Source organism: Orbicella faveolata, unplaced genomic scaffold (genome assembly GCF_042242905.1).
Source record: "Orbicella faveolata isolate gen_17 unplaced genomic scaffold, um_ofav_v1 contig_12, whole genome shotgun sequence".
In the NCBI taxonomy this organism is placed as follows: domain Eukaryota; kingdom Metazoa; phylum Cnidaria; class Anthozoa; order Scleractinia; family Merulinidae; genus Orbicella; species Orbicella faveolata.
Window position 1 is genome coordinate 7,005,659 of NW_028301539.1, and position 71,217 is coordinate 7,076,875.

Consider the following 71,217-nt stretch of genomic DNA (forward strand, 5'->3'; position numbering starts at 1 on the left):
TAACAATAGGCTATTTCTGAGTTGCCTTTTGCCTCGGTGTCAAACTAAGTCTTCGTGCGAAATCATTGATATAAAAATGTCTTTCCCCTTCAGGTTCATTTTCATGCAAATCAAACTCATTTTCAAATGAAAGGTTTTTCACGGTGGCTCGTTTTGAAACAGTAGCGCAAGGTAACTAGTTTGATTCCTGATCGAGGAAGAAATTAATTTAGGATAACCCGTAGAGCTTGCATAATTTGCAAAATATTTCTTGCAGCTAAAATATAACCTTCAAAACTAATAGTTAAACTAGACATTTTTTTTTTATTATCACATGAAATAAAATGCGGATAGTTTTAAACCCGTAGTTTTTTTTTTAAACCGAAACAACAACCAGTGACTCTTTGGGCTTAACCCAGCTGCTAAGCTATGGCTTGTTAATTTGTCTTTGCAAAAACTGTCAATCATTCATGTACTGACATATTTAAACAATCTTGAAATTCGGCGTTATAAAAAGCGTCTTGATAGTTCGTCGGATGTCAAGGACCCGCTTTGTAACTTTACGACTCTGAGAAGTTTAGACAGTTTCTAGTAAGCATTTCAGATCAATATGGCAACAGCAAACTTCGCTGGAAATGGACAGCAGAAAAAATTTGAACAACTATTATGTTTGGAAGGACTAACTGATAAACTAAGCGGCCAGTTGACATTTATTTTAGTTTCAAATATTTTTCTGTCCGTTTCTGCATTTGTTGGAAATGCTTTGATCCTGATTGCTCTTCACAAGGAGTCTTCGCTTCATCCGCCGTCCAAACTCTTACTTCGATGCCTTGCAACAACTGATCTTTGTGTTGGTCTTATTGCAGAGCCTCTCAATGTTACTTGTTTGATATCTGCATTGAATGAACATTGGAATATGTGTCGCTACATATCAGTGGCAGCCTTTATAACAGGCAATATTTTGTGTGGAGTGTCTCTGTTGACTCTCTCTGCAATAAGTGTCGACAGACTTCTCGCCCTGTTGTTGGGACTGAGATACAGACAAGTTGTAACATTAAACCGAGTCTATGTGGTCGTTATTACCTTCTGGTTTGTGTCCACTGTTTTTTCAACAATGTTCTTTTGGAATCGCCTTATAACCTTTTGGTATGGCACCGTAGTTATACCACTGGGTCTTATTACCTCGATTTTCTCTTACACAAAGATTTTCTTGACCCTTCGTAATCTTCAAAATCAAGTTCAACAAAATGTTCAACAACCGAACCAAGCAAATCAACTGAACATAGCGCGATACAAAAAGGCAGTGTCCACTGCAATATGGCTGCAAATAACGCTGGTCGCTTGTTATCTACCCTATGGTGTAACGTCGACTTTAGCGACTAGTGGTGGACGATCTTTATTTGTTTATACCGCTTGGTATTATACAGTCACTTCAATTTTCTTAAACTCGTCATTAAACCCGATTCTTTACTGTTGGAAGATAGACGAAGTAAGACAAGCAGTTAAGGACACAATCAGACAACTGTCTTGCCATTTTATTTGAATTAGCTCTGACTTGTAACGAAGAATGATATTCAAGACTAAGATTTTAAAAGTTCTTGTGAGCATTTCCTTAATTTAAAAGTGGTGCTTACTCATTTTAATATATCAGTAGAAAATGTTTCTTTTGCAATAAGATAGCCGAGGAGAATGTTTTCATCATTGTTGTAAATAAAAATATGTTTCAAATGACGACTGGCCGTTTTACAACTGTAAATAGATATCGAAAACAATGAATTTCTATTTTTCTTCGTGTGGACTTCATCATGTACAGAATACTCTGGCGTTTGAATATAATGATTCAGCTTAAGTTCCAAAACCCAACGAATATTTACAAAATGATTTATTATACATACGCACATGTGGGACACGTATTTAACACTCGGTCTGGCGGTATTTCCGTCAAAATTATGACTCAGTCTTCATTGAGGCTTTAGCTGAAGTTTATTTGTTTGGACCATGCAAATTGAGATGAGTGCGTTATATTCTGACACAAAACGTCGTTTACGAAGTAAAACAGAAATTATGCATTTAATTTTTACAATAACAAACCGTCTCGAGTTCAGTCCTATTCTAGTCTGTGTTTCTACGATTCGTCTTTACAATGTAGTTCCAAAACCCGACGAATATTCAGGAAATGATTTGAGATTTTAAAATCATGCAACAAACCGTCTCGACTTCAGCAATATTCTAGTCTGTGTTTCTATGATTCGTCTTTAGTTCCAAAACTCGACGAATATTCACAAAATGGTTGAAGAAACATTTATAGAAGAAAACATGGGTACAGTGGGATACGTAGTTAACACTCAAGCGGAAATTATTCGAAAATTATGACTCAAGTCTTCATTGAGGTTTGAGCTGAATTATTTTTACTTTGGAACATGCGAATTTTTGCAATTTTGTTTCATAGATTGCGCACATTTCTGCAGCTGCGAGGGCAAAATGAGTTCATTACTAACATACCGAAATTAAAATGGACAGCCGAGATGCGCTTGTATGTGAAGCAGTATTTTAACGAACATAAAATTTCGAAGCTTCGCTATAGTGAGCGATGGAAGTTAGGCCAGTTGAAAATTCGAGAATCGAATTGAGGTAAGCGTGACGGGCATTCTTGTTAAACTTCTCAATCCTTGCCATTTAAAACGATGGTTTCTCATGTAAACATCTTTCTTTCGAGACAGCTCGTCTGTCTTTAATATAAATCGAGGCGTTTATTGATTGAACGAAGCTCGACTGTTACGTAAATATAGACGTACTGTACGTCTGTGGCGTATTGGACCAAAAAGAAGATAACTGCGTTGTAGAAAAATAGCGATAAAATTGTTGGAATGGAAAACAGAAAATATTTTTGCTACAAATTTGATCATTTCACGAAAAACGGAAAAGGTTTAGACCTTCTACGTTAGTTAGGCTCATATTTCTTGGTATAAATGTTTATTTGGCATGGAAGTTAATTCTAAATGGAAAAAAACAGACTTTTAATATTGATTAGTCATTTTCAAAGAAAAAACTAAAGTTGTTAGGTTTAAACATGTACGAGTGATAAATAAAAAGTCCTATAATTTTCAAAAACATTTTTTTTGAGAGAATGGGCTAAGTTTCGACGGTCAAAGAATCCACTTCCATCCGTGTCATTGGTATAAACAGAAAATGCCGCGAATCATTAGCTGCTTAATTCAGAGCGATGGTGGGCGATCGAAAGATCAAGATGAGCCACCTTCGGCTGAGTAGAATCGAGCCATTTGACGTTCGAAAATCAGAGGCACAGTGTTTCCAAAAGGATATTGACTCATGAATTCAAAATAGGTTATGCGCTCGTTCTTTGCTTATGAGGACTACCTGTTAGGACTGGCGTATAAATTTGCGGGATAAGAAAGGTCAATCAATATTTGCGTATGGTGTCGTTCTTTCTCGCCTCGTGTTCAGAGAACTAGTTCTATATATTGAACATCCAGTCAGCTCCTTGTTTTTTTTCTTCGCGTTTTAAAATTTCTGAGTTGCATGGCTCGCGTGTTTCCTTACCAGTTCTAGAGAAGTAAACTTTTATCCCGTGTAGACATTTTGGTTGTCTAGTACTTCATCTCGCCTGTTTCCTTACCAGTTTTAAAGGTTTGAATGTACGGTCATAGGACAAGGTAATTTTATACACATGTTTCTGCGTCCGCATTTATAAACTGACACATTAAAAATTATCTTTCAAAAAACTGTTGCTTAGCTTTTACTGGGAAAACAGTTAATTTTGTTTTTTGCTTGGGTTTTCCACGTTTTAATTGAGGCGATAAGATATAAGCACATTTACAAAGCAAGATTTGTCATGGCATTGTAACCGGCATCCATGCGGTCCATTAAAGATAAGACAGAGTATATTAAAGTTCCTGGCTCACAGGAAGCAAGTTTCTTTAGAATTTCATTGACTTGTCAGCAAAATTAAAGTGAGACAGACATTCCCTTATGTGCTTTCTTTGCATTATCGGGTTATATTCATTTGCAAAGTAAATAAAGGAGATATCTTTGTCAGTCATGGTGTTAGGTCACGTAGCTATACTGCAGATCTCCGTATTGTGATGAACCTACGACAAACCACTTCCCTGAAATTGAAAATCAGAAAACACAAGACAATTGTGATTTTGATTTCGCCAGAATGTGCAACTTACACATGACGTTTCTCTCATTTGATATTTGAAAATGTCGAGGAATGCATGGAAGGTCACTTTGCATTTTTAATAGCGAATTTACACGTCCATAGATGTTTATGGCCCCATTCTTGAAAAGCTTGAAAAGCGACGCAATTCGTGCAAACACAACTTGGACCCTCTAAAACAAACAGACAAAATAAGTCCTGATCCACGACTCAAAAAAGTCAAAAATCTCAAGTAAAAAAGCAAAGAACAAGAAAATATAGATAATTTATTCTTGATACACTTCCATCCCGGTAGATCGTGGGAAAAGAGCTACAGATTATTTTCACCTTCAAAATCTTGTTTAATATCGCCACTACTATTTATTTCAATATCACCAATCTAAAAAACTGACAAATTATTAGTTTGATGGGTGATCGAGAAAGAAATTAATTTTGGATCTGACTGCTAGATTTAAGAATTTGTGAAATATTTCCTGAGGTCAAAACATACACTTCAAAACCAATGGCAGAACAATAAATTATTACCTTTCTCATTATTTCCATGTTAACTATCAAATGAAAGAGAATGCAGATGCCTCTACCTCGTATTTTTTTGCAACGCAAAAATAGAAAAAAGTCAGTCTTCAGAATCTTTGGCAATAAACCAGCTGCATGGCTATTTAAGTTGTCTTTCCAAACTGTCAATGATATGTATTGACATGTTTGGGGAATTACTGACAAGCGCTATAAAAAGCGCTTATATTCAGTTTTTCATCCATATATCAGTTCTTGTAGTAAAAACAACACTGAGAAGTTTCAACAGCGCACGTTAACGGATTCTAGCTCACAATTTTTACAAATAGCTACGTTGCAGATCGATGTGACGACAGCAAACTTTACTGGAGATGGACAGCAGAAAACAGTTGAACAACTAGATAGTTATTCAGGTTTATCTACTGGACTGCACGGTCACCTGACATTTCTTTCAGATTTAAACTCGTTCCTTTCCGTCACTGCACTTCTTGGGAATTTTCTGATCCTAATTGCTCTTCACAAGGAGTCTTCCCTCCATCCGCCGTCCAAACTCTTGCTGCGTAGCCTTGCAACAACTGATCTCTGCGTCTGCCTGCTTTCAGAACCACTCGCTGTTATCTACTGGATATTGATGTCTTCAAAAAATGAGGATTGGAATATACATTTGTCACTACATATTAACCGTAGGCTTGTTGGCAGGCAATGTTTTGTGTGGAGTGTCTCTGATGACAATGACTGCAATAAGCGTGGACAGACTTCTCGCCCTGTTGTTGAGACTGAGATACAGAGAAGTTGTAACTTTGGAAAGAACTTACGCGACCGTAATTACCTTATGGTTGTGTCCGCTGTCTTTTCAGCAATGCAATATGGTATGGTATCATACATCACTGTGTCTGGTAACCTCGGTCTTCTCTTACACGAAGATTTTCTTCACCCTCCGTCATCATCAACTTCAAGTACAAGGCCATGTTCAACAACCGAACCAAACAAATCACCTAAACATAGCGCGATACAAAAAGGCAGTGTCCACTGCATTATGGCTGCAACTGACGCTGGTGGCTTGTTATCTACCCTATGGTGTAGTAGCGGCTTTGGTGACAAATGGTGGATTATCTTCAACTCCTTTTTTATGCGCTTGGACTTATACAACCACTTTAGTTTTCGTAAACTCGTCATTAAACCCGATTCTTTACTGATGGAAGCTAGAAGAAGTTAGACAGCAGTGAAGGACACAATCAGGCAAGTGCTTCGCTATTGTTTTTCGACTTAAAAACTATAGACCAAAACGATGAAACGACAAAATAGTCCAAGAACTTAGAACTTTTTCTGAAGGTCGTGTTATTAATACCAGACATGTGTTTCTAAAGCATTAAGATATCCAAAAGAGAATTTCATTTTTGTAAATTAAAACTTTCTTCCAAATGATGACTTGTACTTTTACCTTTGTAAATAAAGAGAATAAAAACAAAAGATGAAATTCTTCCACGTGTGAACTGCATGACCTAGTTAAGCACACTTTAATTAATGAAGATAAAAATGTAGTTAGCGCTAGCAGGTTTTGATGTTTCTTTTTGCTCATAACACAGTTATAAAGCCTGGAGATCTTTTAGGGTGGCTGTGTACTGATTCTGAGACGAAAATGAATACTTTCCTATCGAACTGAGTCGGGAAAAACGATTGCGGCGTATTGTCGGTTGCGACGAAACAAACCAATTGAGGTCTTGATTTTTGCAGTCACTGCCTCGAGCTCAGCCCTATTAGAGTTTTACGTGATTCGTCTTCAGCTTTAGTTTCATAATTCAACGTACATTCACAAATAATAAATTAAGGATATATAGGTTATAGAACAAATTAGGAATTTCTAGGATGAATTATCGACACCGAAGCGGTAAGTTTTACAAAATTATGAATTATTCTTTGAGGCTTCAAGATGGCTCATATGTCTGCAGCTGCGAGGGCAAAATGAGTTAAGACCGAGTTTACCAGAGGACCAGGCAGGGGTGATACATGCCATCTCTCCTTTTTTCTCCAGATTAAAGGTACTACCCAACAACTCTAAAATACCAAGTGGGCCGGCTTTGTGATTTTTTCCTTAGGAGTTAGACCATCCCCCACCCCCTGGTTTTTTGCCCAAAATCCCCAAAATGTTACTAAAATAAGCATCAAATTTAAACACCGCTCCTGCTTACAGAATACATTGCATTTTATTGGTATTTCACACAAATAAAGATTGGACCTGTCTTAGTTCACACCAGGAATTTCAAGTCATTTGAAGTGACAGGTGCCAATCAAGAAATGTCATTTCCTACCCATGTCACGCAGCATTTAGCTATAAGGCAAATTAGCTGAAATTCCGACTCAAATATTGCTTAAGTCCAACTTTCTAAATCAAAACTAATTTCATCATAGTTTAGAGTCACCCTTAGCCTGATGAAATCAAGAATAAAGCTGTTCAAACAACATGACAAGAGGCTAGTTTTAACAAAGAGACTAGGGCGAAATCTAATAATATCAGATATTATATCATCAGTTTATCAAAGTTATTTCTATGTTAATGTCATTAACAAAGTCTTTGAATATTATTTTGGGCAGTGGAAGATCAATGAATGCAAAACTCTTTGCAATATCCCTTAACCATCGGACGTACAAGGCGGGGGGAGGGTGGATGCCATCCATCCCAAGGAGGTATTCTCAAAATTTTGAAAAGACGATTTACTCTAAGGGGCTGAAACTTTCATTAGCTGTTCATTCATCCTTCGCGGATATTTTGAAATGTCAGTTGTGTGTCCATCATTTTTTATGTTTCCATAGCAACCACTAGTTTCATGTAGGTTTGGCCAAAAATCAACTTTTTTTGACATAATTCTGTATTTTTTCCAGTTTTCTTCATCAAATTCCAGAAATTCACCAATGTGTACATTTCATAAGCATTCTGGCTTGATTTTGTATCAATTTCCATTATTTCTTGACTTTTTAAGAAAAAAAGTAAAATCCAAGATGGCGGATCCACGATGGCGGGTCTAATGACGCCATTTGAGATTGAATATGGTATCATTTTGTAGAACAAGCTCAGGGCTATCTAATCAATGTAAGTTTAGTACGCTGTGCACTAACAGAACAAAAACCAGAGGGGGTTCCATCCATATCCCCCTTATACGATGGTGAGGGTACGAGTTAGCTTGTACGTCCAAGGGTTAAATAACAATGCAAAACACCTACATTCTATTCGTAAAATCTAAATATGGGAATGAACGGCCATGATGTTTGAATTCTAAAAAATTGACTAGTTAGATGAGAGTTTTTCCCGGCATATCTTGCTTTTTAGATTACTCTTGAAACCCTGCTCAATCATGACAGGTCAAATACTTAATCTTGCAATTGATTATTGTCAACTCTTACTTTACACTCAGCAAACAAACTTATCAATCCCGAGAAGTATTATTCGCTGAAATTATTGTTTGCCCTCATTCCGAGTTCAAAAACCCCTTGAAATTTTCATTTTTCTGCATCAGGCATGCAAGTAAATCTTGGTAAACACGTACAGTTTGTATATAATACTTCAACTGTGAGATTGAGCTTTAGCTAGCTTTTATGAAAATGAAAGTTCCTATACTGAATTAACCGCAGATAAAGGTTATACCTCAAAGATGTTAGCACAACACATTGTAAATGATTGCATGTCTGCGAGTAAGATGTCTGAAAAAATTGCAATTCTGAGGAAAAATTGAGCCTCGAGAAGATCTAGTAGCTGAAATCATCTGAAACCTAGCGTCCAAGCGAGCACACATGACAACATACACGGCACCAGTGTCTTAGGTTTACCAAGGTTTGGCCCAGTTGAACTTTTTTAATTTTTCTAGGCACTCGACAAGCTTTAGTGGCTCTTGGCTATCGTTTTCTTTTCTGCTCAGTAACCTCCTGAGTATATCCATAGCTCCATGGCACTGTGAAATAAGTGATTTGTTTTTTTCTGGTCAAAAGACTATGTTACATATTCTATATGGTGGATGGTAAAGTAGCTGGCAAGTAGTACTGTCTTCGTGCTGCAAGCCTGGTCAAGATCTCTTCTGCTTCATCTTGAGACGGATTCAGATCAGTCTGGTGTATGGCTAGTCGGCCACGTCTGTACATTACAGACAACATGCTGAAGTACTGGGCTATTTGGTCTGCAGCAAGCTACTCTTCTTTGCTGAACATTTTCCTGCCACTACTGTCTTGCACAGTCTCATCTGACTGCACTCATTCACTACACTTTCGTCCTGTCCCCTCACCTTCCAAGAATGTTCTTTTCGGGTTCCTCTTCGTGATGTTTTCAGACCCATCCCTTTGAGATTTCTCACGTGGATCATGATCACTAAAGGACGTTTGGGATTTCAACCCATTTTATCTTGATGCTGTCTATGCCGTTTCCCTCTCTAACTTCATTACGTGTTTGCCCGAATCCAAGTGTCTCTGCAGAATGCAAAAGACTGCTATGCTTTTATGAATCCCTCTTCAGGGTAGGAGGAATATACTCTTGTAGCCTTAACAACTTGGGACTCTTCTTCAATAGATTGCAAGGTCTTAGACCATAGTTAAGAGAGGGGAATGGTTATGAAGCCCGACAAACAAGGATGCCAAGATTTGTGTTGGAAGGTCCACGACTGTGCAAAATCTTTTTTTGCACTCATACACTATGCATGAATTACAAAACCAAAACGTTTCTATTGGTCAGTTACTCGGTCAGTAGTATACAACAATTGTGTTTTGCGCATGGTCAAGGCCAAAAAAGAGAACAAAAACATACAACAAAGAACTTTGTTGAGTTTCATAATAATCCCCTTCTAATAACTATGCCTAGACTGAGGCTGTTGGAGCAGACACTTGTCAAACTCCTGGCTGTAAAAGTTGCAGTCTCTCTTGCAGTACATTTGAGGGCTGCTCTATGCCCTCTGTAGGCCCTTGAGGTCTTTCAAATCCATTCCTCATGTGCAGGTGTGAAACGTTTACCAGGGCCCGTATCATAAGCCTTCTACGCTTTCAAACCGCCGGACTTGAAGCTAAAAAATTTTAGAGACAGGATTCCGAACATTGTGTGCTTCAAGGTCTGGCCTGACTCTTGAGTCTTAACAATAGTATTGATGCCTGACACCCCTTAACCCGCCATAGGATATCACTAACACTTTTAATGTCGTGGCCTTCATTTATGTTACAACGCACACGGCTCTGCGCTGTGGCAATTTCTGTGTCACAGAGGTCCTTTCCAGCCTGTGGATCACTGAAATCATATTTGACGATCTTAACGCCTGTGCACTCTCTAAGGCTGGGAAGTGAGTGGATGAGATGAGAACAAAGGTAACATCCGGTATTGTGGAGCTTTTCTTTCAAAAAAGTTACAATTGAGCTAAACATCGAAGCCATTCTTATCATTGGAGTGTGCACATCTATAAACAGAGATTGAAATTCCTTACGTAGTGGGAATAAATAATAAATAATAACAACAATAAATATAAATAAATATAATAAATAAAACAATAACAACAACAAACTATTAATTATCACTTAGTGATATCATTTGCTGCTGATCAAGGTCTTTGGTTCTTGTTCCCATGCTTTGAAAATTATATGCACAATGTTTATCTTTATACTAATTAAGATTTACTTGCCTGCCTGATGCAGCAAAGTAAAAAAATCATAGATGTTTTTTTAACTCGATTCGCATGAAATGGATATTCATCGGGTGAGCTCAAGAGTTAATATATGAGGGCAAAGAATACCTCTCAGGATTGATGAGTTTGTATGCCAAGTGTAAAGCAAGAGTTGACAATAATCAATTGCAACATCAAGCATGTGACCCGCCCATGATGCTCGAGCAGGGTTTGAAGGGTAATCTAAAAAGTGAGATTTGCCCAGAAAAACTCTCATCTAACTATTCAATTTTTTAGAATGTAAACATCACGGCCCTTTATTCCCATATTTAAATTGTACAAATAGAATTTAGGTGTTTTGCACTGATATTTTAACCCTCGGATTTACAAGCTAACTAGTACTCCCACCGTTGTATAAGGGAGAAATGGATGGAACCCTCTTGGGTTTACGCTCTGTTTAGGCACAGTGAAATAAATTTACATTGATTAGATAGCCCTGAGCTTGTTCTACAAAATGATACCATATTTGTTGGTTGTGACGTCATATGATGCCAAATGACGTCGTTTGACCCGGAATCGTGGATCCGCCATCTTGGATTTTACTTTTTTCTTAAAAAGTCAAGAAATAATGGAAATTGATACAAAATCAAGCCAGAATGCTTATGAAATGTACACATTGGTGAATTTCTGGAATTTGATGAAGAAAACTGCCAAAAAATACAGAATTATGTCAAAAAAAGTTGATTTTTGGCCAAACCTACATGAAACTAGTGGTTGTTATGGAAACATAAAAAATGATGGACACACAATTGACATGTCAAAATATCCGCGAAGGATGAATGAACAGCTAATGAAAGTTTCAGCCCCTTAGAGTAAATCGTCTTTTCATCCACCCCACCCCCCGCCTTGTACGTCTGAGGGTTAAGGGATATTGCGAAGAGTTTTACATTCATTGATCTTCCACTGCCCAAAATAATATTCAAAGACTTTGTTAATGACATTAACATAGAAATAACTTTGATAAACTGATTCTATAATATCTGATATTTTTAGATTTCGCCCTAGTCTCTTTGTTAAAACTAGCCTCTTGTCATGTTGTTTGAACAGCTTTTGTTACCAAAAAATAACAGATGCCAAAAATTTTATTCTTGATTTCATCAGGCCAAGGGTGACTCTAAACTGTGATGAAATTAGTTTTGATTTAGAAAGTTGGACTTAAGCAATATTTGAGTCAGAATTTCAGCTAATTTGCCTTATAGCTAAATGCTGCGTGACATGGGTAGGAAATGACATTTCTTGATTGGCACCTGTCACTTCAAATGACTTGAAATTCCTGGTGTGAACTAAGACAGGTCCAATCTTTATTTGTGTGAAATACCAATAAAATGCAATGTATTCTGTAAGCAGGAGCGGTGTTTAAATTTGATGCTTATTTTAGTAACATTTTGGGGATTTTGGGCAAAAAACCAGGGGGTGGGGGATGGTCTAACTCCTAAGGAAAAAATCACAAAGCCGGCCCACTTGGTATTTTAGAGTTGTTGGGTAGTACCTTTAATCTGGAGAAAAAAGGAGAGATGGCATGTGTCACCCCTGCCTGGTCCTCTGGTAAACTCGGTCTTAATTGCTAGTATACAAAAATTAAAATTGACAAGTAGCGTTTGCTTAAATGTGATTAGAAGCAGTAATTAATTATAAACGTAAACTTTCCAAGCTTCGCTACTGAGCAATTGAATTTTAGTCTATGTATATAGATTCTGAGAATCGACTTGAGTGCTTATATATGCTAATTGCTAAATCTTTCGAGGTTAGGGTGGCGGTCATTCTTGTTAAACTAGTCAACCCGTGCTATTATTTTCTGAAGCAAACATCGCTCTTTCCGGAGACAGCCCGTCTGTCTTGAATATGAAATGGGTGAATGCATATTTATATCAGTAAAGTACTAGGTGGCGCCTTCTAATTTGAATGTTTTTGAACAGTGGCCTTGATTATCAACATCTTACGTGTGTACTTGTATGTAGCTTGTGCATTGATTGCTTATGCGTTATTCTGTGGTTTAGAACAAGAAAGAGATAAATGTGGAGGCCAAATTGAGGAAAAAATGACCCATATTTAATGGCAATGGAAAATAGGAAAATACTTTCTCCGTGGACAATTTCAAACATATGTTAAAAGGGACAAGTTGTGCTACTTCCTCCTTAGAAATGTCCATATCTTTTACATAATGTGCGTGGGCCTCTTGTCAACAACGCTAGGATTACAGTGTAAAATGACTTTTAATTGGTCCGATTTTTAATAGTAGTTTTTTATTAGTCATTTTTTTAAACTAAGAGATTCCGTGAAGTATCGGCCGTTTAAATTAGGGATGGTGGGCGCTTAAAAGATAAAGGTGAACGACCTGATTGAGTAGAATCAAGGCATTTGCACAGATCCACTTTGGCTTCTATGTTTCCTTTGCATCAGTTTTTGGGCGTATATTCATTTACAAAAGAAATAAAGGAGACTTGTTTGTCAGCTAGAGTGAAATTGTCAGTCGTTTAATTTTAATTAACAAAGGAACGGTACGGTAAGGCTAGCGCTGCAAAACGTTTTATCTTCGATAACATAAACAGGTAGTTACTATTTCAATTGACCAAATTTGACTGAAATCGGTCACATCGCTTTTGAGTTTTAACTCTTCAAAGTGTCTCCATCCAGCGAAAACAAAGTTTTGAGAAATAATCAAGTAGCTGTCAATCAATACGAAACTTTCACTTCTGTTAGCAAACAACTGTGTCCATTTCTTCAGTGAATGTGTTTTCTTTCTGAATTTTCACTTTTAAGTTTTCGGTCTAAAAGTTCATTGCTCAGAGTTTATTTTCACGGAGAAAAAAGTAAATTGAAAATTTATCGATCAAGGAGGTGGTAACGTTAAATATGTTAAACATGATTTAAACCGAAAAGTATGTTTCTTAACTAAAAGAGACTGTCCCAGGGATAACTGGGAACATGTGAACTGAACTATTTTCGGGAAAAAAAACAGCTCGATCAATTCATCTTGATCTTTAATGGGAACGTTTGATAGCGGGATACATGTTGATAGAATTTCATGGCCCTTGTTATTATTTAGACACCTGTTATTATTTAGACACCAATTCAGTAAGACTGTAAGACTATAATCCAGTACCATAAGCTGATAACGGAATACTGCGTTGCTGAAAGGACACTGGCACAATCGAGATGGTAATTACAATCACGTAGATTAGCTTTAAAGTTACAACTTGTTTGTATCTCACTCCCAACAACAGGGCGAGAGGACTGTCCACGCTTATTGCAGTCAGTGTCCAGGGAGACAATAAACACAGAATAGAGCCTGTTAACAAAGCTGCGGGTAATACGAAACGACAAATATTGCTATGTTCATTCACTTCAGACATCCAACAGCTTAGAGCAAGAGGCTCTGCAGTAAGACCAACACACAGATTAGTTGTTACAAGGGTGCGAAGCAAAAGGTTGGACGGTGGACGAAGCGAAGACTCCTTGTGAAGAGCAATTAGGATCAGAACATTCTTAAGAAATGCAGTAACAGAAAGAAAGGAGTTTAAATATGATAGAGATGTCAAGTGGCGGTATAGTCCAGTCGTTAAATCTGACGAACATAATACTTGTTCTATTATATTAACTTGCACTGTCGAAACTTCTCAGTGTGGCTTCTTACTGGAAGGATAGGCGCCGCTTCGAAGCCAGGATGATTTTCAAATACAAAACGTTGCATCCGGGAGGACTTAATACCGACTTTGTTTTCCTATAAACTTGTTCCCAAAATCTACGCGCACTAGTAACATGGAAATAATGTTTATTTTGAATGTTTACATGCGCGCTCTTTTTGGTGAGCGCGCGCAAATAACTTCAAATTCAAATTTTTCGTTATGTCACGCGCACAATTTAGAGTTGCTTTTATCCACTGATGAAGAGGCAGCAGCCTAGAAACGTATGGACCTTACGTACTTTTCGCGCAATAATGAATATTTACTAAGTTTCTTTATCTTACTACAAGGACTGAGGTAACGATGAAAAATTGAATATAAGCGCCTTTAATACGAAAATAGGAGCTGAATTTGGCGAAATTTTAAGAATATTTTACTAATAACTGCCCAAGGCTAAGATTTTGTAAAGAATATAATTTTGGGTGATGACATTTCTCTAAATGACAAAACTAGCCAAAAACAATAAAAACAAAATTAGCCGTGTGTTCTACGTTAATAACAGTAATGCAAGAAGTTTTGCGTGGCCCGATAATTACTTGAACGCTATCAAAGTCATGATAGGACAGTTAATCTAACGTTGTGTCGACATAATCCACTTCTAAGAATTTTCACAAGAATACTTACTTTCAACCCAAAATCGGCAGAAAAATAGGAATATTCAGCCCTTACGGAAAGAACAATATTATCATATGATCCGTACGACTACGCGCGCAATTTCCTTGGAAAACCATAAGGAAAAAAGTCCCGTGTATGGGCCGTACGCGTCGAAGTGATAGGGCAGGAAAAACGCGTATGGCCCTACTAGAAATGCGTACGGCCCTACAAGGAACGTGTAGGGCAAAATCGATGCGAGTTATACCTATACGATAAAAAACCTCCCTGATGCGTTAAGATTTTAGGACTTTTCTAAAAAGTTGTCTTAAATTAAAGGTGGTGCTTAAACTTTTTTAAAATATCTCGGTATTGCATGTTTCTGGATCAGTAAGATAGTCCTAAGAGAAAACTTCATCATTGTCTTAATTAAAAAGAACATTGTTTCAAATGACTTATCCTTTTACAGCCGTAAATAATAAAGGGATGAAAAAGAATGAATTGCAATTCTTCCCCGCGTGGACTACATTACAAAATTATGACTCAAGTCTTCATTGAGGCACATGCGTAGTTTTTTTGGAATATAAAAATGTTTGAAACTTTCTTTAAGATGCAGCATATCTGAGATTAAATGAGTTCAATTGGAAGTGATAGGTGAAGTGTGCCTTCATGAGAAGCACTTATATTGAAATACTAAATCTAAAACTGTGAAGCTTCGCTCTATTGAGTGTTTGAACTCATGTCTCTTTGGAATTGGAATATTGGATATTGGATAGTAATTGTTAAATCGTTGTTGATACTTGCGTGGGGAACACTGTTAAACTTTTCGCATCATGCAATTAACACAGGGCTTTTTGAGGCAAACATTTTTCCTTCAAAAAAGGCTCTTCCGTCTTTAACATAAATAGGAAGCTCGACTGTTAGACATTCGTCTGTGGCATATTAGACCAAAGATGAGATTAATGCGTTGTAGAAAATGGCGATAAAGTTGTTGGAATGGAAAACGGAAAAACTTAGCGACAAAAGAATTAATTTAATTAGTTTCAGGTAAAACGGAAGAAGTTTAGGACTTCCTTGCTAGTAAGGTTCGTATTCTTGGCACAAATGTGTATTTGGCAAAGGAAGTCAATTCTAAATATAGTGTGGGGAAAAAATAACTTTGAATTTTAGTCACATTATGGAGAAAACTAACGAAAACTGAAGCTGTTAGGTTTAAAGATGTGCGAGTGATGAATGAAAAAGTCCTACATTTTTCAGAAATAAACGTTTTTTGAAGATTTGTCCAACCCGGCTAAGTTTCCCCCGGACAAAGTAGCCACTTTCATCCATGTCATTGGTATAAACGGTGGATGCTGTGAATCATCAGCTGTTTAAATTAGCGATGGTGGGCGATCGAAAGATCGAGGTGAGCCACCTTTGAATGAGTAAAATCAACCTATTCGACGTTCGAGATTTATGAACTGCAAAGTTTTTCAAAGACGAAAATACCCTCTTGAATTCGAACACAATAGTCGGATTCAGCCGATGCGCTTGTTGTTCTAAAAAAGGGTATGCATGAACAGTGCATGCATGGGCTGTCTGCCAGGCCTGGCGGATGAATTTGCGGGATAAGAGAGGTCAAACAATAATGGGTTTATTGTATTTTTTTTTCCTCTCTCGCCTCGTGTTCCTTAAACGAGGTATGTGTGCTGTGTATCAATTCCTTGTTTCTTCTCGCGTGTTAATTTTTCTGGGTTGCATGCTTTGGCTGGACGAGTCTTCAGGCTAAAAAAGTAAAGTTGTATCTGGTGTATATGTGGTGTTTCATTTTTCACCGTCTAGATATTTCGTTGTCTACCTCGTTTCAGTTGTTTTCTTGCCAGTTTGAGGGGTCTGTATTATTTGGTATCAGCCCAAGCGTGTTATTTCGATCCACCGCTCATCGTTTACCCGGCATAGTCGATCGAACCTTCGGAAATCGAACTCAATCGAATTCAATTCGGTGATTGAATTCGATTGAGTTCGGCAATCGAACGAAATCGAATACCGAACTTTGTGTGAGTTCGATTTTCGAAACAATTGAACTTAATCGAACCCAACCCATTAGACTGAGTTCAATTAAGTACGGCAACCGATCTCAATCGAACATAATTCAATGGACTGCATTCGATTGTGTTCGGTAAATAATTTCGCTTGAACAAACGAAGCTCCATAAATAAATGGTAAGCGAAGAAGTGTATTCTGAAAACGTAGCCAGATTCAATCCAGTCATTCGTTTTAAAAGACGATGAAAATTAACACTTTTCTCCGCGCTCTCCTGGATCGCGTACATGTCAACTGATTTGGTCACGTGAACAATAACAGTCTATAAAATAGATCGAGGCATGCACTCGCATTATGGGATACCTGAAAAATCCTTCTCAACGTGGAAGCCTAGTTAATATCTGGTATCTTAAGCTTATTTAGCGAGGAAATTACGCGCCTTATACATCAACTTGGAAGTGCTTGGTAATCTCAATGATGAAATATTGATCGAAAAGAAACTACGAAATGGAAAACAAACTCGACATACCCCCACTGAAAATAGAGCCCATCAAGCACAGAAAGTCGCTTCAGTCTTCACGGTTTCTGTCTTTATCTGTAACTGCCGTAGGTGACTTCTCTCCTGGGAAAGAACAAACGCTAAAAGCTTGAACGTCAGTCAGTCTTTGAAGATACATGGTGAAGGTCAAGATGACTTGTGGATAGTCGACGTTTAGTAAACTTAAATTACAAACGGATAAACAAAGATGTACTACAAACTGCATGAAAAGCGACGAAAATAAAACGGATAATCTAGCAAATAAACCAGGACTCGCACTAACGTTGTTTTGGCTCCGTAGAAAGTCTCTGTACAACAGATAATCTGCACAATGTGTGCTCCTTGCACCAGCGGTGAAAAAAATGACCGAGAATATTTGGAAATATAAATCAAATTCGAAATAAAATGTAAATAAACGGCTAACGTCCGACGTAACATTCCTCGGAGAGCATAATTAACTGACAACCGAGAGTTAGAACCAACTTTATCGACTAAGTAACAATGAGCGTACTTATCAGCGAAAATAACTGCTTTTCTTTAAAGGAGCCCAGCCACAGTATACTGAGTTATTTTTGTTCAGGTACAAAATTACCTTTAAGTCAAAGGAAATTTGAAAATAATAGTGTACTAAGAAAGAAAAACACCAAAAAGATAGTAATAACCCATTAAGGAGCAAGGATGGTTAAGGATGGAGAAGATTAACACGGATTAAAAACAACGCCGGAACTTGAAAATTTTAGTCTAAACTTTACAAGATGCGCAAGCCGTGACGTAGCTTCTTTAACATCAGCACACAGACGAGGGTAAGTTTAATGCGGGGAAATGGAATTAACATATTGTAGGTTTTAGTTTAAGAAAGCGGGATTAGTATCCTAAGCATGTGAGACGAAGTTCCCTGCAGTGTCAGTATACAGTTAGTGCTCTAAAAGGGAGTGCATCGTAAATGAGTGAACTGGAGTTAAGGGTGCATTTGCTAATACAAAGTTGCACCTCACAGCACTTTGGAGGGTTCAAATTCAAGACCTCCAGATTAGAGACCCGTTGCTCCGCCGACTAAGCTACGAGATAGAAGGGGGCAGGTCGTGGGTAATCACAGTAGTAGCTCAGTTCTATTGGGTTTTCCATGGTCCAGTGACTACATTTAAATAAACAAATCTGTCGAGCGCAGGTGAAAACAGGCAAATTGGTAAGAAACTTCAAGTAACTTTAATATATTTCTGTGTACCTAATATGAACGTTGTAAGTAAGCTACGTTCGATATATCAATTTTTTTTAACACGGCTTTGCGGTTTTCAGGAAAAACATCTGTATTTGGTGGTGTTTTCGTTGTATCCAAGACGAAAAGAAACTTGTAATTTTGTCCTGATAGCGTCGGAGCCATGTCATAATATTGATACATCGAAGGTTGCTTTTTGGAGACAAAGTACCGACGCATCGTTTGTTACTCCTAGTACAGCACCTTTGCATAGCATTGTGAAAAAAATAAAACCAAAACTATCCATCTTAGGAGAGGGAACCTACAATTTGCAATGCAAAAAGAACCCCGAGTTTGGAGTCACCGAAGAAAATACAAATACATTTGGATTGTCAGTGAATGTGAATCGAGATCAAAACAGATATTTAATTCTATGTTTTCTCTGCATCAATCATTTGCGTGGAAAGTTTTTGAAGGAGACTTGTTTGTCAGCCAGAATGACAAAGAAGGAAGAAAGTCATTTCATTTAAAATAACAAAGAAACAGTGAAGCTGTCAAGACTGGAAACACTTTGTCTTGGATAACTTGACCAGCAGTGCTTTGAAGTGTTGGAGGAATCAAACAAACTTGTGTAAACTTTTCATTTTCTTCATCAGAAAACGTGATTAATTTGATAAACCTTGAGTAATACTAAATGGGGTGATAAGACCCTGTAGCTAAACTACAGATCTCCACACTGCGAAAAACCAGCGAAAAACCAATTAACGCTCGACAATGAACGAAAACCTCCATCTTTGTAACAATGGCTAACAATAGGCCATTTCTGAGTTGCCTTTTGCCTCAGTGTCAAAACGAGTCTTCGTCCGAAATCATTGATATACGAATGTGTTTCCCCTTCAGGTTCATTTTCATGCAAATCAAACTCATTTTCAAATGAAGGGTTTTGCATCGGGACTCGTTTTGAAACAGAAGCACAAGGTAACTAGTTGATTCCTGATTGAGGAAAAAATTAATTTAACCCGTAAAGTTTGCATAATCTGCGAATTATTTCTTGCAGCTAAAATATAACCTTCAAAACTAATAGTTAAACTAGACATTTTTTTTATTATCACATGAAATAAAATGCGGATAGTTTTAAACCCGCAGTTCTTTTTTTTTAATCGGAAACAACAACCAGTGACTCTTTGGGCTTAACCCAGCTGCTGAGCTATAGCTAGTTAATTTGTCTTTCCAAAAACTGTCAATCATACATGTACTGACATATTTAAGCAATCTTGAAATTTGGCGTTATAAAAAGCGTCTTGGTAGTTCCTCAGATGTTAAGGAACCGTTTTGTAACTTTACGACTCTGAGAAGTTTAGACAGTTTCTAGTAAGCATTTCAGATCAATATGGCAACAGCAAACTTCGCTGGAAATGGACAGCAGAAAATATTTGAACAACTATTATGTTTGGAAGGACTAAGTGATAAACTAAGCGGCCAGTTGACATTTGTTTTAGTTTTAAATTCTTTTCTGTCCGTTTCTGCGTTTGTTGGAAATGCTTTGATCCTGATTGCTCTTCACAAGGAGTCTTCGCTTCATCCGCCGTCCAAACTCTTGCTTCGATGCCTTGCAACAACTGATCTTTGTGTTGGTCTATTTGCAGAGCCTCTTTGTGTTGGCTGTTGGATGTCTGTGGTGACTGAACATTGGAATATGTGCCGCTACATATCAGTGGCAGGTCTTGTAACAAGCAATATTTTGTGTGGGGTGTCTTTGGGGACAATGACTGCAATAAGTGTGGATAGACTTCTCGCCCTGTTGTTGGGACTGAGATACAGACAAGTTGTAACATTAAACCGAGTCTATGTGGTCGTTATTACCTTCTGGTTTGTGTCCACTGTTTTTTCAGCAATGTACTTTTGGAATCCCCTTATAACCTTTTTGTATGGCACCGTAGGTATACCACTGGTTCTTATTATCTCGATCTTCTCCTACACAAAGATTTTCGTGACCCTCCGTAATCTTCAAAATCAAGTTCAACAAAATGTTCAACAACCGAACCAAACAAATCAACTGAACATAGAGCGATATAAAAAGGCAGTGTCGACTGCAATATTGCTGCAACTGACGCTGGTCGCTTGTTATCTACCCTATGTTGTAGCGTCGGCTTTGGCGACTAGTGGTGGACGATCTTTATCTGTTTATACCGCTTGGTATTATACAGTCACTTCAGTTTTCTTAAACTCTTCATTAAACCCGATTCTTTACTGTTGGAAGATAGAAGAAGTTAGACAAGCAGTTAAGAACACAATTAGACAACTGTCTTGCCATTTTATTTGAATTAGCTCTGACTTGTAACGAAGAATGATGTTCAAGACTAAGATTTTAAAAGTTCTTGTGAGCATTGTCTTAATTTAAAAGTGGTGCTTACTCATTTTAATACATCAGTATGAAATGTTTCTTTTGCAAGAAGATAGCCGTGGGAAAGTTTTCATCATTGTAATTTAACAAAAAAAATGTTTCGAATGATGACTTATCATTTTACAGCTGTAAATAGATATCGAAAACAATAAATTTCCATTTTTCTTCGTGTGGACTACATCATGTATAGAATACTCTGGTGTTTGAAGGATTCATCTTAAGTTCCAAAAGCCAACAAATATTCTCAAAATGACTTATCATACATTCAGTTATAGAATAAAACAAAGATGCTGTGGGACACGTAGTTAACACTCGGTCTGGCGGTATTTCCTTGAAAATTATGACCCAGTCTTCATTGAGGTTTTAGCTGAATTTTATATGTCTAGAACATACAAACTGAGATGAGTGCGTTATTCTGACACGAACGTCGTTTACGAAGTAAATCAGAAACTATGCATTTAATTTTTACAATCATGTAACAAACCGTCTCGACTTCAGCAATATTCTTAGTCTGTGTTTCTATGATTCGTCTTTAGTTCCAAAACTCGACGAATATTCACAAAATGGTTGAAAAAACATTTATAGAAGAAAACATGGGTACAGTGGGATACGAAGTTATCACTCAGGCGAAAATTATTCGAAAATTATGACTCAACTCTTCATTGAGGTTTGAGCTGAATTATGTTTAATTTGGAGCAAGCAAATTTTTGCAATTTTGTTGTTTAGATGGCGTATGTTTCTGCAGCTGCGAGGGCAAAATGAAATTAAAATGGACAGCTGGGATGTGCTTTATGTGAAGCAGTATTTTATAATGAACATAAAATTTCGAAGCTTCGCTTTAGTGAGTGATTGAACTTATGCCAGTTGAAAATTCGAGAATCGATTTGAGGTAAGCGTCACGGGCATTCTTGTTACACTTCTCAAACCGTGCCATTTAAAACAATGGTTTCTCATGTAAATATCTTTCTTTCGAGACAGCTCGTCTGTCTTTAATATAAATTGAAGGGTTTATTGATTGAACGAAGCTCGACTGTTGGCTGAATATAGACTTACCATACGTCTGTGGTGTATTGGACCAAAAAGAAGATAAATGCGTTGTAGAGAAATTGCGATAAAGTTAATTGTTGGAATGGAAAACAAAAAATACTTTTGCCACAAATTCGGTCATTTCACGAAAAACGGAAAAGGTTTAGAACTTCTACGTTAGTTAGGCTCATATTTCCTGGTATAAATGTTTATTTGGCATGGAAGTTAATTCTAAACAACGCGAGGAAAAAAAAAGACAATATTAATAAGTCATTTTCAAAGAGAAAACTGAAGTTATTAGGTTTAAACATGTACGAGTGATAAATAAAAAGTCCTATATTTTTCCCAAACATTTTTACGAGAGACACGGCTATAAGTTTCGCTAGTCAAAGAATCCACTTCCATCCGTGTCATTGGTATAAACAGAAAATGCCGCGAATCATCAACTGTTTAATTCAGAGCGATGGTGGGCGATCGAAAGATCGAGATGAGCCACCTTCGGCTGAGTAGAATCGAGCCATTTGATGTTCGAAAATCAAAGGCACAGTGTTTCAAAGAGGATATTGACTCATGAATTCAAAATAGGTTATGCAAGCGTTCTTTGCTTATGAGGGCTGCGGGATAGAAAAGGTCAATTAATATTTGGGTATGGTGCTGTTCTTCCTCGCCTCGTGTTCATGGAACGAGTTCTATATATTGAACATTCAGTCAGCTCCTTTTTTTGTTTTTCGCGTGTTACAATTTCTGAGTTGCATGGCTCGCGTGCTTCTTAACCAGTTCTAGAGAAGTAAACGTTTATAAGCGTAGATATTTTGGTTGTCTACTTCATCTCGGTTGTTTCCTTACCAGTTTTAGAGGTTTGTATGTACGGTTATAGGACAAGGTAATTTAATGCACATGTTTCTGCGTCCGTATTTATAAACTGACAAAATGAAAATTATCTTTCAAAACATTGCTGCTTAGCTTTCCCTTGGAAAACAGTTAAGTTTATTTTTTGCTTGGATTTTCCACGTTTTAATTGAGGCGATAAGATATAAGCACATTTACAAAGCAAGATTTGTCATGGCATTGTAGCCGGCATCCATGCAGTCCATTAAGGAAAAGCGGACAAAGTATATTAAAGTTCCTGGCTCACAGGAAGCAAGTTTCTTTAGAATTTCATTGACCCGTCAGTAAAACTAAAGTGAGACAGATATTCCCTTATGTGTTTTCTTTGCATCATCGGGCAATATTCATTTGCAAAGTAAATAAAGGAGATATCTTTGTCAGTCAAAGTGATAGGTCATGTAGCTACACTGCAGATCTCCGTATTGTGATGAACCCACGACAAACCACTTCCCTGAAATTGAAAATCAGAAAACACAAGACAATTGTGATTTTAATTTCGCCAGAGTGTGCATCTTACACATGACGTTTCTCACATTTGATATTTGGAAATTTCGAGCAATGTATGGAAGGTAACTTTGTATTTTTAAAAGCGAATTTACAAGTCCATAGATGAATGTGGCCCCATTCTTGAAAAGCTTGTAAAGCGACGCAATTCGTGCAAACACAACTTGAACCCCCTAAAACAAACAGACAAAATAAGTCCTGATCCACGACTCAAAAAAGTCAAAATCTCATGGAAAAAAGCAAAGAACAAGAAAATTAAGATAAATCATTCTTGATACATTTCCATCCCAGTAGATCCTGAGAAAAGAGCTACAGATTATTTTCACCTTCAAAATCTTGTTTAATATCGCCACTATTATTGATTTCAATATCACCAATCTAAAAAACTGACAAATTATTAGTTCGATAGGTGATCGCGAAAGAAATTAATTTTGGATCCGACTGCTAGAATTAAGAATTTGTGAAATATTTCCTGAGGTCAAAACATACACTTCAAACCAATGGCAGGACAATAAATTGTTACCTTTCTCATTATTTCCATGTTTACTATCAAATAAAAGTGCATGTAGATGCTTTTACCTCGTAGGTTTTTTGCAACGCAAAAATAAAAAAAAAGTCAGTCTTCAGAATCTTTGGCAATAAACCAGCTGCATGGCTATTTAAGTTGTCTTTCCAAACTGTCAATGATATGTATTGACAAGTTTGGGGAATTACTGACAAGAGCTATAAAAAGCGCTTATATTCAATTTTTCATCCGTATATCAGTTCTTGTAGTAAGAAACAACACTGAGAAGTTTCAACAGCGCACGTTAACAGATTCTAGCTCACAGTTTAGCTGCAAATAGCTACGTTGCAGATCAATATGGCAGAAAACAGAAAACTTTACTGGAGATGGACAGCAGAAAACAGTTGAAAAACTAGATTGTTATTCAGGTTTATCTGCTGGAATACACGGCCACCTGACATTTCTTTCAGTTTTAAACTCGTTCCTTTCCGTTACTGCATTTTTTGGGAATGCTCTGATCCTAATTGCTCTTCACAAGGAGTCTTCCCTCCATCCGCCGTCCAAACTCTTGCTGCGTAGCCTTGCAACAACTGATCTCTGCGTCAGCCTGCTTTCAGCACCGCTTGCTGTTATTTACTGGATATCGATGTCTTCTGAAAATGAGGATTGGAATATTTGTCACTACGTATTAACCGCGGGCTTGTTGGTAGGCAATGTTTTGAGTGGAGTGTCTCTGATGACAATGACTGTAATAAGCGTGGACAGACTTCTCGCCCTGTTGTTGGGACTGAGATACAGACAAGTTGTAACTTTAAAACGAACGTACGTGATCGTTATTACCTTATGGTTTGTGTCCGCTGTCTTTTCAGCAATGCAACTTAGGAATCGCCTGATAACCATATGGTATGGTATCATACTTACATCACTGTGTCTAGTAACCTCGGTCTTCTCTTACACGAAGATTTTCTTTACTCTCCGCCATCATCAACATCAAGTACAAGATCATGTTCGCCAACCGAACCAAACAAATCAACTGAACATATCGCGATACAAAAAGGCAGTGTCCACTGCATTATGGCTGCAACTGGCGGTGGTGGCTTGTTATCTACCCTATGGTGTAGTGGCGGCTTTGGTGACAAATGGTGGATTATCTTCAACTCCTTTTTTATGCGCTTGGAGTTATACAACCACTTTAGTTTTCCTAAACTCGTCATTAAACCCAATTCTTTACTGTTGGAAGCTAGAAGAAGTTAGACAAGCAGTGAAGAACAAAATCGGACAAGTGCTTTGCTATTGCTTTCCGACTTAAAAGCTATAGACCAAAACGGTGAAACGACCAAATAGTCCAAGAACTTAGAAATTTTTCCGGAGGTCGTGTTGTTAATACCAGGCATGTGTTTCTAAAGCATTAAGATATCCAAAAGATAATTTCATTTTTGTAAATTAAAGTTTTGTTCCAAATGACGACTTTTACTTTTACCTTTGTAAATAAAGAGAATAAAAACAAAAGATGAAATTTTTCCACGTGTGAACTGCATGACCTAGTTAAGCACACTTTAATTAATAGAGATAAAAATGTAGTTAGCGCTAGCAGGTTTTGATGTTTCTTTTTGCTCATAACACAGTTATAAAGCCTGGAGCTCTTTTAAGGTGGCTGTGTACTGATTTTGAGACGAAAATGAATACTTTCTTATCGAACTAAGTCGGGAAAAACGATTGCGGCGTATTGTCGGTTGCGAAGAAACAAAACAATTAAGGTCTTGATTTTTGCAGTCACTGCCTCGAGTTCAGCCCCATTAGAGTTTTTCCGTGATTCGTCTTCAGCTTTAGTTTCATAATTCAACGTACATTCACAAATAATATACTAAGGATATATAGGTTATAGAACAAATTAGGAATTTCTAGGATGAATTATCGACACCGAAGCGGTAAGTTTTACAAAATTATAAATTATTCCTTGAGGCAGATACTAAAATTTAATTCGTACCATCAAAATGTTTGAATGTTGTGTCCAAGTTCAAGATGGCGCATATGTCTGTAGCTGCGAGGGCAAAATCAGTTAATTGCTAGTATACAAAAATTAAAATTGACAGGTAGCGTTTGCTTAAATGTGAAGCAGTAATTAATAATAAACATACATTTCCTAAGCTTCGCTATTGAGTAATTGAATTTTTAGTCTATCTATATAGATTTTGAGAATCGACTTGAGTGCTTATATATGTGAATTGCTAAATCTTTTGAGGTTAGGGTGGCGGTCATTCTTGTTAAGCTAATCAACCCGTGCTATTAATTTCTGAAGCAAACATCGCCCTTTCCGGAGACAGCCCGTCTGTTTTTAATATTAATTTATTTGTGCATGCATATTTATTTCAGTAAAGTACCAGCCCGGTGGCGCCTTCTAATTTGAATGTTTTCGAGAAGTGGCCTTGATTATCGACATCTTACGTGTGTACTTGTATGTAGCTTCTGCATTAATTGCTTATGCGTTATTCTGTGGTTTAGAACAAGAAAGAGATAAATGTGGAGATAACATGAACAGGTTACTATTTCAATTGACCAAATTTGACTGAAATCGGTCACATCGCTTTTGAGTTGTAACTCTTCAAAGTGTCTCCATCCAGCGAAAACAAAGTTTTGAGAAATAATCAAGTAGCTGTCAATCAATACGAAACTTTCACTTCCGTTAGCAAACGACTGTGTCCATTTCCTCAGTGAATGTGTTTTCTTTCTGAATTTTCACTTTTAAAGTGCACCTAACCCCCAATTTTTTTTCGCTAAAATGAATCTATATGTTATTTGAAATACTTCTGCGAAAAAAATTTTTGGATTCGGTTAAATCCTCGATTTTCTGTACCCCGACGAAATCTCGAAAATAGCCCTAAAACAGCGCCATTTTGTTTCACGACCGAGTTTGAGGAGAATGGGTCCAGCGGCTGTTGTGACGACTACCCAGGATGGTCGAATATGTCACGTCCCCTCATTTCCTTCAGGATGGTGCAATACACATTCGAAAAGTGCGCAGAAATGCCTTCCAGAAGTGCTATCGGCTGTTGCAGCAATATCCTGTACAATTTACTGGCGATGATCGGTCAATGGAACAATAAAGACAAACGATGGTTGATTTTGTCGAACCGAAACAAGCGAACTGAGTCTGTGAGAACCATTGGAGAACTCTCACTGGAATTTGTTCCGCAGACTTTCAAACGCTATTTTCAAAATTTTCTGCTTAAAGCCAACCAGCAATTTGTCGAAATACTACCGACAACCTATATCATCCAGTCCCGCAGTATTTATAAAATAGCCGGCAAAGTTGAGTGATCAATCAAGAAGCGTTACGACCAAGTATACTGATGTGTAAATAGGTCGCAACTGTACGCCGCCAACCAGCACTTATTTCTCTTGATATTTAGATAAAAGTCGAAGATTAATCTTTTAGAATTACATGATAACAAAATTGTTACACTCACAGAGTTTTTCGAAGGTTTGGAAATCAGCAGTGCGATAAACATTCTATACAATATAGTGTCGAAAATATGACCGCGTAACATTATCTGCGGACCAAGGACAATAGTAGCATGGAACAATTTACCTATTTATGAAGATGTTAATATAAATAATTTTAAGACTATTGCTCTTGCAGCCATTAAATCTTTTGTATAATGTATATTCAGACGTCCTAACTTATCTCGATGAGATTATACTTAATCTATTTTACTTTATCTTTTAGTAACTTATAAATTTTTACTGTATATATACATATTGTAATTATTTATTACGTGCTTTTATTATGTTATTTTCAACTCCTAGTACAGTTCCACTGTTTCAGGAGTATACTTATTAAAGATTAAAGATTAAAGGACCGCTTAGGGAACACATCCTTTTCGCTTATCCGACGAAGTTTACTGCAAACTTTGAGAAAAATTTACATTGTTTATTTGGAGTTACGACTTAAACCGTGTGACAATGTGACATCAGTAATTTTATGAAATGTTTCCTTCCGCCTTTGCTTCCCACAGCTTCAAAAATATAGTTCCAAACAATTCTACGATTTTCAATCGATCGAAGCCAATGTTTTGGAGGTCATCAAGTCTCGAAAACTGCAACACTTACGTCGCTCTTATAAACATGAAGCATTCCAGAAAGTAAAACACAAACTGGATTTAATAGAACAACCATACCTTGACAAAATATATTCTCACTAAGGACAAATGTAAACGGGCTATAAACACGCGTGGGAGTCTTGTGTTTAGGTGACGAAATAACCATCCAAAGCAGTCCTTGAGTTTTCTTTCCTGCTTTTCGTTTGCCTGCTCCTCCACTTCGTATCTAGCTTTCCATTCCTAATATAAAAGCAGCTCGTCCGCAAAGAAGTCTCCCCCGTCGTCGCATGAAATATTGCAAATTGTTCTCAAAGCTCTAAGCGGTGAGTGGGTTCACAGTTGTCGAACGTGCTCGATCGAAGTTTATTTCGGTGTCTTCCGAATCGAAACCTAACTCTGACTCCAGTGACGAAAAAGAAATGATTCTGAAACAAAACTTGGACGTTTTAGTCCCAAAATATATTAGAACGATTAGTTTTGTTTTCCATTTTCTCAACGAAATACAGAGAGCTGACTGAGGCGCCATTGAGTTTGGTTCCTGGGTAGACGTCATCAGCAACCGCCGCCCCAGACTCCTTGAAACGCGGTCGTGTAACACTTCAGGCGTGACTTTGAAAGGGCATAGAAAATCGAGGATTCAACCAAATTCAAAAATTTTTTCGCCCAAATGCTTCAAATAACAAGTGAATTCGTTTTAGCAAAAAAAAATTTTGGGGGTTAGATGCACTTTAACTTTGCAAATGAATAAAACCCAATGATGCAAAAAAAACAGAAGTTAACATCTGCTTCAATTGTAACACTTTACAGTTGCTGATGGTTTAATTAAATTCTAAAGAAACTTGTTTCCTGTGAGCCACGAACTTCAATATACATGATCTTTTCCTTAATGGACTGCATGGATGTATGTTAGAATGCCATGAAAAATTTTGTTTTGCAAATTTGATAATTCTACGCCTGAAAACTTGGAAAGCGACGCGAAAAAATCAAATTAACTATTTCCCCGGAAAAGTTAAGAAACAGAGTCTTGAAAGATAATTTTTACTTCAGTTGTCAGTTTATCATAGCGTTCACGACAGTTGGTTTACAGTCTGCTAAACTTAAGGTGGCTTGTAATAGTTTCCAGCATTTTTTCAGCCTTTCTATTTTGATGGATTAATATTACCATACATATATTTTAGTTTATACTGCAATAATGATCTGGACTCTTTCTTAGTGTTGAACTCACTGTTGAAGGACAACAAAAGAACGAAAACAGTGAAAACAATGAAAACAGCAGGTTTGTGGGGGCGGTGTTCTATTGTAACCTGTTCTGTGTCTTCTACACCAAGATGGAGCCAAAAAAACCAAAACATTAGTCACTAAGTTAAGGTCACGAGTTGTAGTGAGTGATCACATTGCATAAATGATATGTAAATGAACGGTTGGTCACCAAACTGTTATGTTACGGTGTTGATTGAATTTAATTAAAGACATTTCTGCTCGAATGTCTTGAATTCCACGTAAATTTCTGCCTGCTTAACACTTTAAGCCGTGTAATTTCTCTCTACTCGGATCGGGCGTTCCCAATTGGGAATTGCAGCCTTGTCACAGAGTAGGAAACCTAGGAAGCGAGAACTCGCTAAAACAGCTTCAAATAAGCAGAAAAAGCGAACAGCAACATGCAAGACAGTGTGGAAGTAAGTTAAGGCATTTTTATTAAGAGCTTTTAAGTACTTCTACCATTCCTATGCAAAGTCTTCTATCTCTTTATTATTTACACCTGTATAATGATAAGCCGTCATTTAAAGCATTTCCTATTGACAACAATGACAAAATTTTCTCTCACGATTATCTTACTGCTTCAGAAAGTCGGCATATAATACCGAAAAATTAAATGTTTAATCACCACTTAATCTTTGGACATCATGAACCTATCATCTTTTTGGTCGTATAGTTCTATAGATTCTCAGTCGCAAAACAATAGCAAAGCACTGGTCTGATTGTGTTTTTCACTGCTTGTCTGACTTCTTCTAGCTTCCAACAGTAAAGAATCGGGTTTAATGATGAGTTAAAGTAATCTAAAGCTTGTGAATAAATCCAAGCCGGATAAACAGATGAAGATACTCCACTGTTAGTCCACAAAGCTAGAACTACACCATAGGGAAGATAACAAGCGACCAGCGTCAGTTGCAGCCATATTGCACTGGTCACTGCCCTTCTGTATCGTGCTATGTTCATTTGATTTGTTTGGTTCGGTTGTTGAACATGGCCTTGTACGTGATTTTGATGATGACGGAGGGTGAGGAAAATCTTTGTGTAAGATAAGATCGAGGTTATTAGAGACAGTGGTATAACTATAATCCAGTACCATAAAGTGATATTCCAATATTGCATCCTAACTGCTGTAAAGACAGTGGAAACAATCCAAATGGTAATAACCATCACGTAGGTTCGCTTTAAAGTTACAATCTGTCTGTATTGAAGTCTCAACAACAGGGCGAGAAGTCTGTCCACGCATATTGCAGTAAGTGTTAACAGAGAGACTGAACACAAAATAGAGGCTGTTAGCATACTTGCGAGTAACACGAAGCGACAAATATTCCAATGTTCATTCACTTCAGACATCCAATATATGACAGTTAGAGGCTCCGAAATAAGACCAACACAGAGATCAGTTGTTGCAAGGGTGCGAAGCAAGAGTTTGGACGGCGGATGAAGTGAAGACTCCTTGTGAAGAGCAACTAGGATCAGAGTGTTTCCAAGAAATGCAGTAATGGAGAGAAAACAGTTTAAAATTGAAATAAAGGTCAGGTGGCCGTGTAGTCCAGTAGTTAAACCCGACGAACATAATACTTGTTCACCTATTTTCTGCTGTCCATCTCCAGTTAAGTTTGCTGTTGTCATATTTATCGGCATGATAGCTATTCGTGGCTGAACCGAAAGCCGGAATCTGTTAGATTGCCGTCGAAACTTCTCAGTGTGGCTTCTTACTACAAGAAGTGGTACATCAATGAAAAACTGACTACGAGGGCCTTTTATAGCGCTTGTCAGTAATTCCTCAAATATGTCAATACATATCATTGACGGTTTTGAAAGATAACTCGCCAAGCAGTTGGTTTGCTGATAAAGACTCTGAACACTAACTGATTTTAATTTTCCGTTTTTAAAAAAGCTACGAGTTAAAAGTATTTGCATTCTCTTTCATTTGATAAAAGACATGAAAATTAGGAAATCTATACATGCAGACCAGAAGTTGGTTCTTAACTAGCTTTAACTTCAGGAAATAGGTGACAAGTTACAAAAATTTCCGAAACTAATTATTGTTAGTTTCTTAGAAAGATGATATCTAAATAAACACTAGTGGCGATATTAAGAAAGAACATCTTGAAGGTAAATGGAATCAGCAGTTTTTTCACATGATCTACCGGGAAGGAAATCTATCGAAAATGATTTATCTCAATATTCTTGTTCTTTGCTCTTTTCCATGAGATTTGTGGATAGATGAGGACTTATTTTCTCTGTGCATTTACGGAATGTTCGCACGAATTAAGTCGCTTTTCAAGCTTTTTAAGTGCGTGGCCTGGAGCTAAAACATCTATCAACTTGTATCGCCGTCATTAAAAATGCAAATGATCCTAAATACATTGTTCGACACTTGCGACTGTCAATTGAGAGAAACTTCATGTGTAATTAAAATCACGATCGTCGTATATTTTCTGATTTTCAATTTCAAGTGGTTTGCCGAAGGTTTGTCATAAAAGGGAGATCTGTTGTTTTAGCCACAGTGTCCTATCACTCTGACTGACAAACGGATCTCCTTTATTAACGTTGAAAAATTAAAATAACCCGATGATGCAAAGAAAACATAGGAGTTAACATCTGCTTTATTTGTCTGACTTTACATTTACCGATGGTTTAATTAAATTCTAAAGAAACTTGCTTCGTTTGAGCCACGAACTTTAATTAGTATACATGATCTTTTCTTTAATGGACTGCATGGATGCAGGTTACGATGCCATGAAAAATCCTGTTTTGTAAATTTGATAATTCTACACCTGAAAACTTGGAAAGCCCAGCGAAAAAAATCAAATTAACTATTTTCCCCGGAAAAGTTAAGAAGCAGAGTCTTGATAGAAAATTTTTACTTCAGTTGTCACTGAGTTTATCATAGCGATGACGAGTGTTGGTTTACAGTTTGCTAAACTTAAGGTGGCTTGTAATAGTTTCCAGCATTTTTTCAGCCTTTCTACTTTGATGGGTTAATCTTACCATACATATATTTTAGTTTATACTGCAATAATGATCTGGACTCTTTCTTAGTGTTGAACTCACTGTTGAGGGACAGCAAAAGAACGAGGAAAACAGTGAAAACAGCAGGTTTGTGGGGGCGGTGTTCTATTGTAACCTGTTCTGTGTCTTCTACACCAAGATGGAGCCAAAAACACCAAAACATTAGTAACTAAGTTAAGGTTACGAGTTGTAGTGGGTGATCACATTGCATAAATGATATGTAAGTGAACGGTTGGTCACCAAACTGTTAAGTTCCGCTGTTGATTTAATTTAATTTAAGACATTTGTGCTCAAATGTCTTGAATTCCACGTAAATTTCTGCCTGCTTGACACTTTAAGCCGTGTAATTTCTCTCTACTCGGATCGGGCGTTCCCAATTGGGAATTGTAGCCTTGTCACAGAGTGGGAAACCTAGGAAGCGAGAACTCGCTAAAACAGCTTCAAATAAGCAGAAAAAGCGAACAACAACATGCAAAACAGTGTGGAAGTAAGTTAAGGCATTTTTATTAGGAGCTTTTAAATACTTCTACCATTCCTATGCAAAGTCTTGTATCTCTTTATTATTTACACCTGTATAATGATAAGCCGTCATTTAAAGCATTTTTAGTCACAGCAATGATGAAATTCTCTCTCACGATTATCTTACTGCTTCAGAAAGTCGGCATATAATACCGAAAAATTAAATGTTTAATCACCACTTAATCTTTCGACATCATGAACCTGTCATCTTTTTTTTCGTATAGTTCTACAGATTCTAAGTCGCAAAACAATAGCAAAGCACTGCTCTGATTGTGTTTTTCACTGCTTGTCTGACTTCTTCTAGCTTCCAACGGTAAAGAATCGGGTTTAATGACGAGTTTAAGTAAACTAAAGCTTGTGAATAAATCCAAGCCTGATAAACAGATGAAGATACTCCACTGTTAGTCCACAAAGCTAGAACTACACCATAGGGAAGATAACTAGCGACCAGCGTCAGTTGCAGCCATATTGCACTGGTCACTGCCCTTCTGTATCGTGCTATGTTCAGCTGATTTGTTTGGTTCTGTTGTTGACGATGGCTTTGAACTTGATTTTGATGATGACGGAGGGTGAAGAATATTTTTGCGTAAGAGAAGATCGAGGTTACTAGAGACAGAGGTGTAACTATAACCCAGTACCATAAGGTGATATTGCAATATTGCCTCCCAGTTGCTGTAAAGACAGTAGAAACAATCCAAATGGTAATAACCATCACGTAGGTTCGCTTTAAAGTTACAACCTGTCTGTATTGAAGTCTCAACAACAGGGCGAGAAGTCTGTCCACGCATATTGCAGTAAGCGTCAACAGAGAGACTGAACACAAAATAGAGGCTGTTAGCATACTTGCGAGTAACACGACGCGACAAATATTCCAGTGCTCATTCATTTCAGACATCCGATAGATGACAGTTAGAGGCTCCGAAATAAGACCAACACAGAGATCATTTGTTGCAAGGTTACGAAGCAAGAGTTTGGACGGCGGATGAAGCGAAGACTCCTTGTGAAGAGCGACTAGGATCAGAGTGTTTCCAAGAAATGCAGTAATGGAGAGAAAACAGTTTAAAATTGAAATAAAGGTCAGGTGGCCGTGTAGTCCAGTAGTTAAACCCGACGAACATAATGTTTGTTCACCTATTTTCTGCTGTCCATCTCCAGTTAAGTTTGCTGTTGTCATATTTATCGGCATGATAGCTATTCGTGGCTGAACCGTAATCCGGAATCTGTTAAACTGCCGTCGAAACTTCTCAGTGTGGTTTCTTACTACAAGAAATGATATATCAATAAATATTGGATACGTGGGCCTTTAATAGCGCTTGTCAGTAATTCCTCAAATATGTCAATCCATATCATTGACGGTTTTGAAAGATAACTTGCCAAGCAGCTGGTTTACTGACAAAGACTCTGAACACTAACTGATTTTAATTTTGCCTCTTTTAAAGAAGCTACGAGTTAGAAGTATTTGCATTCTCTTGCATTTGATTAAAGACATGAAAATAAGAAAATCTATAGACAGATCCTAAATTAATTTCAATTACGCATCAAACTAATTATTTGTCAGTTTCTTAGAAACATGATATGCACATAAACACTATTGTTGATATTAGGAAAGAACATCTTGAAGGTAAATGGAATCTGCAGTCTTTTTTTTCACAGGATCTACCGGCATGGAAATGTATCCGGAAAATGATTTACCTCAATTTTCTTGTTCTTTGCTCTTTTCCTTGAGATTTTTGGATGGATGACACCTTATTTTCTTTGTGCCTTTACGGGTTATTCGCACGCATTGTGTCGCTTTTCAAGCGTTTTAAGTGCACGGCCTGGAGCTAAAACATCTTATCAACTTGTATCGCCGCTATTAAAAATGCAAATGACCATAAATACATTGCTCGACACTTGCGACTGCCAATTGAGAGAAACTTCATGTGTAATTAAAATCACGATTGTCGTATGCTTTCTGATTTTTAATTAGAAGTGGTTTGCCGAAGGTTTTTCATAAAAGGGAGATCTGTTGTTTTAGCTACAGTGTCCTATCACTCTGACTGACAAACGGATCTCCTTTATTAACTTTGAAAAATTAAAATAACCCGATTATGCAAAGAAACACAGAAGTGAACATCTGCTTTAATTGTCGCACTTAAAATTTACCGATGGTTTAATTGAATGAGTGACAATGGCGAAAGGCGAGCTTCCAGAGCCTTTAAATATCTGGTACCCGTGGCTAGGGGAAGGACACCCCGACAGAAAATCCCTGGTCCTCCAGGTTGGGGGTTGGGCATGGGGCCAATCACCCCATCCCGTAAAAGCAAGGTGATTACGGAAACCGGAAATTGATGTCAAGGCCACTCTTTGGAGTGTACCGATAACTAGCAAGGAGCGAGATCAGCAGCCTGCTGTCTTACGGGAGACCACTCCATCATCCTGATGGACAGCAGTATGAGGAATGTAGGTGAAAACCGAAAGGAGACTTGCATGCGTATAAGGGCGTTGACTCACCCTAAGAAGAAAGTGAGAGTGAGATGTTGGAACGTGCGTACCATGTGCAGCACCGGAAAGACTGCCCCGGTTTATAGAGAGATGGCAAACTACAAGGTGGACATCCGAGGGATCAGTGAGTGTCGATGGACAGGGTCTGGGCAGGTTATCACACAAACAGGAGTGAATATAATTTTCGCTGGCAGAAACGATAACTAACACCAAAGCCATTATGATGAGCAAGGAGGCATTTAGGGCCTTGGAGAGCTGGAACCCTGTGAGCGACAGAATAATAACAGCCAAGTTCAAATCCAAGCACATAAAAACAACTATTATTCAAGTCTATGCACCGACCAATGTCGCTGACACCAATGAAAAAGACGGATTCTATGAACTACTGCAACAGGTGTATGACAGGACATCTCGACATGACATCATAATATAACCATGGGCGACTGGAATGCAAACTTAGGGCACCAAATGGAGGGCGAAAACGGAGTGGTTGGTAAGCATGGTTTAGGACGCGACAGATCTGATAATGGTGAAAGGTTCATAGAGTTCCGTGCGGCCAACAGCATGATCATCATAACGACCATGTTCCCCCACAAAGACATCCATAAGTACACCTGGACCTCTCCAGATGGAAGAACAAGGAATCAAATCGACCACATAGCTGTTAATGGAGAGATCGGTACAGGACGCCAGGGCTTTCAGGGGAGCCGACGCAGGAAGTGATCACAACCTGGTTGTTGGAAATATTCGACTGAAGCTAAGTGGGGTGGTTAGAAAACAAGGCGAAACGACTGCACGGAAATATGAGCCGAGCAAGGTAAAGGTGCCTGATATTAAACAAAGGTTTGTCTTAGAGCTTAAGAACAGATCTAGCTGCTTGACAGAAACTGAGTCAGATGAAACAGGAAACGATGACACCCAGAATGCCGAAAGCGTCGAGGAGAAATGGTCGAACGTCAAGAAGGCCTACTGCGAAACGGCAAAGTCAGTTCTTGGTCATAGACAAAGGAAGAGCAAGACTTGGATAAGTGCAACAAGTTGGAGAAAAATTGACGAAAGAAGGAAATTGAAGAAGAAGATGGAAGAGACAAGATCAGAGAGGAGAAGAGAAAGAAGGAGAATAGAATACAGTGACAAAAACAAGGAAGTAAAGAGAAGCTTGAGAGCAGACAAGAGGGAATGGGCAAATGCGCTTGCAAGGGAAGCAGAGGAGGCTGTAAGGAATGGCAACCCAAAAGAGGTGTATAAGGTAACGAAGACGTTATGCAACGACCGGCCACGAAGAATGAACATGGTGAAAGACCAGGATCACGGGAAAGCTATTAACAACAGAAGAAGAGATCAGACATAGATGGCAAGAACATTTCGACAATGTCCTGAACCGGCCTGATCCAGTAGCCCCCCGCAGTTGTCGACGATAGGCAGCCAAACGAAATAGATGTCAGCGACGAATGTATCACCCGACAGCAAATAAAGCAGGCTCTGAAGAACACGAAGAATGGCAAAGCAGCTGGAATGGATTCAATCAAAACAGAGCTACTGAAGGCTGACATAGAGACAACTGCGTGCCTGCTAGAAGACCTATTTCGCACGGTGTGGGAGACAGAGGAAATCCCGGAGGACTGGAATTGTGGTCTGATCGTTAAGCTTCCCAAAAAGGGGAACCTTACTGACTGTGGCAACTGGCGTGGAATAACGTTGTTATCTGTACCAGGGAAAGTTATTGGAGGAGTAATTATTACTAGACTGCATGATGCAGTGGATGGGATGCTAAGGGAAGAATAGGCAGGTTTCAGAACTGGGCGAAGCACGACTGAACACATCTTTGTGCTGCGAAATGTCATCGAACAATCGCTGGAATGGAATGCAAGTCTGTATACCTGTTTTGTAGATTACGAGAAAGCATTTGATAGTGTCCACCGTGAAATACTGTGGAGGATAATGCAGTCTTATGGAATACCATCAAAATTCATAAGAATGGTCAAATTGTTTTACAGTAACACCAAGTGTGCAGTGATCGATGGAGCAGGCAAATCGGATTGGTTTACCGTGAAAGCAGGAGTGAAAAAGGTTGTGTAATGTCAGGGTTTCTCTTCCTCCTGGTAATAGATTGGATTATGTGTAGGACTACAGAGCAAGGTAATACAGGGATTCGATAGTAGATGATGAGACAGCTTGAAGACCTAGACTATGCCGATGACATTGCGCTCATTTCCAGCACATGGACGCAGGCACAAACGAAGTTAGAAAGACTGGGGAGCAACAGTGAAGGTACGGGTTTGAAGATAAACGTCAACAAAACGAAGGTGCTCAGACTCAATGCTAGGAGACAAGATCCTATAAAGATAAACGGCACTGATGTAGAGGATACAGACAACTTTGTCTATCTAGGGGCCACTGTTAACAACTTGGGTGGTGCCGAACAGGACATTCGGAGTAGGTTAGGTAAAGCTAGAAGTGTTTTTCATCGACTTTCAAAGGTGTGGAGAGCAGGTGAATTCCGCCGAGAAACTAAGATGAGGATCTTCAAGTCAAACATCATTGCTGTCCTGTTGTATGAATGACAAAAGCGAATGAAAAAAGGCTTGACACCTTTCTTCACAAATGCCTAAGGAGAATCTTGAAAGTCCATTAGCCCATGCGTGTGCCCAATGATGAAATTCGGAGAAGAGCGGGAATCGAAAAGATCAGTACATAAGTACGACGCAGGCGATGGAAGTGGATAGGTCATGTTCTGCGTATGGCACCAAACTGAAACCCACACGTGGCATTATCCTGGGCACCAAGTGGAAAAAGAAGTAGAGGATGGCCAAGGTAAACATGACGGAGAACTGTGGAGAAGGAACGCGCTGAGCTGGGACTTACATCGTGGGCCGCAGCAGCAGCTGTGGCCAAGAATAGGGACAGATGGCGAGCATTGATCTCCGGCCCTATCCCCCACTCGGGGGCAAGGAACTAAGCATTAATTGAATTTTAAAGAAACTTGCTTCCTGTGAGCCACGAAATTTAATACACTCGATGTTATCCGTAATGGACTGCATGGATACAGGTTACAATACCATGAAATATCGTGTTTTGTAAGTTTGCAAATATACTTAACGCCTCAAAACGCGGAAAACCACGCTTCCCACACCAAATAAAACTAATTATCATTCGATGCATTTTTCCTCTTTCTTTTCATTGGCCAAAAGCGCACCACCTGACCTGCAAATAACGTAAATATACGAAATTGAAACCACGCTCGTGTGAAAAATGGCAGATTGCTTGCCTGAGCTGTCAGGAAGTAATTTAATTAGGAAAACAAACTTGGTGATTAATAACTCGGGCTTCCGTAGGAAAGCCCGAGTCATAAAATGCAAGCCGTTCTTGGTCCCAGGCGTTCGCGGAAGAGCACGAAACTGGGGAGGAGACAGCGACAGAGGAGACAGCGACAGCTTGTGTTATCATATTTGCTCGCTCTTCATGAACAACATGATTTACAGAATGCTGTGTTTTGTGAAGAAAGTTTTGGAAAGAATTACGCCTTATACGGTCATCTCATGTCACATTCAAAGATGTCAATCGTTTTCGGAACGGGTCGGTCCTCAAATTATATTGTCTGAAAGCCTGCCAAATGAGCAAAGTACGAGATAACAAATAAACCATGTACATGTACGAGTTCAAACTACGAAAACACGGGCAAAAACCTATGACTACTGACTAAAAAACAAAATATGATGCTGACTTGAACACCTCAGATATTAAAGAATCAACGATCGTCGCAAACAGAACTTCGAACATGAAGCAAACAACATGCAATTGGATAAAGAGGATACTCAACGAAACAACTTGAATGGTAAATATTTGAGCGTAACTCTTGTGTTGAAATATCCTGATTGTTTCATTTGTTTTCATTGTGTTCGATATGAGCTTACTTGTAAAGTAAAACTCGCCTGGCTAAGAAGAAGCTCTTAAAATGTTCCGTTTTAAAACGGCATAAATTTGTCGAAAAAATATTTTCAGTTTTTCATTACAATAACCTTATCGCCATTTCTCTAGCAACACATATTTCTCATCTTTGATCTACAGACATATGATAAGTCTCACAGTCAAACTTTGTTCAATAAGTGCTCACTTCAATTTACATTTAAGACAGATGAGGTCTTTTGATCATAAAAAAAGATGTTTGCAACAGAAAGCTGATTGTGTTTAATAGCACGTACGGTTTGAGAAGTTTAACTTCTCGCTTCGCTTACCTCGAACGATTTAAAGCCCCGGCCAAACGATTGGAACATTTCTGCGCAACATATCGCGATATTGTTGGCCGTAACATGTTGCGCACATTTGGGCACCTTGATGCGACGCGTTGAGACATGTTCGGTTTTGTTGGGTCAAGTTTTGGGTCAAATTTTTCATGCAACATTTTTGGAGTTTGCATGATGCCCTACTCGCTTGGCCAGGTTCGTGCAAAATCGTTGCGCCAGGGCATACGCACTAGTTCGATTTGGAACACACCACATGTTACAACACGTCGCAACAGGGTGGCCAAACGCCCGCAATATGTTGCGTCCAATAATGTTGCTATATGCCGTACGTGTCGAAATATTGGGGAGTTTAAGAGGCTGTCTCTGTAAGAACCGACCACTGATTTTACTTCAGGTAAGAAATTTACGGAAATTTATCGGAGCACTTTACGAAGGCGAGTGTGTTAGCTACTCACCGGAATATTTTCAAAATTTCCTGCACTTTGAGCGGTCGTTAGTTTTGAAAACCTAGTGGGCAGACAAATTTTATTATTGTTTTAAATTAAGGGACATTTATACTTTCTATTCATGTAGTTCAGCAGTTTCAAACAGGTGCCACATTTTTAAAACGTGCCTTCAATGTAGAGCTATTTTCGCGTTTGGTTCAAAACTCGATTTAACGGGTAGAAAATCTCCTTTTAACCTTTGAAGGAACAACATTGAATTATAATTGCAACATGGCTAAACAAACTGCTATGATATATCTATAGTTGAAAAAAAGAATTGGGACTTTTGAGCGAATATTATTTTTTTTAGAGCGCCGGCAATATGTGCTATTTTTCCAGTTTCGGCGGGCATGAAACTTGTGCCGAGCGGACCGAACTTCAATCAATCCTAGAAAACTTCAATTGGAATTTTTAATGAAACAAAACTCATTTTAGTGATTGACTATGTAAGGGCTTTGAAATCCCAGCTTATGAGAAAAATCGAATTTTCGAAGTAAAATCAGTGGTCGGTTCTTACAGAGACAACCTCTTAAGTAACCACGACGACGACGCAAAAGACAACGTCGATTAAAAAATGACTTTATATTTTACCTACGAATCTTGCGATACTCTGAAGTCATTTATTTTGTTTATCACTGACAAAACTTGCATGAAACTGAATTTGGGACACAGCGATTAACTTGAAATAAAAATTTAAAAAATTAGCCGTCGTGGTTCACGTTCTCCAGACAACGCAGAATTTGGTCATTTCACATTGTTGCTTTACCGAGGACGGTAAAGAAATGTACCAAGAATTATAACGCACGTGAACAGCCATTGTTCTCCTGATTAAATCTTCTGTTTAGCGACGTTCCCGTTCCCGTTCCCGTTGTGGTTTTCTTAAACTCCCTGTTGTGATCGTTTGGCCGGGGCTTGCAAACGCTGGGCCAATAATGTTGCGATATGAGGCGTTGAAGTGTTGCGATCGTTTGGCTGGGCCTTAACATTCAACGGTTTAATTCTTTAATTCTTATTAGTATAAACCTACTAGCGTTCTATCACGAATGCCGTTCTCTGATTGGCTACTCTACTGACTATCTATTTAACAAATAGATTCCATGTTGCCGTGCGTCTGTTCAGTAATAGATCACAGATGACATGAAAATGTGGTAAGAACAAAAAAGTGGCATACGAGGCGATAGCCGAGTGTGTCACTGATGTCCTTACGGGTTGCTCGTATTAATTGCGTTGCTTTCCAAGCTTTTAAAGTGCATGGAGCTATAAACATCTACCAACGTGTACCGCCGCTATTAAAAATGCAAATGACCATCCATACAGTGCTCGACATTTGCGACTGTCAAATGAGAGAAACGTCATGTGTAAGTTGCACATTCTGACGAAAATTAAAATCACAATCAGCAGAAAAGCGAACAGGAACTTGCAAAACACTGTGGAAATATGACAAGGCATTTATTAAGAGCTTTTAATCACTTCTACTGCCTAAAACTGATAATAAATATTCCTATGCAAAGTCTTTCATTTACAACAATGATGAAATTCTCTCTTACTTACGACTATCTTACTGCTCCAGAATTCAAAATATATAATACGGAAAAATCAACTGTTTAAGCGCCTCTTTTAATTTACCAGAGAAGTTCTAAAATCTTAATCTTCAGACATCATGAACCATTTCAGAGTCCCTGTCCATAAATATGGAAAATAACTCGGCAAGGGTCGAAAGTTCGATTTCGCTCATATTATTACTGTAGATAGGCTAGGGCATGACAAAAACTACTGGACATTTTATTTGGCAAAATATCCTTTTATTTCAAAGAAATATGCAAATTACCTAATTCCGTTAAAATCGTCATTTGACGTACCATTTTATTAAACAAGTTTGAGAGCCTCGCATGCAAAAACACATCATTCTTCTGTCTTTAAAACGCTCAAATATTTTTGTGCAATGTTTAATTGTGTACTGGGTTGATTTTAGGGAATGTTGCGGTTTTTACTGGGTGCAAAATAATTAAATTTCGAAGACATGTATTTGATTCACTTAAAAGTACTTCGTAAAAATAATTGATTTTCACCATGTGCGAAACCTTCAAATGGATTAAGCTTCTGGTGGTTGAATCGCAGAAGGATGGTCTACAGATTCCTGTAAAAATTTCTTTGGGCAAATGATTGTGAGCGACGTGAGAGCTTTTCAAGGTACGTTACAAGTGCAGATATTTGACCATCCGTCGTCAAATTTCAATTTACGGGTTAGACATATATTTTAGCACGCGCCACATATCTTGAGCTATATTAAGTTGAAATAGACACAGAGCTGATAATTTTGAAATGTTCTAACCTTATTTGCTGTAAAAGGCAGGTCCAAAAACCGATTTGACGTGTTTCTGTCACCATTCGTCGCACATAAAGCAGAACTTTGCTTTTGTTTACACAATGTCCGATGTACATCGCCAACTGTCAACTTATTTAATGGTCGAATACCTTGAATCTATGACCCTCTTTCGACACATATGATCACCACTGCGTCTAAGTCAAAAACGGCTAAGTGATTTGTAGATAGTTGCTTGCTTTGCATTACACCAAAATATTACGTTTGATCATCGTTTGATCTATTGCTGCTTGAATCCTTGCTTGCAGCGGTTCCCTTTTTTGTTCGTCACGCAATGCTGTCATCTCATTTTAGGGGGCAGGGGTAGGACAATTTCTATCCTAATACGTAAGGGTCCGTAAGGCTTGGAACCACAGGGAGCACACAGTCTTGTTGAGTAGGAAGAGATTAAATTAAGCAATGAAAAGAATCAATAGTTAACCATTGCCCGTGTTGTCATCTTTTACTAGACCACCGCTACCTACACGCCCTACGTAAATACTGTAACGCTAAACTCGTACCTAGGTCCTTTCGCGCTGTGCAATTATTTTTGGTTTACATATAATACAGTGGGCTACCCTCGGGGAAATGGGAGGTGGCTGCTCAATAGGGGTTGGCCGCTTAATAGAAGTTGGTGTACCTAGAATATTTTTTCACTATCGGGTTGTTATTTAGCTAAATTTCTTACTAAACATGGAGTCAATTCATCATCCTCGGAGGGCAGGGGCAGTTATTGGGAGCCTAAAGTCTAAACGGGTGAGAGAAAAGTTCGGGCGAAGACCCTTTTAGACTTTTTCCCCGCCCCCACTAACTGCCCCTAGGTCTCCGAGAATGCCGTCTTGAATTGACTGCATGTTTGTATAGGAAATAGCACGGTTTCTAGGGGTATTTGGGATAAATACCGCGAGTGATATTTCAAAATTCACCAAAATATCACGAGCCGCCGCGGCGAGTGATATTTGGGGAGTTTTGAAATATCACGAGCCGGTATTTATCCCAAATACCCCGAAGAAACCGTGCTATTTTTTGTTTATACTACAAGGCAAAGAAATTTTGCATTTCATATAACACACATATTTTTATTTAGTCACGCGCAGTTGAATGGCTTTACAATGACATGTGATTAAACATGTGATCGCTTAAACATCACATATGGTCACACATCACACAACTGTGATGAAACTGTACTCGAATGTCTGTAAATCTCAGTTCTAAAGAGTGAAAGTTTTTAATAGGCTCATCAATCAAAGTTTAACAATCATCTGCAATCGATTCTGCGTGTGGAACACTGCACCTCGGCTCGGGAAACTTCTGGCTAAGCTGGCAGTTGATGGTCACTTGACAGCCGTGGAAATTGTTGATTGCAGTCAATCGCTCTTCATTCATCATCAGCGTGTTTTCCACATCAGAGGAAAGGCCAACATTCTGAAGAGGACGGCGTTGGTTGGACGTGCTTGCCTGACCGTCAGAGCTTATGATTGAGGAAATCAGCTGTTGTTCATTCTCATCGCCTTCCTCGTAGTCGGCTAAAGAGCGCTCGTTTGTATGGCCAGTGACGCCAATAATTGCGGAGCGAGGTTGGTTGGCAGCTTTGAGTTTCTTCACCAGCGTTTTGCGTGCACTGTGGTTTGTGAGCCGTTTACCTTCAATCTCGCCCTGAAGAGCCATAGATTTCATGAAGGAATTAATGCTGTGGATCCCCATTCTCTGTCGCTTATACCACACTTGAGACTTAGGGCGCTCAATCACCGCGAGGTAAAATGGCCCACTGTTTTTCATTTCCTCGGGTCTGTGTGACAGGAACGTCTTTAGAAGCTTGACTGGACATCTTGGCCCACCAGTTGGAAACATTTTCGGATGAACCACTCTTCTTTTTTTGCGAAGGCCGCCCTGACGCGTTTTTGTGGGATTTTCTTCGTACGTGATGTACTCGACGCCATTGTCGTCTTTGGTGAATGAAAAATCTTCGACATACATGTCATGGTGTTCCTGACAGCCTCGTAATCCGAAATGCTGCGTCAAAAGAAACCACATTGTGGTTATTAGGGACTTCGGAGACTGGCTGCCAAGGAGCCCTTTGGACCACAACAGCTCTTCGTCTTCAATGATTAGTGCTTTTGATGCACGGGGACGTTTGCCGTAACCCTGTTCACAGAGGAAGCGAGCTTTCCCTTCGAGTACTTTGCGACTGTTGACAAACTCTCTGTCCTTGGCAATGGAAATGCTGCTGTTTGCTTCCTTTAAATGACGGTCCAGGGACGCTATCATTACCCACAAACTGTCTGGCTCGTAGGCTGAACCATCCTTCTTTCTCACCTCGGCGAAAAACTTCTGAAGCATCTCGTCAAGTTCCTTGGCTTCGTGGCTTACAATATCTGGACTGTATCCTTTTTCTTCAGCCCATGTGGTCCAAACAGTAACCCAGGTCTTAGTGCTTTTCTTTGTGTTCGAATTTTCTGCATTTTCCTTAAATTGTTGTAGTTCTTTCGCGTCACAATCGGGAAATCTATCCGCCATTGTTTTAAAATTAGAAAGAATAATTTTTCAGTTACCATGGAAACTGGCTGTAATTTTTACATGTAAGTATTTCAAATTTGGCTTAAATACTACTGGTCTTAGCCAATCACATTTCAGAAATTTCTCAGCCTGTAGTATAAACTAAGAAATTTAACTAAATTTACCACCCGATAGTGAAAAATTATTCAAGGTACACCAACTTCTATTAAGCGACCAACCCCTATTGAGCAGCCACCTCCCATTTCCCCGAGGGTGGCCCACTGTATTATATGTAAACCAAAAATAATTGCACAGCGCGAAAAGACCTAGGTACGAGTTTAGTGTTACAGTATTTACGCAGGGCGTATAGGTAGCGGTGGTCTAGTAAAAGATGACAACACGGGCAATGGTTAACTATTGATTCTTTTCATTGCTTAATTTAATCTCTTCCTACTCAACAAGACTGTGTGCTCCCTGTGGTTCCAAGCCTTACGGACCCTTACGTATTAGGATAGAAATTGTGCGACCCCTGCCCCCTAAAATGAGATGACAGCATTGCGTGACTTAATATGGACTTAATCAACTTAATATAGCTCAAGACATGTGGCGCGTGCTAAAATATATGTCTAACCCGTAAATTGAAATTTGACGACGGATGGTCAAATATCTGCATTTTTAACGTACTTTGAAAAGCTCTCACGTCGCTCACAATCATTTGCCCAAAGAAATTTTTACAGGAATCTGTAGACCATCCTTCTGCGATTCAACCACCAGAAGCTTAATCCATTTGAAGGTTTTGTACATGGTGAAAATCAATTATTTTTACGAAGTACTTTTAAGTGAATCAAATACATGTCTTCGAAATTTAATTATTTTGCACCCAGTAAAAACCGCAACATTCCCTAAAATCAACCCAGTACACAATTAAACATTGCACAAAAATATTTGAGCGTTTTAAAGACAGAAGAATGATGTGGTTTTGCATGTGAGGCTCTCAAATTTGCTTAATAAAATGGTACGTCAAATGACGATTTTAACGGAATTAGGTAATTTGCATATTTCTTTGAAATAAAAGGATATTTTGCAAATAAAATGTCCAGTAGTTTTTGTCATGCCCTAGCCTGTTTACCATAGGAATATGAGCGAAATCGAATTTTCGATCCTTGCCGCGAAATTAAGAATTTGTCTGATTTTTACAGGCAGGCACTCCTAAGGTTTTTCTTCTAATTATATAGGTCTACGTATTCTAAGTCGAAAAACAATAGCTAAGCGCTTGTCTGATTGTGTCCTTCACTGCTTGTCTGACTTGAACTAGTTTCCAACAGTAAAGAATCGGGTTTAATGATGAGTTTAGGTAAACTAAAGTGGTTGAATAAATCGAAGCCTGATAAACAGATGAAGATACTCCCCTGATAGTCCACAAAGTCAAAGCTACAAAATAGGGAAAATAACAAGCGACCAGCGTCAGTTGTAGCCATATTGCACTGTTCAATGCCTTTTTGTATCGCGCTATGTTCAGTTGATTTGTTTGGTTCGGTTGTGGAACATGGCCTTGTACTTGATTTTGATGATGACGGAGGGTGGAGAAAATCTTTGTGAGGTTACTAGACAAAATTGTATAACTATAATCCAATACCATGAGTTGATTAGGGGATTCCAATATTGCATTGCCGTAAAGACAGTGGAAACAATCCAAATGGTAATAACCATCACGTAGGTTCGCTTCAAAGTTACAACCTGTCTGTATTGAAGTCTCAACAACAGGGCTAGAAGTCTGTCCATGCATATTGCAGAAAGCGTCAACAGAGAGACTGAACACAAAATAGAGGCTGTTAGCATGCCTGCAGATAACACGAAGCGACAAATATTCCAATGTTCATTCATTTCAGACATCCAATAAATTACAGTTAGGGGCTCCGAAATAAGACCAACACAGAGATCAGTTGTTGCAAGGGTGCGAAGCAAGAGTTTGGACGGTGGATGAAGCGAAGACTCCTTGTGAAGAGCAACTAGGATCAGAGTGTTTCCAAAAAATGCAGCAATGGACAGAAAGGAGTTTAAAACTGAAAGAAATGTCAAGTGGCTGTGTATTCCAGCAGTTAAATATGACGAACACGATATCTGTTGAACTGCTTTCTGCTGTCCATCTCCAGTTATGTTTCCTGTCGTCATATTTATCTGTGACATGGCTGTTTATGTCTCAGGAGTGATTTATCTCGTTTTTGTTGTTCTTTGCTCTTTTACTTGAGGTTTTCGGCCTTTTTTTAGGTCATGGATGAGCACTTACTTATCTGTGCATTTATGCGTTGTTCGCACGAATTGCGTCGCTTTTCAAGCTTTTTAAGTGCATGGGGCCATAACGATCTATCAACGGTATTAAAAATGCAAATGATCACCTATACATTGCTTGACACTTGCGACTGTCAATTGGGAGAAACTTCACGTGTAATTAAAATCACGATTGTCTTATGTTATTTGATTTTCAATTTCAAGTGCTTTGTCCTAGGTTTATGACAATACGAAGATCTGTCGTCCTAGCCAGAGGGCCCTATCACTCTGGCTGACAAACAGATCTCCTTTATTTATTTTGCAAATGAATTTTACCCAAAGATGCAAAGAAAACACAGAAGTGAAACATCTGCTTCAATTGTCTCACTTTACATTTTCTGAAGTTTCAATTAAATTATAACGAAACTTGCTTCCTGTGAGCCAGGAACTTTGATATACTTAGTCTTATCCTTTAATGAACTGCATAGATGTACAATGCAATGAAAAAACTTGTTGTGAAAATTGGCTTATATTCTGTGCCTGAAAACTTGGAGAGGCCAACGAAAAAAAATCAAATTAATTGTGTATGGTGGCCCGGGACTGCCATAACAAAAAAAACATTGTCTTAACAAGTTTCTTGTAAATTTAGGTTTTATTTGCTTTTTCAATTGTATTTTTTCTGTTTCCTTTAATGCCATTTTGTTTTGTTTTTTAATCACAAAAATATTTTAATTTAAAATCAAAAGTAAATAAATCAAGAAATAAATTTAAATCGAAGAAAATATCTCAAGAAACAAAATAAGAACAAATGATTTTAAAAATGAAAGTAATTTCAAACGTAACCAAAATTTGCTGCGAAATAAATGAAAAAAAAAATTTAAATAATAGTTTGAAAAAAATAGGCGTTTTAAATATGACACCCGTGATAAGAAGCAGCATAACTTGCAACAGTTAATCAAACAGCAAGGCCCGGCGTAGCATCACAAAATGCAAGTAACATGTTCACGGAATATTCCAAACTTTGTCCCTCCAGAGCTAATACTTAGAGAGCTTAAAACATATCTTGCAATAAAAATGAGTCAAAGACAACTAGCGCGTGGCAAGATACAGAGGTGTCAAACTCTACAAATTACACGCAGAAAACAGCGGAAACCACACAGACCTATGAACTCTAACGGCTCTACTCTGGTGAAATGTCCTCCCCATAAAACTTAAACTTCCGAAGAAATTCAGCACTATCGAGACATTAGTTATCCAATCCAAGGTCGGAAGACACGATACCTTACTCTTAGGGCTGTACAGACCGCCAAAAGCAACTGGAAAGGATAATTATGTAAGATTGGAAAATGAGCTTCATGATACTATTACCTTGGCCACCTTGCAAAAGGAATTACTCATTGTTACGGGAGATTTGAACTTGAACAAGCTAAAAACTGACGGTAGAGAGTGTAAAATACTATGTGATGTGGGAGACGTACACGGGCTGTCGTGTTTAATTGATAAGCCAAGAAGAACGACCGAGAAGAGTCAAACATTATTGGATATTATCCTAACCAATTAACAGACCAGAGCTCTTCGTTGACTGTGATATTCACGACCCTGGAATAAGCGATCATGCTGCAGTGTATGATGTTATGACTATCAGAGCAACATACCAACCAACCTAAGTCATCTCTTACAGAAGTTTTAAAAATCTAAATGAGAAGGAGTTCATGTTTGATGTTGACTCTGCGCCTTGGCATGTTGCTAACATCTCTGATAGTCTGGATGATCAATACAGTTACTGGAATACATTATTGAGTCAGGTCCTAGATGACCACGCGCCCGTAAAGAGGATGAGGGTGAGATCAAAAGATGTCCCGTATATGAATAGTGACTGGAAAAGAGCTATTAGAATGAAAGAATGATACACAAAAAGAGCATGCGCGCCAGACGGAGGAAACTATTAAACAGATAAAAAAGTGGAGAAATGAAGCTAAAACTAAACTTCGGAGAAAAGCATTGAAAGGGCATTGGAAAAAGAAGGCGGACAACAAGACTAAGCCCACGGAATGCTATAACGTTTTCAAGCCTTCTCTTGATGCAAAAGCCAAGGGCACCGATAGCAGGTGTGTGAGTCTCGAGGTAAATGGAGTTCTTGAGAGGGATCAAGAGACGGTCGCCAACTACTTTGCAGATCATTTTGCCTCGGTTGCTACAAATATTGGAGATCCGCAACTCTTAACAAAGACAGTTTGGAGATCATACTAGTGCACAGTTTGGAGGTCTTACTAGTGTACAGGCAATCAGACATCGAAGTGAATTATTGCAGGATGGTCGACAGTTCGAATTTAGGGCACTAAGTGTAGCAAAAGAATCTGAGACACTCACCCCACTAAATCCGTCTAAGAGTACTGGATACGATAATATCCCCCCAAAATCCTTAAGATTGCATCGACGACACTAGCTCAGTCTATAAAACGTTTGTACAACAATAGCATCACTCGCGGCTATTGGCCTAAACAGTGGAAGAGGGGTGAGTGGCTGCCAATATTCAAGAACTGGACGACCACTTGAACGTTAGCAACTATAGACCTGTAACAGTACTCGATGCTGTCGATAAGATATTCCAGCAACTTATAAGTAAGCAAGTTAATGAGTTCATTGATCCACATTAAAGCTTTGACCTGAGGGCTTAATGTAAGAAGCATAGTTGTGAGACTGCTCTGTTGGGGCTAGTTGAGGAGTGGAAAAGGGCTGTTGATGTTAAGGAGGAGGTAGCAGTTTTGTCAACGTATATGTCAAAGGCGTTTGATTCTCTTCGCCCACCATTACTCTTCAGCAAACTAATAGCTTATGGCTTCTCGGAGTGTGCGGTAGAGCTACTAAGATCGTATTTCACTGAAAGAAAGAACCGTGTAATACATGGGGCGCATACCACAAGCGATTGGAAAGACGTCAACAGTAGGGGCTGTCCACAAGCGCTATTAAGGGTCGACTTTTGGGCCTTTGTTATGGAACATTTTCCAAAACGACCTAACATTTTTAAATGTGCGTAACTGTGCTTTGTCGATGTATGCTGACGACCATCAGCTCTATGCAACTGGACGAAGAATTCAAGTTGTAGAAAGTACACTAAATGATGAGGGCAGGAATATCTCACATTGGTACTCAATAAATGCACTCCAGGGTTATTTTTCTAAATACCAAACGATAAGATTTGGACCCAAATCTGGGGACAAAGATATCGATATTGTTATTGCGGACACATCGGTGGAGAGCCATCCGACATAAGAACTACTAGAACTATTGATAACCACATGAATTTCAAAAAAAAATTTTTTTCGAGGTTACAATAAAGGCATCAGAGCAGGTCGGAGTGCTACTACGCCTGCGTAACATCGTAGCACAGTCGGTCCAACTCCTGATGTACAAATCTGTCATATTGCCACTACTGACCTACTGTCACATTGTCTGGCATTTCTGTACAGCATCAGATGCGCGCAAACTAGAGCGTGTGCAGGAAAAAGCGCTACGAGCTGTATATTGCAATGAAACTGCAGCTTATACTGATCTTTTAGAACGGGCTAACCTTCCAACGCTATGTAATCGTCGGCTCCAGGATGTGGCTGCACTCATGTACGTGTGTCCGAAGTATGTTAGTGACCTTTTTGAATTGAACTCGACTGGGTATGCCTTGAGGAATGCTGACTTATATACCGAGATTTAACACTGTGGCCTTTTGTAAACACAGCATCAGATACTTGGGACCATTTCTCTGGTCAAAACTAAGCAACGAAGTCAGGCAATCAGTATAGCCACGGCGCCTCAATTTTGTTTTGTTTTTGCCCATTGTTTTCCGTTTTTCGATTATTCCGTGTACATTTCTTATTCTAATTACAGTGCAACCTCCGGTTGCGACCACCTCTCGTAAGCGACCACCTCTCCTCAGCGACCAGTTTTCCAAAATACCAAAAGTTTTCCAGTCAAATCACTATATTTGGAACCTCTTGTAAGCGACCAGCTCTCGTAAGCGACTGCGACCACTTTAAGAGCTGAAAGTTTGAAATTTTCTTTTGTTTTTAACCTTCGGTAAGCGACCACTTGACAGATAATAGTGCGAAAATTGGATAACAAGGTGTTGTAATATTATTGCATTCCTGGGTAGTACCGGATTTTCTCTCGAAATTGGCTTTTCACATGAATAAAACATTGAAACCGTTCAAAGATAAAATGTACATACACTGTACTCTATCAGTCTTAAAAGAGACGACCTAAATGTCTTAAAATTACCATATGCTAATGAGGCAACATTTTGACCCAGTATGCAGTTCTAAGCTCTCGTAAGTGACCACCTCCCGTAAGCGACCACATAGGCTTAACATTTTGGGTGATCGCTTACGGGAGGTTCGACTGTAGTTTCGCCAGTTATTTTCGGTTACGTAACGTTGCATATTTTCCTATACATTTTTTCATCCGTTGTTTCTATTGTTTGGTATAGCTTCTTCTGCCGTTAGTTTTCTAGTTGTCGTTGTCATTATGTTTTAGTCGTCGTAGTGGCCACAGAAATCTTGTAAGTTTCGTTATTTTTCCGCCATTTTTGCTTGCTTTATTTGTATTTCGTTTTGGTTTCCTGCTCTGTATATTTAACTTGTCCATGCGCGTTTGTTTTTAGCGAATCTCTAGTAAAAGTGGGAATTTCTTAGACGCGTGGATTTTGATTACATTTCATTCGAAGATTTATGCGTCTTCGTTATGGATGTGTTTGGAAGTCGAGGTAGAAGGAGAGTCCATTCTACAGATCTAGAAGCCCTCGGAAGTCGTCGATTTCAGAATTCAAGTTCGGGATGTTCGGCGAGAGTCACAATGTTGTGTCGAGCTACTGAGGCCCTCCTAGAAGATGCGAGAAACGTCGAAGAAGTCTCAAAGAAACTGTTGGAAGTTAATGAAGCATTTGGTCGTTTTGAGGAACTTGAGCCCACTACGACGATCGACATCACAGCACTAACTGGAGATCTCGAGGAATCGCAAGTGAAGGACGCTATTTCCAAGAACATTGTCAGAGAAAGGATCATTTCGATTCAAATACCTGCAAGCGCTGGATCGACGAAGTAAAATCTCGTTAATTCTAGAACTCCTGAGGGAACAGAGATCCGACCGGAAGATTTCGTAAGTGCGACTGGTTCTTTTCGAAGTCGCAACTCGACACGGGTATCTATTAAGCAGTTAAAGGCCAAGAAAGCTTTGGCACGCTTTAAAATGGAGCAATTGAAGGAAAAATAATACCTTTTGAGATAAAAAGAGGAAATTAAAATGGAACGTCAATTTCTAGAAGCTAAATATGAACTCGAGCAGGCGACTCTTCAAGTAAAGATCCTTGAAGATTATTCCGCCTTAGGTGGAGCATTACCGAACATTTTCAAGCAACCTGGTTTGTGTGCTGGAGGAGTTAGGTCAAAACGCGTTGTTGAGCCCAAAGTTAAAGATGTCAAAACTCACATTGAAAAGACCAAAGCTTGTTAGCGATAACGACGTCACAAGTTCACGGCTCAACCCTCACGCGAAGGAGTATACCTACCCCGTATTCAGGCCGGATAATGAACTCTCTCCTCCAGATTTAGTTGACAGCGATTTTGCCATTGTTGAAGACGTGCTAGATAAGCTGCGCTCGACGATAAGGCAAGGATTTGTATTGCCCAAACCTGAACTGTCCGTATTTGATGGCAACGCTATGGAGTATCGAAGTTTTATCCAGTCATTTGAAATACTATTGAACGAAACGCAATGAATGAAAGCGAGAAGTTCATGTATCTACTGCAGTACACAACGGGCGATGCGAAGAAGACGATTGAGTGCTGCGTGGTACTGCATCTTTCAAAGGGTATATATATGGATGCAAGGAAATTGCTCAAGGAGCGCTTTGGTCATCCGTATACAATTGCTGCCTAGTTTGTCAGCGAAATCACTGAGGGTCCTAAAATAAAGCCGTCCGATCGTTCAGGGCTACTTGAATTTGCTGACAAACTGAAAAACTGTGAGCACAACCTCGAGTCTATGGGTTATCTAGATGAAATCAACAGCGCGGATAACCTCCGAAGAATTGTACAAAGGTTGCCATTTCATCTTCGTACCAAGTTCGTTTTAGTGACAGACGCTATTCAATAATCTGGTAAGAGACCAAACATTGAAGACATTTTCGCGTTCGTAGCACAAAGGCAAGGGCAGCAAATAGTCCAGTATTTAGAAGCGTTATGGATGTTACATCTGAAAGTAAACGGAGTGGCACTAAATCAAAGCTACGTTTAAAATCGAGTGACCCATCGTTCACCCTTATCACCACGCTTAACGCCCAAAGAACCGCGGTAGGCAATCAAGGCAACCAGTCAAGGTGTGGTTCAGGGTGTGTGCATTTAAATGCGAAGATCCGTGTTTGCCCGGCCTGTAACGGAAATCGCCTTTTGATGAAATGTCAGAACTTTGCAAGAAAGACCTTTTATGAGCGTGTTCAGATAATGAGGAACTCTCAGCTTTGCCACATCTGTTTCCAATATGGTCATATTGCTCAGGGCTGCGTAACCAAGGGTGCATGTCAAGTTGATGGTTGTAAGCGAAGGCATCACACTCTGCTCCATGCTCCCTATCATCAAGTATCGAGCGTTAATCAGGCCAGTGAAGAGAGCGTCACTCAGACCACCCAGATACCAAAGGGATCCCAAGATACTCGAGCTACTTAAGCCACTGGTCTCCCCCTTATCCAAGGTGGAAAATCGAACAATGCCTTAGCCGGAAGTGGTAAAGTATGCCTCAGGATAGTGCCAGTGAAGGTTCGTAGTCGGACCTCGAACAAGGAACTGTTGACCTAAGCCCTTCTTGATAATGGATCGGATGTGTCCTTGTTTGCTAAAGGCCTGGCAGCGCAGCTGGGAATTCAAGAAGAACAGAGAACGTTCTACTTAACAACGCAAGAGAAGCAAGATAGTCTTAAGTTTGGTCAAGAGATAAGCTTAAAAGATAAGGCTATCGACGAGTCGGACAGTTAGAAATCCAGAGACTGTGGACTGTTGAAAAGGTAAACGCCTCGAGCCACAGCATTCCAACCGGCCAAGACATTAGAAGAAGGCCTCATTTGCAAGTCATCAATTTGCCAAGCATCGAAGAAACTAAGGTCGACCGATCATTGGATGTAATGTCCTAGAGGCCTTCTGGGTACTGGAAGAAAGGCGTAGCAAGAAAGGTGACCCATACGCTATTTGTTCACCGCTGGGATGGACGCTGATAGGTCCTATAGACAGACTGGAATGCAAGAATAGCCATTACTGTGTAAACTTTATGAGAGTAGTAAATGTTGAGAAAGAAGAAGATGTTCTCATGCAGCAACTTGAAAGATTCTGGAAGACTGACAATGCTGGTCTGATCCCTGATTGCAAGGTCTTTATGTCCGTTGAAGATATAAGGGCTCTAGCAGTAATGGAGAATTCAGCCACGTTGATTGATGGCCATTATCAACTAGCTCCTCCCTGGAGGGAGCCAGCGCCTAAACTTCCTAACAATCGGATCATGGCAGAACATCTTCATGGCGAAGACTACAGCTGTTGAAGAAGAGATTCCTGCGAGATTCCGAGCTGTTTGAAAAATACAAAGCAACCATTGGAGATTACATGATCAAGGCGCACGCGAAGAGAGTTCCAGTAGATGAGCTCGTCATTGATGATAAACCGCTGTGGTATATCCCTCGTCACCCTGTGTTTAACCCCAACAAACCTGGAAAGACGAGAGTGGTCTTCGATTGCGCTGCAAAGTTTAGAGGGATGTCTTTGAACAGTATCGTGGGTGTATTAACACAGTAGCAGACATTGGAAACAACTAAATAAATTTGTAACATTTCTCAATTGTTTGCAATGGAAAAATAACCTTGAGGCGGAAAGCACTATAAAGAATAGGCAGGAACCGAAAGGAGAGAGAGAGAGAGAGAGAGAGAGAGAGAGAGAGAGAGAGAGAGAGAGAGAGAGAGGGAAAAAAGAAAAGTTAAGACTGTCCTGTTTCCGCACCCCCACTCCGGCGGGGAGTTAAAAAAAGTCATAGCCATTTAAATAAACCACGCTAAGACAAAGTGAGTGCAACACTGATAATTGTTTTTATTTGCTTGTTGAGATGATACGCATTTAATATTTAAAATGATTGTATCTCTATTCACCAACATGGCCTCAAAATTAAAACTTGTGGTAACGTCCATACATTCAACAACGCTTAGAAAATGTACAACGAAAAATTATTTGAACTAAAATGCATTCATTTGATATCTATAAACTGTGTTTTCCTTTCTTTGTTTTTCATTCTTCATGTTATTCCCAAGAGCCTTCAAGAGGAGCGATGTTGTCCAGTTCCCTTTCGTCTTTCATTACTTTCCCCACCTCGGGCCAGGGACGGGAGTCTCTCAGCATCCGTAGACGGTCTGCAAGTCGATTTCTTGGCATGTTTGCCTCGTCACTCACCTATAAAGAAGATCACCAAACAATTGAGGAAAATCCACGTCAAAGAAAAATATCGAACTGATGATCGCGAGGCTAGAAGTGGTAAGTTTTATTATAGTCTTTCTCTGGTTAAGTTGCCAGGTTGTTAGATTGTGGTTATAGTTTTTAGGCGAGAAACGAACAAAAGAATTGAGAATTCCAACGATCCGTTTCGCTATAATTTTATACGGTGCTGTAAATCAATATGGACAAATGCGACTGAGTAAGTGAGTAACTAAAAGCTTTATTAATGTGTCAATGTATTTAGTTTTCACAACTTATTGGGGACACAACAACAAAAAATTAAAATTATTTACAAATAAGGAATAATAATAAAAATGTATATACAATTAAAATATGTAGCATGTATAAATTGTAGAATAAAACAATGGGTATATAAGAGGTAGTCTCTAAGAATTGCAAAGGTTACAGCAGCTATTGTTGTTGTTTAAGAGTGACGTTAGGTCTTTTTTTTAAAATATGAACAACTAGATGACAAATACGAAGAAGAGACATTAGGTAGAGTTTCAAGTTCTGCAGTGACTAATATCACCTTAGACGGGGAAGAAAAAGAAAAGAAGAATAATTACGGAGGAAATCATTTCAACTCGGGGTATTCGTGTTCGGTCACCCAACCAATTAGTAATCCCGCTGAACAGGGCTTAATTATGGTGATGAGTAGAGTCGTGGTGCTGTCCTTGTGGTGTAATGATTCCACGCTGAATACAGCAGAATTTTATTTCTAAGATCTCTCAAAAGATAAAGCAAAAAAAACAAACAAACAAACAAACAAACAAAACAAAACAAAAAACATTCGAAGCTCACACAACCTACGTTCGTAAATGCCTTGCTGAACATCAGTTTAAGATCTCATCAAAAATATATCATTACACAACCTTATATCGATGGAGCGGTGAAACTCTCCTCAGCGCTTTGTCGCACTGATGGGCCAATGAATGGGCTAAGCCGAGGACGACGAAGCCGTCAAAAAGTGAATATAAGGAGAGGAAATCACTGATATTGGCAGGGAGAATGAAAAAGTATAAGAACAGGAAAGAAAATAGAACCCGCAATACAGAGATTTTACTACCTGGTCACGCGTCCGGTACTAGCTTTGATAATCGGACAGGAAGAGGTACTCTATTTGTAGTATTTTGTCGGACAAGCTTCATGGATCTTTTCTACGGTGTCACATATCCTTATATAAGTTCCTAATCGTTGAGTTTAACAATATTTCCTAACAATACCAGTGGGCTTTAACTTAATTTGCCGTTTCTCTAGCTCGAAACATAAATGATATATGATTAAAGCCTCAGTTCCTTAGCATCAAAACGACCACTGTTTAAAGACGATCCATTTTCCGAGTTGAGTCGCTCATCACTTTGAGTTAAAAGCTATGACTTGCTGACGAGATGGCGTGGACTGCAATAACAGATTCTTCAAAAACAGCAAACACATATTAAACGCGTGTATATTTAAAAAGAAAATCCAAAACAATGAAAACGGTACGTAACTATATGAACATGATTAAACTCTGCTAAGTAATTTTGATTTCTTTTGATTCATTTCTATTGAGTCTTCTTTGCTGTGAAATTACTGATCACTTCTAGGACAGGTAAGGAGGGAAAGAGAATTTAGAAATAAGTTGGCTTTGAAAACCTTCCTTTTCCCAATACGGGTATATTTACAAATGTCCAATATTGTCCTTTGGCCAACGGCTCGAAGTAAGCAGCACCAAGCATGAAGAGAAGAAAGAAAGCTAACGCAGTACGGGAAGTCATTGTTTCTTCGGCCTCAGTTACGAAATTTGCTTCTTGTTCAGTTGCGAGCTTGCTTTATACGCAGACGCTCTTTGGGCTTGTCACGCAATGCTGCTCCCCCTCCCTTCCCCTTTGTTTAAAACGATCAGCCGGAGAGCACGTGAAGATCACCTAAGAGCCAATCGACGCTAGGGTATCGTTCCTTTTTTTTTCTTCACGAGATGTTTCATAGCCTCACCATCCCTAAAATTTTAATAGCTCATTCTATGCTATTTCAACTTCTTCAAATAAGAATTAAATTCCTTGGTGAACGATACGCTGTTACTCCTGGAATGGTGATTTCAAACAGTTATTGTCTCCATCGCAGGGAAATATAACCAATATAACCAATAGTGACTATACCTTATCAATGTTTATACGTGACAACTAATGATTAAACGACAGAAGACCGTATTCAGTCACAGCTCAATTGTGACAACTTCCGTCCTTCAGAAACGGTACATTAAAATTATTAAATTCCATGGTGGACAATTTGTTGTTATCCCCAAAGAGTTTTAAAGAAAAACTTTTGTTACCACTGCAGTAGAAAGTATATGTATCAAGAGGGCAACTTCATGCCACTTTACTTTACTTCTAAGAACCAAACATTCTAGTAATGAAAGTGGTTATTTTAGGTAACCAATAATGATACCATATTGTGGGAAGATTTAATTATTAAGCATTGTACGAACACACAAGCTAAAACCAGATTTTATGTCTATCTAACGCCAAATCCAGCGAACATTTTGGATTAAATTCCTTGGTGGAAGGTTCGTTGTTCAGAGTTTTGAAACGGGACTTATTGTCACCATTGCACGCAACGTGACATATGTGAAAAGGGCAAATAGTTCATGGCAGTATTCCATCTATTTCTGTCAATTAGTCTTTCATTAAGTGGAAAATGTTAAAATACCACTAAACAATGGACGACAATTAAAGACAACATTCAATTTTATGTTGATTAGTTACAAAGCTAGCCGCGCCGTTATAGTAAACGAACGCATTGTGGTCCTAGTATTAGTACATGAATGCCTTACAGCGCACAAAATAATGAAAGAAATCTGTTTTTCAAGGCGGATGGAGCTGACTGCTTTTACAAAACCGCCCTCTGAGAATTAGTATGATACGGAAGACTTTTTAATTTCTCTGGCTCGAAGAGACTTTTGATTGAGCAATTTTAAGAGGAGTACCGAAGACAAAAGCAGAGTACACGGTAGCTATAGATGACGATTGTCTTGGCAGTTCTGGTCTGAGCTTCAATAATACTTGTCCACTACACAGATTTCAATTTAGAAAAATAGTAACAGCTCAGTCCGATGTCTTTCCAACTTCTTCAAATAAGAATAATTAAATTTCTCGGTGAACGATATGTTGTTTGTCCCGAAATGGTGATTTTAAACAGTTATTATTGATAAACAAGGTGTTTCAAAAGGCGAATTTCACGCCTGGTGTATTTTTATCTCAGTGAGCGATCTCTTCTAAGCGCGAAGGAGGTTATCTTAGGTAACCAATAGTGACACCTTATCATTAATTGCCCGTACGCGAGAAGTTATGACTAAAATACAGAAGAGCGTATGAATTGTGACAACGTAAGTCCTTCAAAAGCTGCGAATAAAAATAATTGAATTCCTTGGTGGACGATATGTTGTTATCTTATCCCCAAATAGGTTTACTTGAAAAAAGCGTTTTCCGCAATTGCAACAGAAAGTAGTCGTTTTCAGAGGACAATTCCGTGCCAGTTTACTTTACTTTCAAGAACCAAACATTCTTGTATTGAAAGTGGTTATTTTAGGTAACTATTAGTGATACCTTGTCATTTCATGTGGGAATATTTATTCTTTTAACACTGGAAGAACACTCAAGCTTACAACTGGAAATTATGTCTTTCTAATGCCAAATCCAGCAAAACAAAATAATTAAATTCCTTGGTGGAAGACTGTTTGTTCAGATTTTTGAAACCGGACTTATTGTCACCATTGCACGGAAGGTGATACTGCGAATTATTTCATGGCAGTTTTCAATTTCCATCAATCAATCAATCCAATATTAGCTGGAGACTGAAAAATACCACTAAACAATGGAGAAAATTAAACACAGTTTCAATAACATTTTGAGTCCCAATCAGACGACGATCGAATAGTATCCCATGATGCATCTGGTTTAGGCTTATATTATCACTGCGTACGTGACGTCATCATTTATTCCACGCTCTCGGGATGAAGCCATGGCGTGCTTTCACACTTGTCTGGATTCCGTGGCTTCTGCTTTTAAGAGTACCGAGTTAGTTTATATTCAATGCGTTTCAAAGGAGAATTTTGCCGTTTCAGTGAAGGGTTTTACTTGTGTTTCGTTGGTCTGTCGAGAAACACATGTAAGCTATGTGGAAAGCATGGACGAACGAAGAAGAACTCTCGTTCCTGTGGTTGTTGTGAATTAGCCTACGGACGAATTATTCGCTGGGGTAAGAAGCCCTGTGCTGATACGAATAAGTTTCAACAGGTACATTCTCCGAAGAGAAGTTCAGGGGTTTTGTGATTTTTCTTTTGACATCTCTTGTCCGCTTCTTAGCAGGCTTGTTCCGTGTTGTGCCGTTTGCTGCATGACATCTCTTGATTACGGCTCCATTGAACTATTGAAATTTACGAAGTTAAACACTCCGTTGTTAAGGCTAGTTATCACTGCTGAGCACTTTGCAGTTTCGGAAAGAATAGTAACCAAAACACCTTCGAAAATAATCATTTTGACTCTAAAAGATGACCAAGCTCGGGAATAAAGCGCCAAACGAACTGAGACTTGAAGCAGACATTCACACACGCAACACTCGTAATTGCACTGGTATGTTACGAAATTTCAGTCCACTTCGATCGCTTGAAAGGTCATAAAAATGTGGGTACTTCTCGGTACTTCTTTGCCAAAAATCATTACTATGTCTATATTTTGTGGCGTGATGCCCAAAAATCGAAGACATCAACATACTGTGCAAAGAAAAGCGAATATTCATGACCTTGTTACGGGTCAACGAACACTTTGTGATGCGAATAGTCACATAACACGATCAACGACAAGAATACTATAATAAGGCCGCGCTTTTAAACACCTACAAATCATTATAATCGCGTCAAAAATTTAAAAAATGCACTTTTCTAACCTTTTAATGCAATAAAAATAAGAAATAGACCTTGGAGAAAACCACGTTATTTCACGCTGAAATCCATGATAACTTCGATGTTGCGTCACGTACGTAGAAAATTGTATCATGGGATACTATTCGATCGTCGTCTGAGTCCCAATTTAAACAAGCTGATTAAACTCTTCAGGGCTCCCAAGGATATTGGGATACCTGTGATTCATCTGTAAACTGCCAAAACGATGGACTGATCTTTCGTGTTTAGATTCCAACAAATTAAAGGCTATTTGGTACATAACAAAGCTGAGTGTATAATTTGATCCATCGATAGCTTTGATAGCCTTTAGCCGAAGCGTTGCCAAAATACATGTTCCAGGGTTTCTCGCTCAAAAGTGTTTTAATTCTTCCGCGAATTTTTTCTGTCTCAGTTTCTTATATGATTACATAAATTTTATGGCTTGAACCTTCTTACTTCCCAATGCCTATATAATTGCAAACATCCATTAGTAGTTCGTGAGAAAAAAAAAAGTTCGCATCCTCGACCTTCAGCAGTGTGATCACTTTGCCAGCCTTGAACTGATGAATTATTCATGAATAACTCACACAAAAACGTTGATGAATGACCAACCCGGGTTCAAGTGATTCGCATAGCGGGTTACGGATTCAAATTGCAGTTGTTTTGAGCTGCAAATCACTCAATTTACGCAGCAAAATGACTTATTATACTTAACTGTTGGGAATCACACAATTTGTTCTGGAAATGACTTTTTTTACTGGCCATGTTAGCTGTGATGGATATCACGGGTTAAAAAATAAACACGAAGGAAGAAACTAGGAGCTGACTCATAACATATATACCTCGTTCAATGAACACAAGGCGAGAAAGAACAAAACGATACAAAAACATTGTTTGACCTCTCTTATCCTGAAAATTTATAGGCCAGTCCTAACAGATAGCCCTGACAAACAAAGAACGCGCTCATGCCCGCCTAGCCTGAATTATCAATCATCCCCCGCCCTCAGCCTAATACCCGCTAATTAGGCTAAGGGCCGGAGGTGATTGATGTTTCAGGCTAATTCCCGCCCTGTTTTAGAACAGGTGTATATGTTTCTTCGGAGCACTTTGCATTTGATTTTCGAGTGCCAAATGGCTCGATTCTAGTTAATCGAAGGTGCCTCGCCTGGATCTTTCGATCGCCCACCATCGCTAATTTAAACAGCTGATGATTCACGACATCCACCGTTTATACCAATGACACGCATGAAAGTGACTACTTTGACAGGCGAAACTTAACCGTGTTGACAACTCTCCAAAAGATGTTTTTGAAAATGTACGACCTTTTTTTCATTCATAACCTGCAACTGTTGTAACTTAACAACTTTCGTTTTCTCCACGAAAAAGACCAATTGAAAAGTGTTTTTTCCTCACGCTATTTGGAGTAAACTTCCCATGCCAAATAAACAATTATGCCAAGAAATATAGGCCTTGCTAACAAGGAAGTCCTGAACGTTTTCCGTTTTACCTGAAAATGACTAAACTTGTCACAAAAATATTTTTTGCTTACCGTTCGAATAACATCACGGCCATTTTTCTACAATATTTTTATCTCATCTTTGATCTACTACGCCACTGACGAATTTTGAGTCTGACAGTCGAGCTTCGTTCAATAAACAAACGCTTCAATTTACATTAAATACAGAAGAGCCGTCTCGAAAGAAAGATGTTTGCAAAACAAACTATTGTTTTTAATAGCACGGTATGAAAAGTTTAACAAGAATGTCGCTTTTCTCAATTCAATTCTCAAATTCTAAACAGGCATAAGTTCAATAACTCAAAGGATTGTAGCCTCCAAATTTTATGTTCATTATAAAATACTGCTTCGTATAAAATGACATCCCGCCTGTCGATTTTAATTTCGGCTTGTCAGTAGTTAAGTTGTTTTGCCCTCACAGCTGCAGCAATATGCGCCATCTATAAAATAAAATTGTAAAAATTTGCATGTTTCAATAAAATGAAAATTCAGCTTAAGCCTCAACGAAGACTTGAGTCATAATTTTCTAATAAGTCTAACCAGAGAGTTCACTACGTATTCCACAGTATCCTTGTTTTATTCCGCGGTAAATGTATAATAAATAATTTTGTGGATATTCATTGGGTTTTGGAACGAAAGACGAATCATGGAACTAATGCGAGTATTGGGTCGGTAGCCAGGGAATCCTAATAAACATGGACGGAGAAACATGTGGATGCCTTGCTCTTGTAAGCGTGAGCTGCCGATCAAAATAACACGCCAATACTGATACCAAATCATGCGAAGTATGAGACGAGGTAGACAACAGAAATATCTACACGGTGAAAAATAAACATCATGCATATATACACCAGTTACAACTTCTTTAGAATTGGCAAAGAAGCACCCGTTCAAAAACATGCAACCCAGAAAAATTAACGCGCGGGAAGAAACAAGGAGCTGCCTACAGACTTTTAAAAATATATATCTGGTTCCATGAACAAGAAGCGAGAAAGAACAAAACAATACGAAAATATATTGTTTGACCCCTCTTATCCTGCAAATTTATGCGCCAGTCCAAACAGGCACCCAAGGTAAACAAAAAACGCGCGTATACCCTGTTTTAGAACTAGCTTATGTTGAATACGGCTATTGTATTCCAATTCGCGAGTGTATTTTCTTCTTTGAAGCGCTTTACATTTCGAATGTAAAATGATCGATTCTACTCAGTCGAAGGTGGCCATGGCTCATCTCGATCTTTCGATCGCCCGCCATCCCTAATTTAAACAGCTTATAATTCAGAGAATCCACCGTTTGTAACAATGACATACACGAGTGAAAGTGATTATTTTGTCCAAAGAAACTTAGCCGTGTTGAACAACTCTCCAAAATTAATTTTAAAAAATCTAGGCCTTTTTTATTCATCACTCGCACATGTTTAAACCTAACAACTGCGGTTTTCTCCAGGAAAGTGACTAATTAAAAGTCGTGTCTTTCCCTCAGGCTATTTAAAAATAACTTCCAATGCCAAATAAACAATGATGGTAAGAAATATGAAACTTGCTTACAAGATAGTCCTCTACCTTTTTCCGTTTTACCTGAAAATGACTAGAAAAATATATTCTGCTTTCCATTCCAATAATTTTATCGCCATTTTTCTACAACAAAGAAGTATGTTAAGTGTAACAGTTGGCGGGCTTCGTGCAATAAATAAACGCTTCAATTTATGTTAAAGACGGAAGAGCTGTCTCCCAAAAAAGATGTCTGCATCACAAACCATTGTTTTTAATGTTCGGTTTGAGAAGTTTAACAAGAATGCCCGCCATGCACGCTTACCTCAATTCAGCTCTCAAATTCTAAACATGATGTAAGTCCAAGCATTCCAGAGAGTATCTTCAAAATTTTATGTTCACTATAAGATACTGCTTTACACAAAGAAGCACAGTCCAGCTGTACATATTAATTTCAAGATGTTAGTAGTTAACTCGTTTTCCCTCGCCGCTGCTGAAATATGCGCCATTAACAAAACAAAATTGTAAAACAATTGCAGTCCCAAAAACATAAAAATTAATTCACCTTAATCCTCATTGAAGACTGATTCATAATTTTAGAGGAAATACCGCCTGACCGAACGTTAATATAAGTACGTATCCCACAGCATCTTTGTTCTATTCTTTAAATGTTTAATAAAACGTTTCGCGAAAGTTGGGGGACTAAAGACGAATAATGGAAACACCAGAGAAGGGCTGAACTCGAGGCGGTTATTGTAAACATTAAGTGCACAATTTCTAAGTTATTCCGTAACGGACTGCACGCTATCGATCTTTCTTCCCGACTCATTGCGCATCTCATAAAAAATTCCGAGCCTTCCGTGTGTTCTTTAAACTAAAGGAAACATCAAAACCTACTACATGCTAACTCTAGTAAAACCGTATTCTGTGCAAGATGTAGTCCACACGGAGAAAAATGGAAATTTATTGTTTTGATCTCTATTTACAGCTGTTAAATGGAAAGTCGCCATTTAAAACAAATTGTCTATTTACTACAGTGATAAAATCTTTCTCCATGGCTTTCTTATTCCTAGAGAAACATTTCATACTGATATATTAAAATGCGTTTTAAAATCTTAACTCTGCACATCATCACCTTTTCATGGCATAGGTCTACAAGTCTACCTAGAGAAAGCTAGCTAAGAAAAATGACAAAGCACCTGTCTAACTGTGTCCTTCACAGCTTTTCTGACTTCATCTAGCTTCCAACAGCAAAGAATCGGGTTTAAAGACGAGTTTAAGTAAACTAAAGTGGCTGTATAAATCAAAGCGTGATAAGCAGATGCAGATAGTCCAATATTAGCCCACAGTGTCTCCACTATACCAAAGGGTAGATAACAAACGACCAGCGTCAATTGCAGCCATATTGCAGCGGACACTGCCTTTTTGTATCGCGCTATGTTCATTTGATTTGTTTGGTTAGGTTGTTGAACATGATTTTGAATTTGAGTTTTATGATGACGGAGGGTGAGGAAAATCTTTGTGTAAGAGACGAGCGAGATTACTAGACACAGAAATGTACCTATGATACCACACCATATGGTTATAAGGGGATTCCAAAAGCGCATTGCTGAAAAGACAGCGGGAAAAACCCACAAGGTAAACAAGATCACGTAGGTTCGCTTTAAAGTTACAACTTGTCTGTATCTCAGTCCCAATAACACGGCGAGAAGTCTGTCCACGCTTATTGTGGTCAGAGTTGCGACCGACACTCCACACAAAACATAACTTGTCATAAACCCTGCCACCGATAAGTGAGGACATATATTCCAATGTTCATTCGCTACAGACATATAATAGGTAACAGTAAGAGGCTCTGAAATAAGACCAACACAGAGATCAGTTGTTGCAAGGCTACGAAGCAAGAGTTTGGACGGTGGATGAAGTGAAGACTCCTTGTGAAGAGCAATTAGGATCAGAGCATTTCCAAGAAATGCAGTAAAGGACAGAAAAGAGTTTAAAACTGAAAGAAATGTGAAGTGGCCATGTAGTCTAGCAGTTATATGTGGCGAACAAGTTAAGTCTTCGAATGTTTTCTGATGTCCATTTCCAGTAAAGTTTAGTAGTGCCATACCGATCTGCAAGATAGCTATGTGTATTTGAATCACCAGCGAAACTTCTCAGTGCAGTAAAGTTACGAAGTTGCTTGTTACCACAGTAACTAATGAACAATCCAAATGCTCTTTATGGTGTTTGTTGTTTTATCAGACAGATCAATAAAGGGATCACTAACAGTTTGAAAAGACAACTTAACTTGCCAAGCAGCTGGTTTACTACAAAAGACTCTGAAGACTGGCTAGTTTTGTTTTCGAACGTCAAACGAGATAAACGACAAATGTAAATTAAAAACAAATTCAGCTTTAGCCGCAATGAAGACTTATGCCATAACAACTTTGCTCTTTTCTATAAATGTACATAAATCATTTTGTGGGAAGGGGGAGGAATGACGACTCAGCGCACATCTTATAAAAAACTTCGGTCTTTCCGCTTGTGCTTTGAACTAAAATCACGAAAAAAAAACTTACTAAATTCTTACCTTAGTGAAACCGTATTTTGTGCATGATGTAGTCCACACGGAGAAAAATGGAAATTTATGGTTTTTCATTTCCGTTTACAGCTGCTAAATGGCAAGTCGTCATTTAAAACAATTTTCAATTCACATCAAATGATGAAAACTTTGTCGATAGCTCTCTTATTATTAGACAAACGTTTCGTACTGATATGCATTGTACAGCTTCAAAACGGAAAAACATTGGGACTTCTTGTTAGATAGGCCCATTTGTTTCTTTTACATTTAACAATTCTCGGACGTGGTTAAGCAAAATATCGCAATTTGTCAGTGGCGAACAGATTAATTATTTGCTGAAGCCGAAGGCTTTAGATGGTAATTGATCTGCGAGAGAAATCATGATATTTTGCGATCACCAGTTCAATAATTGTTCTGTCCTCAGATCACCAAGTTTGTTTTCAAATTTAAGTCACTGTCTGACATCTTTGGGAAGCGATCTACAATCATTCACATAAGAGCGTCGTTACAAATACGTATGATCAGAATATTGTTTGCAGTAAAACACATTTAGACTGTATTAGACCGTTATTTGTAAGCAGTTATTCAGGTTATTTGCCGGTCACGTGGTAGGCTCTTTCATCTCATGAAAGGGGAGAAAAATGCATCGAATGATAATAACTACTTAAGAGGCGCCCTCTGTAAATATCGACTATGGTCATTTGGACCAGAAAAAATCAAATTCCTCAAACTTTGTCAGATGACTGGTCTAGATAGGTGATTCACAAAAATATATCTTTCAGTTCAATTCGATTCGTATTTTAGCGCTGGGGCCACCATCTTGGTTTTGCCCCTCTGAGAGGGCTTTCAGCGGCCATTTTAGGGCACATTTTTAACAATTTGCCATAAAAATAAAACGATATAAATCCGGGTAAAAACCCTTTATTCGAGACAAGCAAATTTTTCTTGTTACGCTGAGAGGTTGTTTTGGCAATTTGATCATCATCTGATTTTTTTACAGAATTTTAAATTTCTTCCCTTTCGGACTACTCATAAAGCGCCATAAAAAAGGCGAAATTTCAAGGAAAATATCGCCAAAAGTACATCACTTGAGATCCCAAAACTACCCTCCACTTAAAGAGCAATGTCTCACCGGTAAAAATGTGTAATAAAAGTTTGGGGCAGTTAAAACTGTAAAATACTAGAAGAAGAAGTTTAAGCTGTGCTTTTGTCAACAAATACCGCCGTCCTAATTAGCATGATAGGGACCTTAAGATACGAGGACGGGAAGGCCAGGACGGCAACGGCAGTGGACGCGGGAAACTTACGCGGGTCTCGTCGTGTCGCCAAAAACAAAATTCTTGAGATGTGTACATTCGCAAAGGACGGCGACGTCAATAATTCGAACCTCGTACAAGCTATTCACAGAGGCAATGACATCCATTAGACTATAAAAGAGATGGTAGAAATCTTATCCTATTAGGCTTAAACGATAGTGAACAGCGATGCTTAATTTCTTTTTTTTATATAAGCGAAGCAAACATCTGTCAATATTTTAATAGAGAAACCATTTCCGTATTAAAAAAATTTCCGTATTAAAAAAAATAAACGAACAATCTGATCGACCTGCTCCAGATGGCTTTTTACCACTAAAGCGTTTGAGAATTCTGTCGCCGAAATATCCTGACTTTTGGTGAACGTTTCAATGTCCATCTGTAATTGTAAAAGCATTATAAAAATCAGACAAACGTTGCATCAAGTTCCGGGTAGTGTAAAAAAAAAAAACAACTAAACATCAGTTTGAAAATATGTATTTTATTTGTTCGATAGATGCTCCATGGCACGCATTCTTACGACATTTTATCGACTGTACTTACACTGATGTACTCTCAATGCATACAGTTTGTATTGAGCTTGCACACTCGTGATAGCGTCTGAACAGTGACTGTAGAAACACAAACGATCAGACGAGGAGTATTTTTATTCACATTTTCGCATCTCAGCGTAGTATTCTACACTACAATTACGAAAACTGTGAACCTTATAAACATTCTTATCAATATAACTGAAAATGAACGTCTAAAACTTCCTGCAGTTATCAGAAACACTGCTACCGGCAGAAACCGCCCGATTGTTTACATCTGATGATCCTGGAAGTTGATATACACTTGCTTGTGTTAAAGCGAGGGAATCTATTCGATGAGAACTGTGACGGAGTCCAATATTTCGGTAATTGTTGTGACTAAGATGATAACTTATACGTTTCTTCATGGTGCTCTACTCAGAATGCATGACAGATCTGCCGATGGTGTTTTTCACTTTGCGATTTTAGCTTTACTTAAGACTTGGCAAACTTTGATTGTTTTTCAATAGTGTCCGCCAAAGTTTCTAAAGGTTACCGGCTGGTAAGTCAAAAACGACTTCTATATTAATTTTTTAAAGGAAAAATATCTAAACTTTTAGCTACTTACTTTCTCTTACTGTTTTTAATCGGCTTTCATCGTTTCAATGCGCTTGGATTTTCAGAGGCGGGCTCTTTCTAATTTGCATAATCCGTAATCGGCCCTTGGGCATTACGGCTGTATAATGACCGCTCAGATTTCAGCCAATCAGAGCGCGCGTTATATTGGCCACAAGCCAAAGCCATATAGTAATTAACAATTATTGGATGAGGTATAGCAAAATATCGTGATTTGTCAGTGGCGAGCAGAGGTTATTCTGCAATGCAGTATTTACACTTAATATGGAAATGTTCCTCAAAAGTGAGATAGTACTAATAAAAAAAAAAAAAAAAATGTGAAGAGCTTTACTCGGTAAATTGAACAGTGTAAATGACATTTACATACTTAGAAAAAACTTAGAGCGTAGAAGTTCTTGCCCTGACCATTTCTCGGTAATAGAAATAACTTTTACATATATATATATATATACACAATTTAGTCGGTGAAAGCGCTCTCCTCTCTCCACTCTCTCTCTCTCTGCTCTTTTTCTTCACGCTAATTTTGTTATTAACTATTAACTCATTAACCGAATGTGACTGACTGTTTTCTTTGTTGTGCATGCATACTTTTTTGTTTGTCGAAGAAAGTTTCAGTTTCTTCCTGGCTGTTTCCTTTGTCCTGTCCGGTACCAATTCGTTTGTGATATAACTTTGTGAATTCTCTATTCTCCTTAAATTTTATCTCGTCAGGGTGATACAATGCTCTCTCAGAGTGTTCAATCATTGTTTTCAGTCGCTATAATTTTCAGGAAAAAGCGATAGTTTTCCTAATTTCCTTTTACTTTGTGTCAGGACCTTTTAGCATGCTCGTAATTGGCGCATGGGCATTACGGGAGAATAATTTTCAAGTAAAGAATTAGATCCGTTTTAGTATTAAGTATTTATAAATTATTATGAATTAGGCGTTTTTTTTAATTTTAATTTTTTATTTTAGTCGCAAATGATGTTTTATTATTTTAGCGACGTATACCACGTAAATGTAAATAATGCACTAGAATTAGCCAATCAGAGTGTGCATTATATCAGCTTTAAACACAAACCATGTGTAATAAATGTATGTAAATGATATTTTTGTAACAGAGAACTGGACAGGGCAAGAACTTCTCTTTCTTTTGTAAATTTTTATATTCATTCCTCTCAGCGCTGTCAAAATGTCTCAGGAACCTTCATTTTTGATATTCCATTATTTTGCACCATACCTAGCACAGAAGCTCACAAAATCTTAACTAATAACCAACATGTGTGTATCTCTGGCCTTTGCTGTGTACTACGCGTATGTTCTGTTATCCTGCCTTAACCGCTAGAAGCAATTTTGACAGAGCTGTTTCAACAGTTTCACTTGAATTAATTCCTAGTAACAGTGCTACATGTAGCAGTGCTATTGAGTATGAACTTTATGGAGGGTTTTAATTTTTATTTTTTATGACTACAGGAGACAACAAAATATACATGTGTATACGTAACCTGATGTTGGTGTTGGTTATTATTATTATTGGTTGCGAATCGTAGTTCATAATAGTCATCCTATTACAGGTAAGGGGGAAAAGTTCAGAAAGTTTAGAACATCTCTTCCCCCAACACACCTTCTGTCTACAGGTGCAATAATTGACAGGTTATATATATATACGAAGAGTCATGAAAAGTTGTAAACTTAACATTAAAATCTGACATTTGAATGCCTCCTTTGCTAAAATTAGTCACGATTTAATTGTTATCACTCCCTGTGAATTCATAGAGATTCCAGAGGCAAATTATCACCTAATGTGGACGTCCTGTCTTCAAGTTAGGGAAAATGACGCAAAAAAGTTACAATGAAACTAAAAAAGAATTGTGAATGTTGATGTGATGTACATTGTACATCATGTAAAGGTATTTGATGAGTGCCAAAGGCATAACATTTCATGTATTGCTTTGTCAGGACAAATTATGTAACAGTGACGTTCTAAAAGGTGTGATCAGAGAAATAATGGGTACATTGTCAAGGCAGTGCCAGTATATGGACGGCGTATGCAGACAGTAAGAGGAACTGTAGGCATTGCCGGCTAAGTTTTTTTTATGCTTTTGACTTCTTGTACTTGGATTTTGTGTCATTTCATCACAAGAATAGGTGATGAAAGATGCAATAGTTGTTGCAATTTATTTTTGAAGGCAAACTTATAAGTCTGCCTATGCTGGATAACAGCCATGTGTAAACTGAATGTAAAGCAAACACACTGTTAAAGATGGGGCAACCCTAAAACCCAGAAACCGGAATCCGGAATCCAGAACCAAAAACCGGAATCCAGAAATCGGAAACCAGAATCCACAAATCAAAGAAAACAAGTTCTTCAAATACTCGAAAATTGTTTTGCTTAGGTTTTTGCCTGTATAAAGTAAGCGGCCAAGTAAAAAGGAACTCAAACTGAAACAAAAATTCCCCATCTGTTGAAATTCGTGCAACCGTAATTTCTAGTGAGGGCCATGATTATGAGAATCTTAGTAAAGAGCGTCGTAATTATATTCCAAGCACCCTGAGAGCGTCTACAATAAGCTTGCTGGTAATTAACCACGCGGCCATGGTTCGAGCGTAGTTAATGTTCTACTTGTGTGTTTTTTAACCGCGCGGCCATGGGCCGAGCGCGGTTGATGGTATACCCGTGGTTTGTTTGTTTGTTTTTTTTTTAACCGCGCGGCCGTGGGCCGAGCGCGGTGGATCGTTTACCCGTGGTTTATTTTATTTTATTTTAACCGCGCGGCCATGGGCCGAGCGCGGTTCATGGTTTACCCGTGGTTTATTTTATTTTATTTTTTTTT

At 38.5% G+C, this 71,217-nt stretch overlaps 8 protein-coding genes, 1 long non-coding RNA gene and 2 pseudogenes across 11 annotated transcripts; 5 read left to right on the plus strand and 6 right to left on the minus strand.

Moving 5' to 3' along the window:
* The first annotated feature begins 502 nt into the window (after positions 1 to 502).
* On the plus strand, positions 503 to 1,752 carry LOC149116334 (adenosine receptor A3-like). The gene has a single exon (XM_089278694.1). It carries the CDS (start codon positions 590 to 592, stop codon positions 1,520 to 1,522), a length of 933 nt encoding a protein of 310 aa, XP_089134820.1. The 5' UTR covers positions 503 to 589; the 3' UTR covers positions 1,523 to 1,752.
* An 817-nt stretch (positions 1,753 to 2,569) lies between these two features.
* Positions 2,570 to 6,096, plus strand: LOC149116335 (melanocortin receptor 5-like; annotated as a pseudogene).
* Positions 6,097 to 19,778: 13,682 nt separating this feature from the next.
* Positions 19,779 to 20,888, plus strand: LOC149116336 (adenosine receptor A3-like). The gene has a single exon (XM_089278704.1). It carries the CDS (start codon positions 19,779 to 19,781, stop codon positions 20,709 to 20,711), a length of 933 nt encoding a protein of 310 aa, XP_089134830.1. The 3' UTR covers positions 20,712 to 20,888.
* A 2,376-nt stretch (positions 20,889 to 23,264) lies between these two features.
* On the plus strand, positions 23,265 to 25,159 carry LOC149116337 (protein carrier GPR45-like). Its single transcript, XM_089278321.1, has 2 exons — positions 23,265 to 23,275; positions 24,067 to 25,159. Exons 1-2 carry the CDS (start codon positions 23,265 to 23,267, stop codon positions 25,022 to 25,024), a joined length of 969 nt encoding a protein of 322 aa, XP_089134447.1. The 3' UTR covers positions 25,025 to 25,159.
* Positions 25,160 to 29,750: 4,591 nt separating this feature from the next.
* On the minus strand, positions 29,751 to 30,698 carry LOC149116338 (adenosine receptor A2b-like). The gene has a single exon (XM_089278714.1). The coding sequence runs from the start codon at positions 30,696 to 30,698 to the stop codon at positions 29,751 to 29,753; it is 948 nt and encodes a 315-aa protein (XP_089134840.1).
* A 1,959-nt stretch (positions 30,699 to 32,657) lies between these two features.
* On the minus strand, positions 32,658 to 33,816 carry LOC149116339 (melanocyte-stimulating hormone receptor-like). Its single transcript, XM_089278719.1, has one exon. The coding sequence runs from the start codon at positions 33,787 to 33,789 to the stop codon at positions 32,839 to 32,841; it is 951 nt and encodes a 316-aa protein (XP_089134845.1). The 5' UTR covers positions 33,790 to 33,816; the 3' UTR covers positions 32,658 to 32,838.
* A 1,938-nt stretch (positions 33,817 to 35,754) lies between these two features.
* Positions 35,755 to 36,872, plus strand: LOC149116340 (uncharacterized). Its single transcript, XM_089278325.1, has 2 exons — positions 35,755 to 36,336; positions 36,486 to 36,872. Exons 1-2 carry the CDS (start codon positions 35,755 to 35,757, stop codon positions 36,870 to 36,872), a joined length of 969 nt encoding a protein of 322 aa, XP_089134451.1.
* Positions 36,873 to 43,229: 6,357 nt separating this feature from the next.
* On the minus strand, positions 43,230 to 44,850 carry LOC149116341 (uncharacterized protein KIAA1958-like). The gene has a single exon (XM_089282280.1). It carries the CDS (start codon positions 44,693 to 44,695, stop codon positions 43,430 to 43,432), a length of 1,266 nt encoding a protein of 421 aa, XP_089138406.1. The 5' UTR covers positions 44,696 to 44,850; the 3' UTR covers positions 43,230 to 43,429.
* A 993-nt stretch (positions 44,851 to 45,843) lies between these two features.
* On the minus strand, positions 45,844 to 47,223 carry LOC149116342 (histamine H2 receptor-like; annotated as a pseudogene).
* Positions 47,224 to 55,032: 7,809 nt separating this feature from the next.
* LOC149116343 (uncharacterized) lies at positions 55,033 to 64,032 on the minus strand. Of its 3 annotated transcripts, none has more exons than XR_016205383.1 (2): positions 63,945 to 64,032; positions 55,033 to 55,413 (listed from the first exon to the last, which is right to left on the minus strand). It is a non-coding gene; the product is annotated as an uncharacterized LOC149116343 (long non-coding RNA). The 3 variants fall into 3 exon arrangements; XR_016205385.1 differs by lacking the exon at positions 63,945 to 64,032 and adding an exon at positions 63,705 to 63,929; XR_016205384.1 differs by lacking the exon at positions 63,945 to 64,032 and adding an exon at positions 61,923 to 62,020.
* Positions 64,033 to 64,316: 284 nt separating this feature from the next.
* Positions 64,317 to 65,602, minus strand: LOC149116344 (melanocortin receptor 5-like). Its single transcript, XM_089278745.1, has one exon. The coding sequence runs from the start codon at positions 65,488 to 65,490 to the stop codon at positions 64,558 to 64,560; it is 933 nt and encodes a 310-aa protein (XP_089134871.1). The 5' UTR covers positions 65,491 to 65,602; the 3' UTR covers positions 64,317 to 64,557.
* Between the last annotated feature and the right edge of the window lie 5,615 nt (positions 65,603 to 71,217).

What these genes read in the sequence shown, in the direction of transcription:
- LOC149116338 (XM_089278714.1), bottom strand. Translation starts at nt 30,698, where the DNA reads ATGACAACAGCAAACTTAACTGGAGATGGACAGCAGAAAATAGGTGAA.
- LOC149116334 (XM_089278694.1), top strand. Translation starts at nt 590, where the DNA reads ATGGCAACAGCAAACTTCGCTGGAAATGGACAGCAGAAAAAATTTGAA.
- LOC149116341 (XM_089282280.1), bottom strand. Translation starts at nt 44,695, where the DNA reads ATGGCGGATAGATTTCCCGATTGTGACGCGAAAGAACTACAACAATTT.
- LOC149116336 (XM_089278704.1), top strand. Translation starts at nt 19,779, where the DNA reads ATGGCAACAGCAAACTTCGCTGGAAATGGACAGCAGAAAATATTTGAA.
- LOC149116339 (XM_089278719.1), bottom strand. Translation starts at nt 33,789, where the DNA reads ATGCCGATAAATATGACAACAGCAAACTTAACTGGAGATGGACAGCAG.
- LOC149116344 (XM_089278745.1), bottom strand. Translation starts at nt 65,490, where the DNA reads ATGGCACTACTAAACTTTACTGGAAATGGACATCAGAAAACATTCGAA.
- LOC149116340 (XM_089278325.1), top strand. Translation starts at nt 35,755, where the DNA reads ATGGAGAGATCGGTACAGGACGCCAGGGCTTTCAGGGGAGCCGACGCA. An exon ending in ACCCAAAAGAGGTGTATAAG is followed by an intron (nt 36,337 to 36,485) that starts GTAACGAAGACG and finishes CTGATCCAGTAG; the next exon opens with CCCCCCGCAGTTGTCGACGA.